Consider the following 72,089-nt stretch of genomic DNA (forward strand, 5'->3'; position numbering starts at 1 on the left):
TGTTGTTAAAACCTTTCTGTCCAAAAAGGAGATGTCAGTGGTGTGATCAGACAACCCATATGTCTAAAGTGAGCCGTAACCCACAAATTGTGCCTTTGTCAAGCAAACTAACCACATTGTGAGGGTATCAGTTTGCAAACGCAGGCTGCTCCTTTTGGAACTCTCTTCCCATTATCTGTTCTTAGAACAAGACTTAATGAGATTTACTAAAGGGACCATCTGTTCCGCTTGGCTTTTGACCTGCAAGTAGGTTATGTACATCTGAGCCCAACCTTGAAACATGCTGCAGCCCTCAGGACTCCAGCTTCTAATCAGTATTCTTCAGTATCAACATGGAACCCTTGGGGTCCCTACTGGCAAACATGGACATCAGCATTTAAAAATATTCTGACGGCACCCAGCTGTAACTAAACATTGCTTCAGGACTCAATATCACTTTGCTGAAGACTTACTATATGTCCAGTAACCACCTCAATCTTATCCCATCCAAAACCAACCTATTCCACCTTGTCGGTGCCAGCCAACAAGACCAGGTCTGACAATGACTGGATGAAGTGAACCTTGAAGTTTTTTTGCCATATCTTGCCTGCAGTGTCCAACCCTTGGAATACAGCAACATGAAATGAAAAAAAAAATATATAGTGCGTAAAACTAAAGCCACTTGGTGCCAACTGTCGCTGATCTGTAAATTGGAGTTATTCCTTCTGGAAGAAGGATCCTAAACAGGTTATCAAGCATTAGTCCTCTCTCACCCAGGAAAAGACAACATCCTACTTACTGGCACACCATAGGCACAGAGAGTTAGGCTACCACCCTATACATGGGGAATCTGATCTGTGGAGTCCCCCAGGGTTCATAGCTCAGTCCCACCCTGTTCAACATCTACATGACTCCACTCATCAATGCCATCAGATCCCAAGGCATCACCATCATATCTTATGTAGACGGTACCCAACTCAGCCCATCCCTGACTGACAAGACAACAACCACCAGAACTAACTTCACCTTCCCGCTTTTTGTAGCAAAAAATGGTTTTGTCTGTTTCCTGACTGAAATAGCCTGTCCTTCAATAGAAGTCAGTGGGGGAAATTAATTCTCCCGATTTCTTTTTTTTTAAATCTCCCACTTTCCTCTTCTAAAATATTGGTATGTATGATGGTACTCTAACTAGCCTCCCTGTGCTCAAGATTATGTCAATCTCAGTGGCTTTGCGTTTATTGCTGGCTTCCCTCCATACTCTGTGTTTGTCCTACTCACAGGAGCTTTTCTGCATAGCTAAATACATATAAGGTCCCAAAGGCGAGACTGATTGCATTGCAAATGTTTGTTTAAATATGTTAACATCTGATGGTCAAGAATATAACATTTGTAAGGTGTGTGAGGAGCCCTGAAATTTGAGAACATCGTGTCCACTGGAAAACAGGTGGTTCACCTTTGAAACTGGTCCAAAGGGACAAATGTTTAGAATTCTCGGTCACTCTGACCCCAGTCTGCGAACTGTAAGTCCAAGCGTCTGTAAATATTAGTGCCATTATGTGTGGTGTAAAGTCCTTGGCCTTGTGTCCATGTGACATCTGCTCCTCATTTTACCAGTCTGGCTCACTTGGTGTCTTTGACTTTTTTGGGCAGGAGGCCTCTGCCATGAGTCTCCTTTATTTTGTATTTATATATTTAAATAGTTTTATATAGTGCTGGCAAGACCCAGGTGTATCAGAGCGCTTTACAGATATGATCATAACAGTGTTAAGGAAACATGAGTTGCAGACTAGCGTTCTGCATAATTTGGTAAATTGCTCACCTGCAGAATGCTAGACTGGTGTGGTAGGTTCCAACCAAAGCCGTACCCCTTTTAAGATCAATGGCTACTGCCCCCATGGCTCGTCTAAAAGGAAAATGCGCTTTGACATAATTGACGCCCTCTGAAAGTTTGGGGCCAACTTTGAATGTGGGTGATCAGTTGATCAAATCCCACCCGCCGCTGTATTGGATATAAGCCAACCCCTGTGACTTATCAAGTATTCAGTTTAAGTCATATTTGCATATCTGCGTGGAGAAATACTTGGGCACGTGGCATGATTCTTGTCTGTCTCCATTGGTGGAGTAAAGACTATATCCCCAGATCAGAGGAAAAATTCTGCTGCTGCAGATTGAAAGAAGAAAGCGGATATAGACTGCTCAGCGTTGCGACCGGGCAAAGCGTGAATTCATTGATCCTTAGTGCTGCCTTGAGAAGCTTGAGAACCAGGTTGCCACTTGGCGAGAACGGAGACCACTGCTCCCACTGCTCAGCCCAACAGCGACTCTCTGCGAGATGCCCATGTACCTGTGGAGCACACTGTTGCACTTGAGACACATTGTGATTGATCAAGAGTCCTTCCAGGAAGTCCAAGGAGCTCTAAAGCTTTCTGTTGCACCCACATCCACTGTGATTGGCTGCAGCTCCTTATGTGTGCCTCTGAAGCCAGGTATTGCACCTGAAAATATAATTGACCACGTCTTCCTGGTGGGAAGACAGCATGGCTCCTCATTCAACTTTCCACTCACATCTGTAGTACCAGCCAGGATCTGAAAGCCTTCACCTGCTGCAGCGCCCCTTTTGTTCTTCTATGAACCTGAGCACTTCATGACAGCACCATCAACTACCGGAGTGTGTAGGAGCCGTGCAGAAAGGCCTCTGCCAGCTGGGTGGTGCCCGGGCAACGCCAGTTCAGTGAGAACTGTGAGAGTGCTACAAGACTGAGTAAAATATCAGACTAAGTACCTGACACTTTACTTGTAGTAGTACTCTTACTTCCCATGTATCAACTGCATATGTCCCTCAGTGTACATTGTTTATGAAAATTTCTAGAGAGATAGTGATTTTTGCCACAAGACTTCCTCAAGTTCATTAGGGCATTATTCCGCTTTTTGCTGCCCCCCTTCGGAGCGCCCCGGCAGTGCTCCGCCGGAGGACCACCAAGGCCGTGCCCACACCGCCCACCGGATTCAGAGTTGAATCCTTGGTGGGCATGCGATGCTGCAACGGTGTCACAGCGGTGCCTGTCTAATGATCATAGGAGACACCACCGCAGCACATTCCTGCACGGTGTGCCATGCACCATGCAGGAACTGGGGTGCAAATTTACAGGGGGGCACAACATGTGCCTCACCGGATGCATTTCCAGGCCCGGAGGCACAAGGGGGCCATGAAAAGGGTGGCAGTGAGGCAACTCGTAATATGCTCGGCAATGCCGCTGCAGTACCACCAGCATATTTCTGTCTCAGACCACTGCGAGACCGCTGCAGGATCCTTGATCTAGGGTGGTCACAGCGGTCCAGTGACGGTCTGACCTGAGAACTACTCTGGATTTAGAAAAAACTACAAACATGGCTCTTCCCACACTGATGATCCTTCTCTTCATGTATCCAGTTTCTCCCGTGTTGACTAAACAAATGCCAGCATCAGCGACGTGATATCTCTCTGGGGATGATTGTTAGCGCTCTACAAATACCACAAATAAATAAATGTAGGACTCATACAAGTGATGGGACACTTGTTGATACCTGCTGCTGCAGACATCAGTATTCTCCATTAACGCACAAGAATTAACAGTAGTGGAGCCACTACAGCCTTCACTCCTTCCAATAAAATTAAAGGTTATTATTCGGTTGGCTAAAAATGATCAACCTGTTATTTGTCACATTTTGACGGCCTGTTGCATGTCAGCTCTTTAGTTTTACCTTATTTTCATTAACATAATTATTATAGTATTGGGGTACAGAAGGGAGCAATCGCTATTAGTGGCACAACCTTGCCCTAGCCTCTCTCCATTTGCTCTTGAGAATATAGGGCCCCTCTCAATATGTAATGTAACTACCTATGCATTAGAGCCCTCACTATCTCTCACTTATTCCTAAGAACCCAAGACCTCCGACTCCACAAATTATAAGGCGTAAGGGCGATTTCAACGCTCTGCGTGAGTGTCTCAAAGGGGCATATCAACAAGGGCTTTATCTCTGCTTTTTTGGCTTTAAAAGCCAAAAAAGCAGAGATAAAACTAGCACCCTATCAACAACAGGGTGCTAACACGCAAATTTGCATGTTAGCACCCTTTTACTCTACGCTTCCCCTTGCATCTCTAATGAGATGCAAAGGGGGCGTTCCAGAGTAAAATAATAGGAGAAATGTCGCTAAGCGACATTTCTCCTATTATCAAGAATGTCGCTAACCCTGTTAGAGACAAAAAAAGCAGCGCTAACCGCGGTTAACGCTGCTTTTTTACGTCTGGTATTTTTCTGACTTAGCCATGATATCCTATGGAAGGAGGATATCATGGCTAAGTTTGCCTGTCCCTATCAACAAGGTAACGTGTGATTATCGCTGGGTTTCCAGCGATAATCTCACGTTAGCCTGTTAGCGTGTAGATTTTTATCGCTATTGAGATAAGCGTTGCTAATAGCACGCTATCTCAGCGATAAAAATTCACGCTAGCCGGCGATAATTATCCTCACGCTAAGAGCGCTGAGCGATAATTATCGCCGGTTGTTGTTGATATGCCCCATAGTTAGCACAGAAGTGATCACTGTGTAACAGCAACGACAGAGCTGGAAGTCACGTCACTCATTCAGTGCTTAATTTATAAAAAATATAAGTGCCCCGGCCTTCGTCAGGAGGCCACTGGAGCTTGCACCACCAATTGCACCTGCCAGCTGCCAGTGACAGTAAAAACACAACTACCAACCACCAGACTCCTACAAGTGTTACAATCCAGACTTTCCATGCCACCAAAACTATAAGAATGGCTTGAGAAACAGGTGTTAGTCATTTTTAATGCGGTTCTCGCTGGATCCCTCTGCACGAAGCAGACTGCTTCCAGGGATTAGTGCACTGACTGTTTAAAAACAAATGGAGGGTTGGCTGCAGACCACAAGCTAGGAGTGGAGCTGGGCTGGACATTATCTGATTCTCTTACCCCCGCTTGTTGCTGTCTCTGTGACTGTGATTGGAACAGAGAGAGGCAAAGATAATAAAGTCGGGCACCGGAGCCCCTTTCCACCATGATTCTTTCTGCTTGAGGAAGTTGGCGTTAGCTAGATTGGTGGTGAGAGTGGGACGAGGCGGTTCCTCCTTAAGGGCGGAGGAGCGTCCACCACCTGCTGCAAGTTCAGCAGGTACAGACACATCAATAAAATGTTAATAAATGCCATTTTATTGTAAATTGTCCCAGGCTTGAGCTGTTAGCGTGAGTCCAGAGGGCGGGGCTACTTCCTACAATTTTGCTATTGCTGCAGTCCCGCCATTACGCATGGCCAGCAATCTCAGGGGCATATCAACAAGGGCTTTATCTCTGCTTTTTTGGCTTTAAAAGCCAAAAAAGCAGAGATAAAACTAGCACCCTATCAACAACAGGCTGCTAACACGCAAATTTGCATGTTAGCACCCTTTTACTCTACGCTTCCCCTTGCATCTCTAATGAGATGCAAAGGGGGCGTTCCAGAGTAAAATAATAGGAGAAATGTCGCTAAGCGACATTTCTCCTATTATCAAGAATGTCGCTAACCCTGTTAGAGACAAAAAAAGCAGCGCTAACCGCGGTTAACGCTGCTTTTTTACGTCTGCTAATTTTCAGACTTAGCCATGATATCCTATGGAAGGAGGATATCATGGCTAAGTTTGCCTGTCCCTATCAACAAGGTAACGTGAGATTATCGCTGGGTTTCCAGCGATAATCTCACGTTAGCCTGTTAGCGTGTAGATTTTTATCGCTATTGAGATAAGCGTTGCTAATAGCACGCTATCTCAGCGATAAAAATTCACGCTAGCCGGCGATAATTATCCTCACGCTAAGAGCGCTGAGCGATAATTATCGCCGGTTGTTGTTGATATGCCCCTCAATGCTTTAAAACAGCTGAGGGATTGCAAGCACAGGCCCCCAGCCTCAAAATGAGCACTGGGTTATCACGCTCCAACTGATCCATGCTCTGCAGCTCCAGGATTGGTTGGATTCACGCTACACAAAGAAGGAAGTCCTGCACTTTCCCAGAGGAAGGACCAGGAACAGGTGCCCGCCGCCCCCTGCTGCCAAGGAGCTGTATTCAATTTAATGTGAAGAGTCCCGCAACATACATGGTGAGTTTTTTGTTCATTGTACCCTACCATGTTTTAATGTTGTCAATCGCCACTGGAGTGGATGGCACTCTGAGAGGCTAAAGAGGACCCATATTTAAGTTGAGTCCTACCCATATTCGCCCATATCCTCCCCCCCCAAAGGATCTCCTTTTTTGCCTGAGTGGAAGGAACACAAAGGATCATGTGTGATAAGAACCTCCCTATTGTAGTAACATCTTGTTAGTTATGTTGCTTTCTTGAAGAGCATTGCAAAGCGTTCTGTGTCGAGCACTGACATTGGAGAATACAACAACTGTTGATTAATGAATGGAATGAAATTCCATCTTCAATCAGTTTAGACAGGATGGCGAGGTACTAGAAGGGCCTCCAAGGACTGTGTGGTTGGGGGGCCGCCACTCACCGCAGGGATGGTGAGGTGTGTGCTGCACGTCTTCTTTACCGAAAACAAACATCAGTCATGGAGCCTTTTCTGATCCTATGTGGTTATCCGAAGATAGGGGTTACAGGAGCACTGTCAGGGGTCGCGCAGGGCATAGGACGCAGCTGCAAGCCCTGGCGATCCATCAATGATGTCCATGTTGGTAAAGTAAATGTGTCCATGAAGTAGTCATTTTCCAGTAGAGAGGCATTATATGCTGTAAACTCTCTCTGTGCCAAGTGGTCCTTTTTATTAATAGACTCATTTCTCACTAGGTAATTGCCCTTATCTATTTCCACCTAGTAGTTGACACAAGCAGCAGGTGGGAAAATTACCACCAGGTAGAGGGTACCATTGTGTATGCCTCCACCTCCTGGGCAAGAGTGTGTGTCACCACTTTCCTAGAGTTGGATAGTGTCCCTATCATACATTCATACATGCAGTGTGTTTTGTAAAGTCCCATTTGCCTCCTTACAAGGGCTGTCATTCTTTCTCTGACTTCGCAGAGCAAATACAGTATCTGAAGCTGGGGTAGGAAGGTGGTATGATTGGTTTTGCTTGAGTTATGCTCCATGCATTGGCCTGGGCAAAATTTGCATATTTTCATTAAAAGAAATTATTCAAAATGCCCCAAAATGACTTTTATTCCCATGAATGTAAGTTATCAAAGGTTTTTATCGTAGATGTTTTTAATATTTCTGTTTTTACGGTATGACCTCTTTTGTGTATCTTTTATGATCTGCCTCTGGAAGATCAAATAAAGAGAAAGAAAGAAAGAAAGAAAGAAAGAAAGAAAGAAAGAAAGAAAGAAAGAAAGAAAGAAAGAAAGAAAGAAAAACATTTATCAAAATCCAACTCTGGCATTTTACCCTAATTCTTGTGCGTGATTGTTTCTTCCCCTCCAATTTTGATGTGAGAAGGCATTTTGCGCTAAAAAAAATAGCACAGAATTGCATGCGACTCCAACAACAGCTGCTTGCATTCTGTTTGCGTTGTGGCCGTGCCCCTGCGGTAGGAGTTTTACCTGAAAGAAATATAATTCATGCAACAGGGTTTAATGGCGCAATGCTGACATTTCACGTTACATGTGTAATGTAAAATGCTGGAAATTACGCAAGATTGCAGGCTTCAAAGCTCGCATGTGAGATAGGCAGCCGCCCAACCTGACCTGTGTACTGGCAGGGGTCTGCATTACTAGTACAATCGCACTGATCAACCCCGCCCCCTGCCATCACGCTGCACTCGCAGCAGGCGCGGCCATGCTCGTCCACCATAATAAAGGAGCCACCCTGCAAAACACAGCAGATCACGTTAAGGCTACGACACCTGGCCTTGTCATCCTTTAAATGCCTTGGCAAGAAAAGACGACACAATAACTTTTCAATAGCCTTGTAGCCCGCTGCGGGGGAGTTTACTGGTTGTTAAAGACCCTGAACCGGAGTCATAGGCCCAAGCTCCAAGAGAGAGCCTCTAATGAAGGTGAGGGCCTTTAATAAGTGGTATAGCCTAAGGCAGAGGGGCTGTAGGAGACTACAACATTCCACTGGGTAGACTCTTCTATATTTAAAAGGGAGTAAATGAAAGATAACCATCGGAATGCTGGCGCAGGCCTGTACCGACCGTTATTGGCCCTGAGCCATTCCACTGCTTTCAAAGGGGTGTCTAACATTCCAGTGTTCCAACTCCTTTTATTTGCAAGGGCAGGGGTCATTTTGTAAACGTTGATATGACACAATCCTTCCTTACAAGTGACTTTGCTCCATGTGATCTGTCACTGGTGCATTCTTCATCCAAGAACCATGGATGTGTCAGCTTGTGCAATGGTTTCCCATAGCGAAGTCAATATTGTTGATGCAATAATCCACCCTGTTGCACGAGCTTCCGTCTATACTCCTGGGGGCATATTTATAATAACTGACGCATCCCTGCATATCAGCAGGGATGCGCCAGTTATTATGCGCCACAGCTACGCCACCATGGATGCGCCGCATTTATAATGCGGCGCACCATGGGGAAAAAACGGCACAGATGCGTGACGCATCTGTGCCGAAAAGTGGCGCATTGCTGGAGTTGCGACGCAGCTCCAGCAATGATCTGGGGGGCCCTATCTGTACAATGCTGCGTCAATCCTTACGCCTGATTCAAGCAGGCGCAGGGTTTTGACGCAGCATGGGCCTAAAAGTGACTGAGTGAAATCTTATAGATTTCACTCAGCCACTTTTAGGAGGCGTTCCTGCGCCGGAACGCCCCCACCTGCCCTGGAACGCCTACATGTGGCGCAGGGCTTTACAACGTGACGCATCTGGGAGATGCGTCACGTTTGTAAATGCCCCGCACCATGGCGCAGGATTTTCGCCGCTGCTGCGTCACAAAAGTGACGCAACGGCGGCGCAAAAGTGCCGCAAGTGCAACATAAATCTGTCCCTTGTTTTCTTTCACGGGAGGCGTGCAGTAGAAACTAAAAACAGACGAAGAGCACGTAGTCTGCTCTCGTGCGTATTTTCAAGCACATGGACTTTGAAAGGTGCAGTCCCTCAGCAAACGTGCGTACCCTTCAGCTGGTTATTAACGTATGGCAATCAATATAAACAAAGATAAGATGTATCTAGACTGACGTGCAACCGTTTTCAAAGTTGGCTAATCGATGTATGGGAAAAGAATGTAGTCGCAGATAAGGAGTGTCAGGGCCAGGCAGGCGTTTAGGCCTTTTTTTCAACTTGGAATATTTCCATTGCGTCTGACGTAGGCAATTTTTAGGAGTTTGGCGTTATGCTGTATCTTTTTTTACATTTATGTCTTTTTTCCAATTGATTTTTCTGTCATTTTATTAGTACTAATTCACAACTATTTTTTAGTTGGTGAAAAAATGAAGTTGCAGCTCCTGTGTTTCCCCGTTTATTAAAGTGATACATGTTCACTAACTCTTCAATACCTGAAAGTCTTTTAGACCCTCGTTTCGGTCTCAGGGATCCCGTTCTTTTCTTCCCTTGGGATTACCTTAACCAGGGTTCCCAATACTTCCAAATAATAAGTATTACAAGTTTTTGGTGAGTCTAACTCGCTGTTTCCTGCACACTTGTACCCTGGTATTTCACCTGGTGAATCCACCGCTTGCAGCCGGTGAAATCCATCTGGGTGAAACGCTACGGAACTGAAGTGTTACCACAAAATATATCAATTCCACTGCCACTAGTAATGAGGGCCTTAGTGTGCTAAGATTTATATATAATAATGTAAAATTACCAATGTACATTGGGACGCGACTTTGGCAGCAGCAGGGGGATCGGTACAAAAGGGGGTGGTGATGGACGGAGCATCAGAACCAATCAAACACTCACACCCAGTCAACAGATCTGGGTTTGATCCATCACCGTTCTTTAGCCCACTCTGCCACCCCAGTTCAGACATGGCCATATGCAAATCAGTCAACCCTGTGCCACATGGGAACAGTTCAGCCCGAACTGCCAAGCCATGCCTTCCCTGGACCAGAAACAAGCTTCCTAGGACGGTTTCTGGCATTTCAGCCGTCTTCAGCCAGGCTTGCTTGAATCCAGTGGCAAAGTGAGCAAGGGACTCACGACTGAGCATACCCTGCCAACTTATGGCGAACAAAGCGGTACAAAAGGGGGTGGTAATAGACAGAGCATCAGAACCAATCAAACACTCACACCCAGTCAACAGATCTGGGTTTGATCCATCACCGTTCTTTAGCCCACTCTGCCACCCCAGTTCAGACATGGCCATATGCAAATCAGTCTGACCCTGTGCCTCATGGGAACAGTCCAGCCCGAACTGCCAAGCCATGCCTTCCCTGGACCGGAAACAAGCTTCCTAGGACCGGTTTCTGGCATTTCAGCTGTCTTCAACCAGGCTTGCTTGAATCCAGTGGCAAAGTGAGCAAGGGACTCAACGTCTGAGCATACCCTGCCAACTTATGGCGAACAAAGCGGTACAAAAGGGGGTGGTGATGGACGGAGCATCAGAACCAATCAAACACTCACACCCAGTCAACAGATCTGGGTTTGATCCATTACGTTCTTTAGCCTACTCTGCCACCCCAGTTCAAACATGGCCATATGCAAATCAGTCTGACCCTGTGCCTCATGGGAACAGTCCAGCCCGAATTGCCAAGCCATGCCTTCCCTGGACCGGAAACAAGCTTCCTAGGACCGGTTTCTGGCATTTCAGCTGTCTTCAGCCAGGCTTGCTTGAATCCAGTGGCAAAGTGAGCAAGGGACTCACGTCTGAGCATACCCTGCCAACTTATGGCGAACAAAGCGGTACAAAAGGGGGTGGTGATGGACGGAGCATCAGAACCAATCAAACACTCACGCCCAGTCAACAGATCTGGGTTTGATCCATCACGTTCTTTAGCCCACTCTGCCACCCCAGTTCAGACATGGCCATATGCAAATCAGTCTGACCCTGTGCCTCATGCGAACAGTCCAGCCCGAACTGCCAAGCCATGCCTTCCCTGGACCGGAAACAAGCTTCCTAGGACCGGTTTCTGGCATTTCAGCCGTCTTCAGCCAGGCTTGCTTGAACCCAGTGGCAAAGTGAGCAAGGGGGATACTTTACCACACCGTGAGGGCAACGGCCAGCGAAACTTCAGCCCCCAGACGCCCCAGCCGGCCACCTGCAGTGACGCGGCCAAGCGCGCCCGGAGGCGCTTTAAAAACACTCGCAGCCTCCCGCAGCGTGGGACGCGACTTTGGCAGCAGCAGGGGGATACCTTACCACGCCGTGAGGGCAACGGCCAGCGAAACTTCAGCCCCCAGACGCCCCAGCCGGTCACCTGCAGTGACGCGGCCAAGCGCGCCCGGAGGCGCTTTAAAAACACTCGCAGCCTTCCCCAGCGCGGAATGCGCGCGGGCAGCACCCGGGCAGCGCCCGGGCCAAGGGCGGGCCCGTCCTTGCCCGTCATTGACAGGAAGAGGCAGGGCTGGGCCACCCCCCTAACGTTGACTCTTCGTTTGTACTCACAAGGGCGATTGGACTCCGTCTGCACCCATTTATAGTAAGCACCAATCCCATATTCATTTTGTGATTTATAACAGTCTCTCGCTGCAAGCGTATAAGGATTTTAGGAAACTGTCGATTATCTGGCGTCACATAACTGCATTACGAGCCTGTTGCAAGGGAAAAGGCGGGTCGAAGGCGGCTGGGCCGGGTTATCTCACTAGGCCCGCCAGTAGAGGCTTGGGTTCCAAGAGAACTGTAAACGCGGTTGGAGTGGCCTGAAGGCAAAGACATTGAGTTAACCACAAGCAGGTGGTGATTAAAGGGGGTGCTGAAGGCCCACACGGCCGTTACAGGAATCCCTGCAGGGTTCCTGCTGAGTGTGTGGTGGGAACATAAGCTTTAGAATATTGCCTGAAGACCTGAGGTTATTTCACAGATAGAATGGCAGGTACAGTTACAACACGTTCGACTAAATCTAAGCTTAGGCTGCCCACCCAGTTAAAGTCGCTTTCACAGGAAGATGGTATACTTCCCCCACAGATTGCTCAACCCACAGCAATTGACCGTATGCTACAAAAAGCAATTGGGGCAGTCTCTAGCGAAATTGAACGAACAGAGAGACGCCTATCTCTCACTCCTTTGATTGAGCCATTGAATGCAATCCAGGTGCTAGATTGCGAGATTATGGATATTGACCCTTCTCCCTCGCAAGAGCTTAGTGCCCTGGACTTACCTTGTGCCCAGCAGAACCCTGAGGGGGAAACGGGGGACTATTTCATGGGTACACTAACAGAGGCATGCAGGAAACGCAAAGCCGGCACAACGAAAGCCAGAGCAAAGAGACCTAGAACTGGCAGTGCTGCGTCTACCACGAAAATCAAATCAGGGGTGGGGAGGGTGGTTGAGCCAAAACAACATGTAATCCCACCTATTTGGATGTCGCAAATAGTGGCTGACCTACAAACACATTTGGAAACTTTCATTGTAGGTCAGATCAAACCACTTGTAAGTAAATTGGATAAATTAATCAATGAAGTGAAAAATAGGGATAGGGCACATAGGCCAGTGGTAGATACTACTACCATTACTAATGTCATCGGCCCCAATCGAGCCCCTGTTGTAGAGGGGCAAATCAACAGTTTAGTGGAGGGACAAGTCCTAGCCATACAGATACCAACATGAGAGGCCCATATAACGCAGCAGATAGAGACTACTAGTGTAAAGGAAAAGGAACAGCATAAAGGAGGGAAAGGACAGAGTTCACTCATAACATCAAGGGATCAACTAAGCTCCCTGAATACTACTCAGACAAATCAAGCGACCCATCAGTCGGCGAATATGCCTAGGATAGCACCCATTGTCCCACTTCCTACGATTAACTTACCACCAGAGGCATGCCCACTAGTGGTGATCCTTGCGGGGGTCCCAGAATTAAAGGGTGAACAGAAGGAGTCTCACCAGGAATTAAAAAATAAGATCACACACTGGTTGAGTTATAACAAACCGCTGCCTAAGGGGAAAGATGGGGAGATCCACTTGGTTAGAAGGGTGAACTGGCTTGGGAACAGGCAAAAAGACATCACAGGAAATTGTATCATCATTAATTTCAGGGACAGTAGTGTAGTAAAACATATTCTCAGAGAAGACTCAGCAAATTACACTGGGAATATAAAACTTCTGCCCCTGGATTATTTTTATCCTCGCCAGTTAGCCCAAAATGAGGAAATACGTTATCAGGAAGGACGAAGGGAGAGAACCTATACAAGTCCTTATTTAAACCAGAGACATTAAGGAGAAAGGCCAGGGATGTGGGAAGGAGGCTTGCCTAGCTGGAGAAACAGGTTTACCCCCTTGTTGTCCTTAGAGGATAATGACTGACTAACCCACTCGCCCGCCCCATTGTCACTGCAAAGAAATGAGGGAAAGCTCAAAAACGCGGTGGTCATGAGGGAGGGTCGGACGAGCCTAATACAGGATCCCTGCCCTTTAGTTAATTGGTACTTGGACAATACAGACCCATTAGTAACACTGAGGGAAGCAAGAAAGGAAGAGCCCGTTGATCAGTTAATTGTATCTAATGGAGACATATTGCAACCTAACAGGGTGAAAAGGGAGATGGAGAGAGGCGAAACCCCCCATGGTTATGAGGGAACGAGAAGGGTGTTAAGGGCCCCAGAAGGGTTAAATGGGGCTCAAAAAAACATTCAAAGCGTGGGTCAGGCTAATAAGTTAGAGGGAGGTTTAAATATTATCTCCTGGAATACGGCTGGCTTAGCAAGTAAGTTTAATAACCAGGAATGGAGGGAAAAGATCGAACAATTCGAGGTAATTAGCCTTCAGGAAACCTGGGTGACTGATAATAGCTCCTTCCACATACAGGGCTATAAATGTTTTTTTATCCCAGCTTTAAAATCTAGCTCAGGTAGAGCCATGGGAGGTCTGTCCTTGTATGTGGATTTAAGGGTGCAAGGCAAATGGTCCAATATAGTAAGCCCATCCCGCAATGTACAGGCTGTAAGGTTTGAGGGGAAGGGACTCGGACTGATCTTATATAATGTTTACAACCCGGGAGATGGCAGGGAGGAAAATTATACCCTGGGGGTATTAGACTCCAGACTGAGCAAGGAATAACCATACACAAATGGGGCAATGTACCCATTTAATATAATCATGGGCGATTTAAATACTCATTTATGCCCATTTTTGCTCCCAATTAATTCAGACTGGTCATGCTGCCCTACTAAAAAAGGCCATCATTTGGTCCACACATTAGAAGGAAGGAACCTGAGCAAGATCTTGATTAACCATGATATGGAACATACAATAGATATGATGGCCTTGGAAAGTGATGGCACCCTCCCCCCGACCTTTAAAGGGAGAGGGTGCTTGTCAATCATTGATTATATCTTGGTCTCCAGGCCCCTTAAGCATAGGATTGTAGCAGTTGAGATCGAGTGGAGCCCATTTAGTGATCATAATCCTCTAATAATGGAACTACAGTATCTGGTGTAACCTAGGACATGTGTAGTGGGGAGCATTGCCGAGAGGGCGACAGATCAAGGAAGGTGACTTAAGTGGGCTAAAATTGAGAGTGCCGTATTTTATAGAGCCCTGATGGAGCAAGGGAAGCAGCCCATCGAAGAATATCTAGACCTTGGAACTGATGGGCCACAATTATTAGATGCATTCAGGAGGATTACTAGTTTGGTTGAGGGGTTTCTGACAACACGTACCCCAAAAAAAACCCTCAACCAACCAAGATGGTTTGATAAGGATTGTTCACGGGCCCTTAGGGAGCTAAAAAGTTGCCTTAAACAGAAGCCCAGGGACCCAAATAGGGTAACCCAGTGCAGAGCAAAATACAAGGCCGAGGTTAAAAGGAGAAAATTAGCACTACAGGGGGAAGTGTGGGCAGATTTAAGGGAGGCAGCAGAAAGAAGGGATCTCACCAAATTCTGGAGTATAATTAATAAACCCTGTTTTCATGATAGCCGCACCCCGGAGGTTGGCGCAAACATCCTACCGGAGCAGTGGGTTTCCCATTTCAAGAGTCTGTATAATCATGGAAATGAGCCCACTGCTCCGGAGGAAGGTGCTGTTTCACAGGAGCAGTTGGTTGAGTTCACCCTAGCAGAAATAACTGAGGGCATTGAGGGATTATCTAAAAACAAGGCACCCGGCCCAGACGGGTCTCCACCTGACCTGTTTATTAGTAATGTGAAGTTATGGGCCCCGATCATGACTAGGGTGATAAACGCTGCAATTACGTTTGGTTTGCCACGATCTTGGTCAACTGCCATCATTGTTACCATCTTTAAGAAGGGCAACAGGGACAACCCCCAGTGTTATCGGCCCATTTCGCTGATTGATGTCTCTGTTAAGATCTTGGGAAGGGTAATCCTTAATAGACTAACTGAATGGACCGAGGAAAAAAACATCATATCGGACATTCAATATGGTTTCAGATCAGGGAGGTCAACTAGTGATCAATGTTTGAATCTTTACATGTTAGCCGCCAAGTACACTAAAACAACTAATGAAAAAATTTATTTAGGGTGGACTTGGCGGCTGCCTTTGACCACGTAAATAGGGACAAGCTGTGGTTAATGATGAGTCAGCTTGGTATTGACCAGGGACTGATCACCATACTTAGGGAATTGCACAGGGACACCACAGCCAGAGTACGTTATAACACTGAAGGGGGACTTACTGATCCCTTCGTGTGCACTAGTGGGGTGAGACAGGGGTGCATCCTTGCGCCCTGCCTCTTCTCACTATATATCAATAATCTAGAGCAGACCCTGATTAATTTAAATACTGATTGCCCAAAAGTTGGTATGCATCATATCCCAGTCCTGCTTTATGCAGATGATGCGGTTTTGTTAGCCCGCACCCCGAAAAGTTTACAGATCCTAATCAATGGTTTTGTGAAGTTCATGGGAACTTTAGATCTTTCTGCCAATCTTGGCAAATCATTCGTTATGATGGTAGGTAATAAACCCCGAAGCAAGTTTACACATAGTGTCATGTTACGGCGCTTGCCGTCCCCCTCCACGAAGACGCACACACAGAGACGACCCGAAATACTCACTTCCGGGCGGAAGTCGAGTACCGGTCTAGTCATCCACAGGAGCACTAGGGTCAAGGAAGCGCTTCCGGGGGAAACGCTTATACGCCGCGTTTCCCGCCGGCTCGGCGCTTCGTATTCATTGGAGTTCCGAGCAGCGAGGAGCGAGAGCGACCGTCCTGAAACCGAACGGAAAAGAACGCCGTCCCTATCCCGTGGAACCAGTTTCTACCTTCGTCCACGCTTCGGAACCAGTCCTGGCTTCTCAGGTTTTTCCTAACCCTTGCCCCCTAGCCTTCTCGGGCTGTTGAAGGTTTCTCCTGTTCTTGTGCCTGTGGGGAGTGGAGCCTACCATTGCTGATTTTGCCTTTTATGATTTTGCACAGTTTATTTGCCTCAACGCGCATAGCGCCATTGCAGATTTCCATTGCTGATTTTGCCTCGATGATTTTGCCTTTTGTTATTTTGCACAGTTTATTTGCCTCAACGCGCATAGCGCCATTGCAGATTTCCATTGCTGATTTTGCCTCGATGATTTTTGCCACTGTTGGTTTTTGCCTAAAAGCGCATTGCGCCATTTTCTGATTTCCATTGCTGATTTTGCCTGGATGATTTTGCCACAGTCTGTTTTGCCTAAAACGCGCTTGGCGCTATTTCGGTTCTCCATTGCTGATTTTGCCTTTGATGATTTTACCCTTTAGTATGTGCTAATACTATAGAGGAGTTACTTTCTCGCTGTGGCGCCTTGCTGTTTGTTTTCTCTACTCGGAAGCAGGGGTTAAACATTGATTGCCGCTTCCAGGGTTGTTACAGGAAACTAGCTTGATTTCCACTGACCACGGTGTGAGAGCACCGACATTTGCTTACTGCTTAGCCTGTCCTTGGCCTTTCACCTACGCTACGGCCGTATTGCGACCGGCGTTCCCGCAGTAGGGTGAGTTCCTTGAGTCAGGGACAGGACATAGCTCTGTGTGTGCTTCCATTGTGGTTGTGGGTTCTTCACTGACCATAGTCTTCCTCTATCACAGGTCATTCCGAGATACCCTGCACCCCTACCCACCGCTTTCATTGAGGCTCCTTTCCCTGCGTCCATCTCATCCCTGCTGGGTTCTACGGTCCACGAGGGTCAGGTGGGTGCGGGGACGGGCGCTCCTGTCGTCTCTGCGGAATCGCTGCACAAGCAGAGGTAAGTCTTGTGGAGCAAACTGACAGAATACGAAGCCCACGTTTACCATTCTGCCCGGACGACATGGGCGACCCAGAGGTCACCTTGCAAGACATTGCCTCCATGCTAACCGCAATACAGGCAGAAAACCTCAGCTTACGTCACGACATGACTACCCTACAGGGCCAGATGTCATCGGGGGTCACCAACCCTTGGGGGTCCGCCCCGAGCCACCGGAGCATACAGGAAGGGATATTACGACAGCCAACATTTACGTTTGGGGGGTCCTCTGCCGCCAGCAACCCGACTCCTGCGGTCCAAGTCATCGCTCCTCATCCCGTACAACTGGCACCACCAGAACGGTTCTATGGCGACAGTACCAAGTATGGCATCTTTATCCATCAATGCCACTTGCATTTTATGGCCAGGAACACTGCCTTTCCTGATGATGCATCCAAAGTTGCCTACATCCTGTCGTACATGGGCGGAGACGCCGCTCAGTGGTCAATAGCCTTGGTTGAACACGACGACCCCATGCTGCACCACCTGCCGACCTTTAAGGAAGCTATGCGACGTATGTTCGCGCGGCACACCTTTGTGCAAGCCGCTGATAACGCGTTGCTCAGCCTCAAGCAAGGCAACCAGGACCTCCTGCACTACATCACCACTTTCAGTAGGCTAGTGATTGAGTCCCAGTGGCCCGAGGACAAGAAGGTGTCAGTCTTTTATCGAGGATTGCGAGACGAACTAAAAGATCTCATTTCGCAGTTCCCTGACCCACCCGAGGAAATCGGTCCCTTCATCGATCTGGTGGTGAAGATGAACTTTCGGTTGCAAGAACGAAAGTCAGATAAAGGAGGAAGCAGTGACAGTCGTCTCCTATCTATGGGGGAGAAGGAGACCCGGAAGACCCAGGAAGGACCCGGTCCCCAGAGCGACGCACCTGAACCCATGCAAATCGGAGGCATAAGAGGTCCTTTGTCAAGTCAGGAAAGGGAACGGCGGAGGAAACAGAATCAATGTCTGTACTGTGGGAAAAGCGGACACTTCGTCAGGGAATGTCCGGTGAAGCCCACGAAGTCCCGGAGCGGGAGGCCGTTCGCGTTGCCCATCACCAAAACGGAGAAGACGGGAAACGGGACAACCCAGTAGATAAGGGGATCCGTCCTCTGGGTTTTTCATATTGCAATGCCGCGATCCCTGCTGTAGTCGACGGTACTCACCATATAGGAATGGATGTTTCCTTGCAAAACCAGGAGGGCAGAACTTGGCAAGTGACGGCGATGTTGGACTCCGGTGCTACAGGCTGTTTCATAGACACCGCATTCTCACGTGCCTTGGGTATAGCCACAGTGTCAAAGGCCCAACCCGAGACGGTCAAGGCGGTGGATGGAACAGACCTAACTTCCGGCCCTATTCGGCACCACACCGAGAACATGACTATGTCCTTTATCAATCACCACGCCGAAGTCATCAGCTTTGACGTCATTGATGCTCCTCAATTCAAGGTGATATTGGGGTTGCCGTGGTTGGTGAAGCACAATCCTCGCGTTGATTGGGTATCCAGAAGCATCCACTTGGACTCAGAGCATTGTTGTGATTCCTGTTATACCCAAGACCACCTCCTCGGGACTCGCTCCATACAAGCAAGATCGCTGCCCGTGCAGGGTATGGGGTTGGTTTCCCAAGCAGCCGTGCCCAAAGAATATCTGGACCTCGCCGACGTGTTCGACAAAAAAGGAGCCAACACCTTGCCGCCGCATCGCTCGTTCGATTGCCGGATAGACCTGATTCCCGGTTCCACGTTGCCCTGCAGCAGGATTTATTCTCTCACGGAGAAAGAAAACGCCCACCTACGCTCCTACTTGGACGAGTATTTGGTCAACGGCTTTATCCGTCATTCCAGGTCTCCGGTTTCCTCTCCTCTATTTTTCGTGGCCAAGAAGGAGGGCGATCTGCGAACGTGCATTGACTTTCGAGCGATGAACAACATCACCGTCAAAAACCGTTACCCGCTGCCCTTGATAACCAATCTCCTGGAACAGGTAAAAGACGCCTCGGTGTATACTAAACTCGACCTGCGGGGGGCGTACCATCTAGTCAGAGTCCGAAAAGGCGACGAATGGAAGACCGCTTTCCGAACCAAATTCGGGTTATTCGAATACCAGGTCATGCCTTTCGGACTCTGTAACGCTCCAGCAGCGTTCCAGTACTTTATCGACGAGGTGTTACGGGAGTTCATAGACGTCTTTTGCATCGTCTACATAGACGATATCTTGATCTATTCGCAGACCATCACAGAGCACGTGCAGCACGTGCGTTCCGTCCTTCAGCGGCTGGGTAGACATCGTCTGTATGTAAAGCTGGAAAAGAGCGTCTTTCACGTCACCACGGTCGAGTTCCTGGGGCATGTCATCACTCCAGCGGGCATACAAATGGACAACAAGAAAGTGGAAGCCATCCTGTCCTGGCCCCCCCCGGAGTCCGTGAAAGGGGTACAACGGTTCCTGGGGTTTTCCAATTACTACCGCCGATTCATCACTGGCTTCTCCGAGATGGTAGCCCCGATTACCCGGTTGTTGCGTAAGGGAGTGCGCTTCAATTGGGATCAAAAGGCGGACGACGCCTTCCAAGAACTGAAGAGACGTTTTACCGTAGCCCCGGTTCTGATGCACCCCGACACCAAGCAGCCCTTCGTCGTGGAGGCGGATGCCTCTAAAGACGCCATCGGGGGCGTGCTGTCTCAACGGAGCACCCACACTGGACTACTGCATCCGGTGGCATTCTATTCCAAGAAACTACAACCTGCGGAACGTAACTACTCGGTGTCGGACAGAGAGCTCCTTGCCATCAAGACCGCTTTCGAGGAATGGCGCCACTTCCTGAAAGACGCCAAACACACTGTAACCATCTATACGGATCACAGGAACCTTCAGTTTCTCCGGTCAGCACGCGCTCTCACCGCCCGACAACTCCGATGGACCCTTTTCTTCAATGACTACGATTTCGTGATCACATTTCGGCCAGGAAGGGAAAATGCCAAGGCTGATGCCCTCTCGCGGATGGAAGAAGCTGACAACGAAGCTGAGAACACCGAGCCTGTCCCTATCCTTGCCGAGAAACACTTCCAGGGTGTGGTGACATCTTCGGGCTTCTTAACTCAAGTACGGAAGGACACGGAGCAAGTCAACCTGGAGGGACTGGCGGATGGACGCACAGACGTGTCATACACGGACGGATTGCTGTTTCATGGAGACCGGCTGTATCTACCTGGGGTGCCCAGTCGGCAGGAAGCGGTCCGCCTATGTCACGACCACGTTTTGTCCAGCCATCCCGGTTTCCATAAGACACTGGAGCTCTTGCAGAGACAATTCTGGTGGCCGACCATGGTGGCCGACACAGGACTTCATGTGAGGAGCTGTACCATCTGTCTCCTGAGTAAGAACGCTTCCGTGTCTCCGGTGGGCCTTCTGCGTCCCATTCCGATACCACCGTATCCATGGCACACCATCTCCATGGACTTCGTGGTGGAACTCCCTACCACCAAGACGGGGCACACCACGATTCTCACCATCGTCGACCATCTCTCCAAAATGGCGCATTTCGTGCCTTTGCTGCAGGTGCCCACAGCTGTGACCCTGGCCGGAATCTTTGTGCAAGAAGTAATCCGCCTTCATGGCATTCCATCGGTGGTCATAACAGACCGGGGATCGCAATTCGTGTCCCACTTCTGGAGAGAGGTGTGCAGAATCCTCAAGATGGACGTACGCTTGTCCACAGCGTACCACCCACAAACGGACGGTCAAGCGGAAAGAACTAACCACACCATGGAGCAGTACCTCCGTTGCCTGCTGCTTATGGTTGACAAAGACTGGTCCGAGGTCCTATGGATGGCTGAGTACGCCTACAACAACAGTAAGCATTCCGCCATCGGAATGTCTCCCTTCTTTTGCCTCCAAGGCCGTCACCCCCGCACCTCTGCCTGGGAAATACCCCGGGACTGCTTCTTGCCGTCAGTTCGTTCCTATCATGCTGCCTTACGTACTATCTGGCAGCAAGCTCGCTTTGAGTTGGCCAAGGCAAAGGACACCTACAAGGCGCATGCTGACGCCCATAGACAGAAGGAGCCCGAATACCGCGTGGGTGACCGAGTGTGGTTGTCTATCAGACATCTCAACGTGCATGGCCCCAAGAAACTGTTACCCCGTTATGTGGGTCCCTTTGTCATTGAGAAGGTGGTGAATCCGGTGGCCATGAAACTAACGCTCCCTCCGCACATGAGGATCCACCCCGTTTTCCATGTTTCTCTTCTGCAAGCGGTCCGCCCGGATGGCGGGGTTCCTTCTCCTCCGTCTCCTGTGGTGGTGGAGGACCACGTGGAGTACGAAGTCCGGGCCATCCTGGGTTCTCGTCGTACCAAGGGGAAGTTGTTCTACCTGGTCGATTGGAAGGGGTACGGCCCGGATGAGCGGTCTTGGGAGCCTTTGTCCCATGTTCGCCATGCTCCTGTTCTGGTCCGTGCCTTTCATCTCAGTCACCCCTGCAGCCCTCGCCCTGCTGTCCCTTTTTGAGCCCCGGGGGGGGGGACTTGTTTTTGGGGGGGGTTCTGTCATGTTACGGCGCTTGCCGTCCCCCTCCACGAAGACGCACACACAGAGACGACCCGAAATACTCACTTCCGGGCGGAAGTCGAGTACCGGTCTAGTCATCCACAGGAGCACTAGGGTCAAGGAAGCGCTTCCGGGGGAAACGCTTATACGCCGCGTTTCCCGCCGGCTCGGCGCTTCGTATTCATTGGAGTTCCGAGCAGCGAGGAGCGAGAGCGACCGTCCTGAAACCGAACGGAAAAGAACGCCGTCCCTATCCCGTGGAACCAGTTTCTACCTTCGTCCACGCTTCGGAACCAGTCCTGGCTTCTCAGGTTTTTCCTAACCCTTGCCCCCTAGCCTTCTCGGGCTGTTGAAGGTTTCTCCTGTTCTTGTGCCTGTGGGGAGTGGAGCCTACCATTGCTGATTTTGCCTTTTATGATTTTGCACAGTTTATTTGCCTCAACGCGCATAGCGCCATTGCAGATTTCCATTGCTGATTTTGCCTCGATGATTTTGCCTTTTGTTATTTTGCACAGTTTATTTGCCTCAACGCGCATAGCGCCATTGCAGATTTCCATTGCTGATTTTGCCTCGATGATTTTTGCCACTGTTGGTTTTTGCCTAAAAGCGCATTGCGCCATTTTCTGATTTCCATTGCTGATTTTGCCTGGATGATTTTGCCACAGTCTGTTTTGCCTAAAACGCGCTTGGCGCTATTTCGGTTCTCCATTGCTGATTTTGCCTTTGATGATTTTACCCTTTAGTATGTGCTAATACTATAGAGGAGTTACTTTCTCGCTGTGGCGCCTTGCTGTTTGTTTTCTCTACTCGGAAGCAGGGGTTAAACATTGATTGCCGCTTCCAGGGTTGTTACAGGAAACTAGCTTGATTTCCACTGACCACGGTGTGAGAGCACCGACATTTGCTTACTGCTTAGCCTGTCCTTGGCCTTTCACCTACGCTACGGCCGTATTGCGACCGGCGTTCCCGCAGTAGGGTGAGTTCCTTGAGTCAGGGACAGGACATAGCTCTGTGTGTGCTTCCATTGTGGTTGTGGGTTCTTCACTGACCATAGTCTTCCTCTATCACAGGTCATTCCGAGATACCCTGCACCCCTACCCACCGCTTTCATTGAGGCTCCTTTCCCTGCGTCCATCTCATCCCTGCTGGGTTCTACGGTCCACGAGGGTCAGGTGGGTGCGGGGACGGGCGCTCCTGTCGTCTCTGCGGAATCGCTGCACAAGCAGAGGTAAGTCTTGTGGAGCAAACTGACACATAGAATTGGGACTCATATCTTGGAAAAGGTACAGACCTTTTCTTATTTGGGCATACTGTTCGATGAGACGTTAAAATTTACCTCCTTGGTAGAAGAGAGATGTGGGAAATTAACATCATAAAATGGTGCAATAACTAGTCACGGGCAGAGGTTAGGGCGATGGTCTCCAGAACAAGCAATGATCCTGTACAGCTCCATGTGTTTCTCTAAAGCTCTGTACGGTGCCGAAGTCTGGGGCTTTGTTGATATGGAACAACTGCAGCGGGAGGAAAATAAAATTGTGTGATCAGTGCTAAAAATTCCCCAGAGTACTCCAGCTGTTATTGCCCATAGGGAGTTAGGGAGGCCATATATCACAGACACGGCCAAGTATAGACCTATTTTATCGTGGCTCAATATATGGACAAACCCAGAAGCTGCAGTAAGTAGGCAAATATTGACAGATTGTCTAGGGAGAGAAAGATGTATGAACATACCCTGGCTTAAGTATGTTAAGACCAATCTGGAGAACCTGGGCCAGATTGATTTTTTCGTTAACCCATCAGCAATTAGAGTTCAGGATAAACCCAAGATAAAAAGATTGTTCTTGGCCCAAAGAAACACAAGTAGAATGACAGTAGAAGGGATTAAGGGATCAGTGAATGCGCATAGTGCCGTTAAGACCACCGAGGGAATGGAACCCTATCTTTACCTCATGCACAATGCTCAGGACAGAATTTTAATATCTCGTTTTAGGCTCAATCTTTTACCACACCTATTAGCTGAGCCATTAGGCTATACTGCTTCGATTGAGCAGAAGGGTGCCTGCGGCTGCGACAATATGTCTCCGCAGGACACCCTCCATTTTGTATTTTTTTGTTCCTTTTATTCAATGCCGAGGCGGAGATTCCTAATTGACATCTTGAAAAGGGCCAATCTGACTCAACTTAAACCTGCGCTACTGTTTTTTACAATGGGCGGCCGACCCACTGACTTTGTTGCATATTGAATTTTATTAAAGTCGCACTGAGATTAAGAGCAACTAGAGGACAGGTGTAAATTGTGATTGCCATGAATTTATGTACCTCTTTTGTGAATATGTATTTCTCTTTTTAACAGAGTTCTTATGATGTTGATTTAATTGTTTTTTAATAATGAATTGTGTATATATCCTTTTATGGTGTTTTTAACAACCGAATAAAGAACTACTGAACAATGTACATTTCTGCAGCAATATACATTTCGTACGGAATTAGTACTTCAGATCAAATTTCTGTATTTTCTGTTGTTAAAAATAAATGCAGACTAGGAAATACATTGTTTTTCAACAGTATTTTGGGGGGAAAATAACATTAAAATAGAACCTTAGTCCTAATAAATCATATACAATATTTGACTCCATCACCTAGTTTGGGTTTTGGTCCATGCATTGACAACTTTTTCTGTGAAACTAATCCAGTCCCTTTCAGGTCTCATATCATAACAAGCTCTGGCAAAGCTAATCAGTCTGGCTTTGCTACAAGCCATTTGACTTTGTCAATGCTTGTTTTGGTTTACTGTGGCTTTTATAAACCATTGCTGTGTGAGCCTATAAATAGCTAGGTAGGCATACAGAGAGAGAGAGACAGAGATAGATAGATAGATAGATAGATAGATAGATAGATAGATAGATAGATAGATAGATAGATAGATAGATAGATAGATAGATAGATAGATAGATAGATAGATAGATAGATAGATAGATAGATAGATAGATAGATAGATAGATAGATAGATAGATAGATCAAAAGTTCTCGCCTATCTCCAGGCCTAACAAGCATTTGCAATGCAATAGGTCTCGCATTAGGAAAGTTTGAGCTTTTTGTATTGTAAATTGACTAATTTTTTATTTATGTGTTGGTATTCAAAATATTGAAATTACTAGCTTTCTCATGTACAATGTCAATAGTTTTAACTGTTGCAAATGTGACACCTATAGCATTTGTAATGCAATATGTGTTGTATTTCCATGACTTAGATGTATTGATATTACAAATAACAATGGCTTTTAATTTTTGCAAATAATTAATACTTAAATAAAAGTTAATGTAAATTATAATGGCAATCGTTTAAACTTTTGTTAATAACTCTTGTGAAGATTATGTTTAGTGTATTTAATTGCGCCTAAAATCCAAGAACAGAAGTTAAATATTATCATTTTTTTGTGCCATTTGTAATAAAGCCTAAATATTGAGAGAACATATTAGAGCCAGATGTTGTTGAATGGTTGTACAGATTGATACTGTGGTGGCGGTGAGTGATGTTGTGGTGGTGTCGAGTGATGCTGTGGCGTTAATTGATGCTGTGGTAGCGCATAGTGATGTAGTGGTGCCCTTGAGTGATGATGTGGTGGTGCTAAGTGATGCTGTGGTGATGCGATAGATAGATAGATAGATAGATAGATAGATAGATAGATAGATAGATAGATAGATAGATAGATAGATAGATAGATAGATAGATAGATAGATAGATAGAGTGCAATAGTCAGATAGATAGATAGATAGATAGATAGATAGATAGATAGATAGATAGATAGATAGATAGATAGATAGATAGATAGATAGATAGATAGATAGATAGATAGATAGATAGATAGATAGATTGTAATTATGTAGAATATAATTATGTGGCACTGAGTGGTTTTGTGTGGAGTGTATGTTGATTTTAGTGGCGTGTAATTATGTGGCATTGAGTGTTATTTTGAGTGTATCTTGCATTGTTTGCATTGTAATTAATTGGCACTGAGTGTTATTTGGAGTGCATGTGGCATTGAGTGTAGTGTAATTATGTGGTGTGTAATTATGTGGCGCTGAGTGGTATTTGAAGTGTATGTGGCATTGAGTGCTGTGTAATTATGTGGTGTGTAACTATGTGGCACTGATTGGTTTTTGGAGTGTCTGTTGTATTGAGTGCATTGTAGTTATGTGGCATGTAATTATGTGGCTCTGAGTGGCATTCGGAGTGTATGTTGCATCGAGTGCAATGCAATTATGTGTTGTGTAATTATGTGGCCCTGAGTGGTATTTGGGGTGTATGTTGAATTCAGTGGAGTGTAAATATGTGGCGTGTAAATATGTGGCAGTAAGTGGCATTTGCAGTGTATGTTGCATTGAGTGCAGTGTAATTATTTGGCGTGTAATTATGTGGCACTGAGTTGTATTTGGAGTGTATGTTGCCTCTAGTGAAGTGTAACAATGTGGTGTGTAATTATGTGGCACTGAGTGTTATTTGGAGTGTATGTTGCATTGAGCGCAGTGTTATTATGTTGTGTGTAATTATGTGGCATTGAGTTGTTTTTGGAGTGTATGTTGCATTGAGCGCAGTGTAATTATGTGGAACTGAGTGCTATTTGGATTGTATGTTGCATTGAGTGTAGGGTAATTATGTCACATGTAAGTAGGTGGCATTTACTGGTATTAAGAGTGTATCTTGCAATTAGTGCAGTGTAATTTTGTGATGTGTAATTATATGGCATTGTGAGAAGTTGGCCTGGTATATGCTGTTCACTAGTTAAAGTGACCACCTTGTACCATGCCAAGCAACCCTTATGGTGTGGTTGTAAGTCAACCTTTTCGGACTAGCTGCCCTAGTGGTAGCGTAGGCTAAGCAGTCTTTGAGGCTAAACTCGTTAAAGCGTGTTAAGCAAGCTGTTTTACCATAGGTAACCCCCCTTTATACTAATGAAAGGACACCACACAGATATATATTCAAATATATATATGTATTTATTACTCAAAGTATCCCCTAGACTCTTTATGAGCACAGGAGCACAAATCGTTAAACAAGACAGTGTTATAATATACAGAAGTTGCACTTTATATGGATAGGCCCTGGTGGCCGATCAAACCATAAACTAAAATAGTGGTATAAGTACCAGGAACAGGAAAGGGAAAAGGCCTAGGTCCTCTAGAATCGCTGGGCCTACAAGGAGCTAACTTCAGTTAGTGACCAGGAGGTCCACGGGTCGCGTGTGCAGTGAGGAAAGTTACACGCGTGCTCCCATAGGTTTCCAATGGGTGCGTAAAAGTTCAAAAGTTACTGCTAGAAGGGTCTTCTGGATGGACTACGAACTTAAGACTTAAAACACAGACACTAGAGATGTTTCTCTACACTTGGGCACCGGAGTGCCAGCTTTACCTCACCCACAGGAAGCGGGTGCATAGGTCTCGAAGTGCGTCGGGTTTCGTCTATCGATTCAATGGAGCCTGATGACAAAGATGCTGCAGGCGGTCGGTCCAGAAGAGATGCGGTGGATCCAAGAGTGGATCGGAGTTGTAGAAGACCTGAAAGCAGAGGGGACAGTGTTCACAGTCACTAGCCAGTGACCGGTGTGGCACCAGGTAGGTACCAGGCGATGTCGGGTGCAAACAGGTGATGAGGTGTAGCTTGTCTCCGCAGCCACGTGGTCCCTGAAGGTCGACGATGTCCAGGAGTCGGTTCACGAGCTGTCCCATGCAGGCTCTCGCTGTCGGCGGTGTCGGCGACTCGAAAGAAGCAAACAAGCCTTGGCAAAGGCAGGAGTCGTGGAAAGTAAAGAAAGCTGATTGTTCTGACCAGCAAGGTCATAGGGGCTGCTCCTTTGGAGAGCAGCAGGGGCCAGTCTGGAGCAACCAGACCAGTGTCGTTGATTTCAAGTTAGGTCACCAAAATGGCCACTAGCCAACGGGCCAGGGACCGGGCAGGCGCGTCAAGATGCAAAGTGCAGAGGGACCCCACGCCGACCGTGGAGATGCTGGAGGGCTCACCTTTGGTGCAAATGCTGCTCGGATGTTGGGCTTCTCAGGACCCAAAGTACAACTTGGCGGGAGCCTCTGTTGTCGCGCTTGCAGCTTGTTGTGGGTCTTTCAAGATGGCTGGCTCCACGTGTCTCGGTGCCTCCACGGGTTCCTTCTTTTCAGGGACTGTGGATCGGGCGGTGAGAGGTCTGGAGGTCCAGGTCTTGTCGGGCTCTGGGCTCAGGCTCCGGCAGGAGGCGGCGGCAAAGCAGACGTCGAGTAGCTGGTTGGTGCTTGCGTTAGCAAGATGGTCACTCCCTGACCATAGGGGAGATTTCCTTCTGTCCTCTGTGCAGCAGAGCGTCGAAGTTCCCGTCTTCTTCTTAGTTTCAAGTTGATTCCAGGATGTCTGAAGTCTTAGGACACAGCTCCTACCTTTAAGCGGATTCTAGGGGCCGGACTACCTGCTAGGTCCCTCCCTAAGGGTGGGACCAGGAAGGGGGGTGGTTATGCTGGAGCAGAGTTTTCTGTTGAAAATTTATCGAGTTTTAAGCTCCAGTTTTGTCTATATGTTATGATTAAAATTACTAATTTGAAAACATTAATTAATAGTTTGTTTTGTTAAAAGTCCAAATTAATCAACATTACTAATGAGAGGAACTACACGTGGGACGCATATATGTTGCTTAATAATAATGTGCAGTTTTATTAAATGAGTATCGCAAAAGTGTTATTTGTTTTGAGTTTGTGCTTTTAAAATAACGTGTGCTAATGCTCTATTGCGTTGCAGAAGGCTAGGTAATTACATACACATAAGGGTATTAGTGGGGATTAACACTGTATAATCATTATGCTGTAGTAACGTTGTTTTGTGTTTCTTTTAATTAAGATGGTCCGTTTTGGCCTAAACAAAGATGGCTGCCATTTACAGCCTGCGCTCGAGTGATTGAATTTTGACGAAAGGCCCTGCTGAACATGGTCGAAAGTCACCTGACCACAGCCTCTGCCTGGGTAGAAAGTTTCCATGAGGACAGTAGCTCTGGAAAGATTCCAATTGTCCTTGGAGAAGGATAAAGCCACAATGAACAATGACCAGTCTGCGGTGGCTCTGCTAAGATACCAAGGAAAAGCATTTACGAAAGTAACATTTGCAAACTCGAGTTTCCTTCTTCCGTATTTTTATTTTTGTGATTTTTCCTGAGTGGAGGTTTTCTAAATGTAACAAAGAGACATCCTTTCCTGCTTGCTCTGCTCAGCCGCTCAACGGATATACAAAGTTTGTTTGTAACTTTTGTTTTGTTATTTTCCTTATAAATATGTTAGACTAGAGAGGGTCCGTGTTCCATTGCGCTTATTACATTCATTGCGTTCCTTACTGGTCATCGCGTTTTGGATTTCTTCCTGAACCTATGCTGAGGACGGCAGCTCGAGAGACTTTACCGAGAGACCTGTCCTGACCCATTTAGCTAGAATAGGTAACTATGAGAAAAATGATCTTGCTATTAATTGACTTACAATTTTCATTAATTTAGATAAACAATCATTTGTTATTTCTTTGTCATTTATTGAGTTTCCATATGTTTTTCCTATGTTTAAAATCATGACTCAGGACAATGTCTTTAAGGTCGCATTGACCTCATTGTAGATGCAGATTGGTTTAGGTTTTCTCTCCTATATTCAGTGAGGATAGAGTAATAGAGTGAATTTTAGTGTGATGGGCCCTAGCGTATAATGTGTGCATGTGCGTGTGACTGTAGGTTTACTCTGTCCGTGGAAGTAGGGAGAATTTATATGCGCCGATCTGCAGCAGTTTCCTGGTAGCAGTATGATGGTTTTAGATTATTGTCTTGATCTGATAGATTGCTTGTACATAGGCTTTTGATTTATTGATTTATTGAGTGATGTTGGTATATGTACTAATACTATATGTTGAGGTCGTCGTATTGAGTTCTATGTAGTGTGTACGGCTTCTGGAACTTGGGAGCTGGTGACGGTTCCGTAGTAGGGCAGAGGGAAGTGAGTGCTGCTCTCGGGAAAAACAGGATTGTTGGAATTACCTGTATGTATGCAGGAAAAACGTGTGACAATTGAAGTTGCGCGTCACATTGTCTGGGTTCGGAATTAGTGACATCGTCGCGTGTTACTACTAGAGATATTTCGGTATAAAAGGAGTGCGTATGGTAGCGAAGGTTATCTGTGAAACTCTGGTCTTATGTCCCAGGGATCCGTAAGGTTTGCCGTTAAAGCTTATCGCTGGAGAAGTAATAGGTATTCTCTGAGCTTGTCTCAAGGACTGGGCAGAGGTAAGCGCTGCTTGGTTGATGTGTGTTATAATTCTGTAGTGGGACAGACTGTTCGCTGTTCTCGGGAAAGGCAGGCTTCTGTGTAGTTGTGCTACATTTTTCTGGTGTGAAAGTGCGTGAATGGATGAGCATTTAGTTGATTGTAAGACTCTTTGGACCAGTCCTAGAGGAAACAGTTAATGGATGCATGTTAGAAGAGCAGAGTAGAGGGATGTGCTACTGTGTCAACGAAAGTAATTATTCCGTGGTAGAGCAGAGGTAAGCGCTGTTCTAGAGAGAAGCGGGATTCTTGTGAGAATTTTCTTTACTATTCTGTGGTTAGCGAAGCAGACAATGGAGATGTTTATATGTTGTAACTAATAGATTTTGTGGAATCTGAAACGAAGTCTACTGAGAAGGCTTTGTAAAGGAGGGGTAGACGAGTGACAGGAGACAGGAGCAGAAGCAACTGCAGCGACTACTGACGTCAGAGACAGACCGCGCTGTGATTGGGCAGTGGATCAGAACAGTGCTCGCGCTAGGATTGGTGCGTTGGTGTGAGCCGCGCAGGGATTGGAAGGAGTACAGGGTGACGTAGACGCTCCAGGATTGGTGCGTTAGTGTGAGTCGCGCTGTTATTGGACAAAAGATCGTACAGTTGCGGAAGGGACTAGAGAATACTGGTAAACGTTAAATTGTATTACCAACCGGAGGAAAAGAAGAAAAAATCCTTGTTCGGTAAAATAAAAAGGTGGTTTGACAAGGATAAAAACATAATAACTAGAGAGGGTGAATTGCTACCTCCGACGAAAACTCCTGCATCCTTTATGGTTGCGAAATATGGGTATCATACCTGTATTTGGTTAGATAACTGGGCTAAGTATACTAAGGACGATGGTGTCTTAGCGTTCCCGGAACATGGTTCATTTAATTTGGCCGTGTTGAGAAATTTACGGGAGAAAATGATGTGTCTAGAGCCTAGACCAAGGCCGACACAGTTCGAGGCGTTGGTGGAATGGGAAGATGAGGTACATGAGCGAGAAAAGCAGAGGAGTGGAGGCAATTATAGGTACTTTTTTGGGAGGAAATATGATCGTGAAACTCATCATGATCGAATGAGGAGATGGCGAGATGCTAGTATGTCAGAGGGATTATATCCAATAAGAACAGTTGAAGAGAAGGAAGAGAGGAAGGCTACAGAAAGGGTGCCTAATGCAGAAGTGAGAAGGTATGGAGCTAATGATTATGAGGATGAGGTCTTGGATGACATGATTTACAAGAGACCACCTCCGTATAGACCAGAACAGGAAGAGAGTACGCCAGCTGCTACTCCTGTAAGAGATACTTTGCGGATTATTAAAACTGAGGTTGTGACACCTGATCTGAAAAGTGGTAGCTCTTTCACGGAAAGGGAAAGAGAGAGAGAGCGAGAGAGAGAGAATCGAGTTAGTGATGAGAAAACGAGAGAATTAGCCAGAACCACATCTGAGTTGACTGAGAAAATCCGAGAGTTGACGAAAAATCTTGAAGCAGTTACGGTACCTGTAACGATTGGTCCGGTTGTGCCTATTTTTGATAAACAAAGAATGGGTGAAAATAGTTTGACAGTTCCTTATGTTGGAAATGGTTTGGTTGGTACTTGCACTTTGGAGGAATCAGGAATGAGAACAGGAGGAAATAATTTGAGACAGTCGAGACATGACACCTGTAGTGGAGGATTAGATGTGCAGCCTAATTCAGGATTGAATACTGGTTGTTTGGGAGGAATGATTTTGGAACCACAGAGGATGGCAGAACAAGTGGGTGCAGTGAAAAAGTCTACTGAAATAACAGCTGAAGATTTGAATGATTGGTTGAAGGTTCTTCAAAAGAAGGATAAAGATTCACAGGCAATTGATGTAGCCAGATTGCGCATAGAATTGGAGGAGCTTATTGCAGGGACAATTCCTACAGATATACTGAAAAACCATCATGATGGAGAGTTGTTATTTATGTGTAAGAGTATCACCTGGAGGGCTAAAAGTACACATGACAGGTTGAGAGCAATAGCGAGTGAACAAGGAGTTGACATGGATAAGGTGAAAGCTTTGCAGAAGCCTTACAGGGTGGATTTCACCGACAAGGATATTGAAAATCTAAATGGTGCTGGTAGAACGGGACAGATTAAGGAAATGATTGCCTTATTGCGAAAATGGGGTGATGTGGAAAAGTGGAAGGATAGATGGTACAAGAAAAGGGAAGATTCAGTGGACAGGACTTACTCAGCTTTTCCCATGAGAGAAAAAGAGAAAACAGTGGATGCTTATCCTATGAGAGAGATTCCTGGAGGAGGATATGTACATGTCCCATGGACTAGACAGGATATTCTATCATTTACGAATGATTTCCCTCGACTAAGAGAAAAGCCCGTCGAGTGGTATAGACAGGTAGACAGGTTTGTGAAATTGTCAAAAGTACTGTGGATTGACCTGAATATTCTGTTTGATATAATTGTTCCAGCAGACTTGTGGGCTGAGTGTAAAATAGTTGTAGATTGGCCTGCAAAGGAGTATCCAAGGGATCAGAAAACAGGAGCACCAGATCCAGAGGTAATGAAGAAATACGAGCAGGTAATTGTGTTCCTGAAAAATAAAGTACCCCCGAAAGAGACAGACTGGGTTAAGATAGATCGAACACATCAGGAAGCAAAATAATCAGTTCATGCTTTTTACGAAAGGCTGATACTGGCTTTCAAACAGTTCAGTGGAGATGAACACCTGGGTGATAAGGATTTGAGTCATTTTGTATACAGATTTGTATATGGCCTGAGACCTGAAATCAGTGAAAGAATACGTGAGCATACAGTTGATTGGCAGAGTAAAAAGATTGATGAAATCTTAAGACATGCAAAGTATTTCAGTGATGAGATTGAAGCTAACCAGAGAAAGCTGAAAGAAAAGGCAATGTGGGCACAGGTGAAAGTTGCTGAGAGACAAGAAGCACAGTTGGTGGAACAGGCAAATAATCCAGGAATTAGACCCAGATATGCGGGAAAAGGAAAGGGGAATTTAGAGGAGGCCAAGAAGAAGTTCCCTTGTCACAACTGTGGACAATTGGGGCATTGGAGATCCGAGTGTACCAATCCACCATTAGTGAGTAATGAAAATAAACCCTTAAATCAACAGGTGCAGAACGAGGGGTGTAATCAACAGCAGCAACAGCAGAAGGTTGTCAGACAGCAGAGTCAAGAGCCAAAACCGCCCTTGCCGCAGAATAGAGGGTCCCAAAAGTATAACCAGGAGGCAGGATTCTACAATGATGAGCAGGTAAACAAACCGAAACGTTCTAACCTGGTACAGCAGTACTGGTTAAAGAATGAGGGGAGTGAGTCTGAAGGGGACTATTGACGGTGCCGAAGAGAGGAGGAAGAGTGCATACTTGGTGCAACTCTAGAAATAGACCAGGCAGGACCATTTGTAGATGGGAAAATAAATGGGGAGACTGTTACTTTTTGGTAGACACAGGAGCGACGAGATCAACTGTCAGGTCAGCAGATATTAGAAATCTTCCTCTCTCGGATGAAGCAATCAAGTGGTTGGTGTAGCCAATACACAGATTAAGACTCATCTTACCGAACCAGTAAGGGTAAGGATAGGGAAATTTTCAGACATGCACAGATTTGTGGTCTGTGACACCAGTCCAGTGAACTTGTTAGGTAGGGACCTATTGTGCAAGATGAATTGTACAATTTTCTGTACTCCGGATGGAATAGCTTTTGAGACACCAGATGAGGATGTTTTGTACTGGATGACTCTAGATAATAGAGAGAGTGAGATTGTTGGTACATATGCAGTGTTTAACCGAGATGATTTGCCTCAGGAGTTGAGACACACAGTGAAAACAGCAGTTTGGGATTTTACTGGAGAAGATGTGGGATTGATGAATAATGTAGATCCGGTGAAGATTTCAGTGAAAGAGGGGATTGTTTATCCTAATATTCCTCAGTACAGATTGACACCAGAGATAATTGAGGGAATAACTCCTATAATTGACAAGATGATTCAACAGGGAGTTTTGAGAGAGTTACTGAGTAGCCCGTGTAATTCACCAATAATGGGGCTAAAGAAACCTAATGGAAAGTTCAGGATTGTACAAGATTTGAGAAAGGTTAACAAAATTGTGGTGGCATGTTGTCCCATTGTGCCAAATCTGTCAGTGATTTTGTATCAGATTCCTCATGATGCTGAGTGGTACACGGTGATTGATTTGTGTCATGCTTTCTTTTCAATTCCATTGCATCATGACAGCCAGCCGATTTTTGCATTTCGGTTTGGCCAGCGTATTTTAGCATGGTGTCGTATCCCACAGGGGTATACAGAGAGTCCTTCTATTTTCAATCAGTTGTTGAAAAAATCATTGGAGAGTTTGATCATGCCTGAAAGCTCAGTACTAGTGCAGTACATCGATGACCTACTTGTGGCATCGAAGACACGTGAAGCTTGTGAAGTAGATACCATAGCTTTACTGAATCATCTGGCAGATGGAGGGTTAAAGGTATCTCCAGCCAAATTGCAATTTTGCAAGAAAGAGGTGCATTATCTTGGACACAATATTGAAAAGGGTTTGAGAAGGGTGACCGATGACAGGATCAGAATTATCAGAGGAATGAGAGCACCGATGACCCAGAGAGAAGTGAGGATGTTTCTGGGGATGGTGGGTTATTGTCGTCAGTGGATAAGTAATTTCTCCCTGATAGCAAAGCCACTGATTAAATTGACCAAAAGTGAGGTGAGAGACCCATTAGAACTGGATGGAGAACAAATGGCAGCATTTGAGGAGTTGAAGAGCAGAATGTGTGAAGCCCCTGCTTTGGGAATGCCAGACTATGAGAAAGAGTTTGAGTTGTACTGCAGTGAGAGAAATGGATGTGCACTTTCAGTGTTGATTCAGAAACATGGACAACTGAGAAGGCCGATTGCGTACTTCTCATCGACACTTGACCCCGTAGCTGTGGGTTTACCAGGTTGTCTGAAAGCAGTAGCTGCTACATGCAGAAGCTTGGAACAGAGTGAGGGCATAATAATGGGATATCCTGTAAGGGTATTCGTACCTCATGATGTGGCTATTCTTTTGACAAGAAGCAGGACTCAGTACATGTCACATAGTCGGCTGACTAAATATGAGAAAATCGTTCTGGGAGCGTCAAATGTGACTCTTGAGAGATGTGTGAATGTGAATCCATCAACGTTGTTACCAGATGCTGAAAATGTGAATGTGGGAGATGATGTTGATCATGATGGTTTGGACGTGCTTGACTACTGCACAAAACCAAGACCGGACATAAGAGATTTGCCATTGCCTGATAGTGATCATGTGCTGTTTGTGGATGGATCATGTCTGAGAACTGATGATGGTGTGCTAAGTGCAGCATATGCAGTGTGCAAGGTTTCAGAAGTTATGGAAGCTTCGCCTTTGAAAGGAGTAAGATCTGCTCAAGTGGCTGAATTGGTTGCATTGACGAAAGCTTGCAAAATTGGGAAGAATCTGAGAGTGACTGTGATGACTGATAGTCAGTACGGATTTGGAGTCGTTCATGACTTTGGCCAGCTTTGGCTACAGAGAGGTTTTTTGACGTCGAGTGGGACTCCAATAAAGAATGCTGAAGTGATTGGGAAATTGCTTGAGGCGATACAGCTGCCTAAAGAACTAGCAGTTGTGAAGTGTGCTGCTCATGGACAAGGAGATGATTTTGTTACTCTTGGTAATCGTTTTGCCAATGACATAGCACAGTATTGTGCAAAGAACAATCATTCGATTAATAGGGCACGAGAAAGGGAGATGTCTTTTTGTTCTGTGATGTTTACTAATGTCCTAGAAACGTGGGATGAAGTGAAACAGTTGCAGGATGAGGCAGGAGATGAGGAAATTAGAGATTGGATCAAGGCAGGTTGTGCCCCAAGAGAGACAGATCATGTTTGGATCTATAGAGATGGTAGACCAGTCATGCCCAACTCAATGCTGTCGACAATGGTAAGAATGTATCATGGCCAGGGACATTTGGGGAGGGATGCGATGATTAGGTCTTTTAAACAGACCTGGTACAATGCAAAGTTCAGGTTGATTGCAGAGGGCATCTGTCAAAGATGTTTGATTTGTCAACAGTTCAATACTGGGAAGAAGACAGTGGTGAGTCTAGGAACAATAGGCAGAGAAGGAGGTCCTTTTACCAGAATGCAAATAGATTTCATTGAAATGCCCCAAGTAAACAGATTGAGGTATGTTCTAGTGGTAGTCTGTTTGTTCTCAAGATGGGTGGAGGCCTATCCGACTAGGAGAAATGATGGAATAATAGTTGCAAAGTTACTGTTAAGAGAGTTGATTCCTAGGTACGGGTTCCCAGTGACAATTGAGTCTGACAGAGCTGGACACTTCTACAATGAGCTCATGGGTTTAATTTGTGAAGCATTGAGCATACAGCAGAAGCTACATTGTGCATACAGACCAGAGGCTTCTGGAGTCGTTGAACAGATGAATGGCACAATAAAAAACCGAATTGGTAAGATGTGTTTAGCCACTGGAATGAAATGGCCTGATGTCTTGCCTCTAGTGCTGATGACTATTAGGTCTACTCCAGATAGAACCACAGGTTTGAGTCCGCATGAAATCTTAATGGGACTTGCGATGAGACATGCTTTCGTGCCTGTCAACAAGTTGATGACAATAACTGATGACATGATTTTGGATTACTGTAAAGGCCTGGCTGACGCAGTTCATTCTGTGTTTCACCAGGTTGGAGAAGACGCTACCACACTTGAGAAGAAGCAAGCCCATGATCTGAGTCCAGGGGACTGGGTGAGGATTAAAGTACACAGAAGAAGGAATTGCTTGGTTCCAAGGTGGGGAAGGCCAAGACAAGTTATTCTGACTACAACGACTGCAGTAAAGTGTGCTGGTGTGAAAAACTGGGTGCATGCGAGTCATACTCTGAGAGTTCCAAATCCAAAGGATGGGACTGGTAAGGAGTATTTTGAAGAGTCAGATTCTAGTGATGATGCAGAAACTGAACCAGTGAGAAGAAGAAAGAATCCTGAAAGGGGTGAAGGAGAAAGAGAGTCAGGTGATTCTTTTTTCTTTCCAAGAGAGGCTTCAAGAGAAACATTGAGAGTCTCAGAGGAGAGATCGGATTCTGTAAGAGTGCCTGAAGTTCCAACAAGCAGTAGAGAAGAAAGAAGAGAAAAGAGCAATTCCACAGAGACTACACCTGAAACAGATGAGGAGGTTGAAAATCCACTTGAGATTACACCTGAAGAAGCAGGGTCAGAAGAAGAAAGAGAGGGACAGATTGCGGAAGACCCCCGAGGAGGTGTAGGGAACATTCCTGATAAGCTAGGTGAAGGGACAAGTAGACAGCAAGAAGATTGCGTGTCGGAGACCCGAGGAGGGACAGAATTAGGGAAATCTCAATCAGTGGTGGAAAAGACTGTGGAGCGAAAGAGAATTGTTGAAGAACAAGAGGCAAATGAGACAGAATCGGATGAGAGTGAGAATGAGAAATCAGAGGGTCGAGTTCTGAGAAAGAGAACTTGGATCGGAGAAAGAAATAATAAAGAAGTGAGACCAAAAAGGGTTGTGAGAGGAGATCTTTGGCCCAACAGGATAAAGAGGCTAAGGTACAGACTGACACGAGCAAATTCATCAAAAGCTGAACAGGTGAACGAGGTGTCGAGTCAGAATCAAGCAAAAGGTGAAAAACAAAAGGTCTCAAAAGAACCAGAGGAGATCAAAAGAATCAGAAAACCTAACCAGAAGTATAGGTCACCGGAATGGACGTATGTGGCACTGTCTGAAGGTGAAGAGACAGAGAGTCAAGGAAATTCAGAGGGGACCATACGTGAAGTGGTTGAGGAGAAAACTGTTGGAATCCTGAAAGTTATTTTGACTGACATTGGAGAAGAGTCAGATGCACAGGATGTTGTTGATGATCTGATACAGTTCGATGTTGCTGAAGAAGAAGTGAAAAGTTATGAAAATCCAAACTGAGTGAACTGAAGGAGTCACTTGGAGAAAGTGAAAAGAAGAAAGTCTGAAATTAGCTGTTTGAAATAATGTAGTGTTCTAGTGTTTCAGTAGTGGAGTAGAAGAGGCTAAGTCAAAAGACACTGCCAAAGTAGTAAAATGGCTAACACAGAGAATAATCAAAGTAGATGTGCCTTCTTGAAAAGTTGGTGTAGAATGTGCTGCTGCTGTACTGGATTATTAATGCTATTATGGGGTGTACTAGCTTTATTAGTTACTTTTAGAGTTACAATAGGTACTTTTGGAATACACACTGAGAATGTGACTAATGTAGAGAAGAGTTCACAAAAAGTAGTTCCAACTAGAATTAGTAACATTTACATACATAAAGATAGGTCAATTAATGATTTTTCTAGCAATGTTTTTTCAAAGTTGTTGTACGAATACGTAAAGACAATGGAAGTTAGGGATTGCTACGTCTGTATGCAATTACCTGCATCCGTTTTCAGAGGGTGTTACTTATCACCATTTACCAGCTACGTATGGAATTTCATGTAGTGTGCTAAGTAGTGTTTTTTATTTGTAAGGGAAAATAGATTATGAGATGTCTAACAAAGATAATATTTTTGGGCAATTGCCTATGAACAAAAAGCTGAATCCAGCTAAAGAAGCTAACATTTTTGGTGAGATTTTTATTGAGAAAGAAGAATTAACATTAGATTACATTTTTAGAAACAATTTAACTTGCAGTTTGAAAGAAGAGGAGAAGGCTTTCCTAATTATGGTAGAGGAAAGGAGAATGAGCATGCATGAAAGGGCAGGGAAATATAAAGTGAGTGAGACAATTTGGGACATTGAGATGGGAAAGGAATTGAGGGATGGGGCTAGTCCAACTTTGGCTTTAGATGCACCACAGAAGGGTAAACTATGCATTACCAGAAGGAAATCCCAATATGATAAATATTTTGTTGGGACTAGTGAGTGTCATGATACATACTTCATTGCAACAGGATGGGGTTTTAAAGGTGGAGAAGATCCAGTTTTCACAGGAGTGTATTATGTTTGTGGAAACAAGGCTTATTACAAATTGCCTGACCATTGGTATGGCACGTGTTATGTGGGCCTGGTCTTTCCAAAGATTTTTCATATAGATAGAATAGAAGATGTAGAACATATTAATTTACTAACACGTTTTAAGAGAGAAACTTGGTCAGAAATTGTAGGTGATATCTTTGGAGCTTTAATTCCAGCAGTGGGAATTTCTTTGAATGCATATGGGATTCGGAAACTGTCAACAGTGGTGGATCGCTTATCGACAAGTACCGCTGGAGGGATTCTTTTGGTAAATACGGAGATGATTGCCGTACGTGCCATGTCTATGCAAAATCGACTTGCCCTTGATATTCTATTGGCCAAAGAGGGTGGAGTTTGTGGAATGCTGAAGGTTCAACATTGTTGCACTTACATTCCTGACGAAAGCAAAGATCTGAAGGTCTATATCAAAAATATTACTGATTTGCATGAAGAATTAGTACCACTGGAAGCTGAAAGTATCTGGACTAAAATAGCTAATAAGATAGTTGCTGTTAAGAGTTTTATTGCTAAGATAGGTAGTACCATTATTGGTAAAATATTATTTCCATTGACATGCGTAATTGTTGCTTTATTGTTACTAAGATTGGGGTGTTTGTGTTGTAAAAACAGGGGAGGGAAAAAGAGAATAATTAGAGGAAATGCTGAAAAGAAACAAAAGAGGTCAAGGAGAGACCCACAAGAAATAGAATTAGAAGAATTGAGGGAGAGTGTTTACTTGGAGTCAAAGAGGGATGATGCGAGGGAGTCTGGTGTTTAATGTTGTGTCATAAAAGGCATTTTCAATTTATCCTAAAAATTGGGACTAAATTTTTTTTTTTTTGGGTTGGTTTTTGTGGTGATAAGATATCACCAAAGGGGGGATTGCTGGAGCAGAGTTTTCTGTTGAAAATTTATCGAGTTTTAAGCTCCAGTTTTGTCTATATGTTATGATTAAAATTACTAATTTGAAAACATTAATTAATAGTTTGTTTTGTTAAAAGTCCAAATTAATCAACATTACTAATGAGAGGAACTACACGTGGGACGCATATATGTTGCTTAATAATAATGTGCAGTTTTATTAAATGAGTATCGCAAAAGTGTTATTTGTTTTGAGTTTGTGCTTTTAAAATAACGTGTGCTAATGCTCTATTGCGTTGCAGAAGGCTAGGTAATTACATACACATAAGGGTATTAGTGGGGATTAACACTGTATAATCATTATGCTGTAGTAACGTTGTTTTGTGTTTCTTTTAATTAAGATGGTCCGTTTTGGCCTAAACAAAGATGGCTGCCATTTGCAGCCTGCGCTCGAGTGATTGAATTTTGACGAAAGGCCCTGCTGAACATGGTCGAAAGTCACCTGACCACAGCCTCTGCCTGGGTAGAAAGTTTCCATGAGGACAGTAGCTCTGGAAAGATTCCAATTGTCCTTGGAGAAGGATAAAGCCACAATGAACAATGACCAGTCTGCGGTGGCTCTGCTAAGATACCAAGGAAAAGCATTTACGAAAGTAACATTTCCAAACTCGAGTTTCCTTCTTCCGTATTTTTATTTTTGTGATTTTTCCTGAGCGGGGGTTTTCTAAATGTAACAAAGAGACATCCTTTCCTGCTTGCTCTGCTCAGCGGCTCAACGGATATACAAAGTTTGTTTGTAACTTTTGTTTTGTTATTTTCCTTATAAATATGTTAGACTAGAGAGGGTCCGTGTTCCATTGCGCTTATTACATTCATTGCGTTCCTTGCTGGTCATCGCGTTTTGGATTTCGTCCTGAACCTATGCTGAGGACGGCAGCTCGAGAGACTTTACCGAGAGACCTGTCCTCAACCCATTTAGCTAGAATAGGTAACTATGAGAATAATGATCTTGCTATTAATTGACTTACAATTTTCATTAATTTAGATAAACAATCATTTGTTATTTCTTTGTCATTTATTGAGTTTCCATATGTTTTTCCTATGTTTAAAATCATGACTCAGGACAATGGGGCCTATGCATCAACAATGCCATTTGCGATTCCTTATTAGCGAAAAATAAGGAATCGCTAATAAGGAATAGCAAAAGGCTATGCATGTAGGAATCGCTATTCAAATAGCGATTCCTTAATATTCCTTATTACCGAATCGGTAATACCGAATCGGTAATAAGGAATACCTACCCATTCATTCCTATGGGCTTGGAGGCCCATAGGAATGAATGTAAAGCCAGTCTGTATTAGCGATTCGGTATTACCGAATCGCTAATAGCGGGAGCACTTTCAAGGGTGCCAGGGTGTCAAAAGGACACCCTGTTGCACCCCTGAAAATGATATGTGCACATATGTTGCACACACACATGCTCTAAGGGCATGTGTGTGCGCAACATGAAACTTTGAAAAATGCACAAAAGTGCATTTTTCAAAGTTTTTGCAAATTACCATGCAGTTCATCTTCATGGTAATTTGCTCCCCCTATTAGCGAAATCGCTAATTTTTTAACTTTGATGCATTGCATTTAAGGAATCTCACTTTGGGATTCCTTAAATGCAATCGCTATTTAAGGAATCGGTATTTAAGGAATCCCTATTTAAAGAATCACTATTTAAGGATTCCTTAAATAGCGATTTCTGCTTTTGGGTTGATGCATTGGGATTGGGTATTTTTTCCTTAATACCGGGAGCTATTACCGAATCGGTATTTTACCGACTGGATTTTGGGTTGATGCATAAGGGTGAATGTCTTTAAGGTCGCATTGACCTCATTGTAGATGCAGATTGGTTTAGGTTTTCTCTCCTATATTCAGTGAGGATAGAGTAATAGAGTGAATTTTAGTGTGATGGGCCCTAGCGTATGATGTGTGCATGTGCGTGTGACTGTAGGTTTACTCTGTCCGTGGAAGTAGGGAGAATTTATATGCGCCGATCTGCAGCAGTTACACCCCCAATCCTTTGTCCAGCTCGCCCCAGGTCCGGGGCTGGTGTGCCCCAGGACCGGTTTGAACTGGCATATGCACCGAGGCTCCTTGTGAGCCTCAGGCATGTCTGATTCGATTCAAGCCCTACCTGACCAATACACAAAATCCTGTCTGGGGTGGTGCACGCACCTCCCCTGGCAGGAAACCCTTTGTCCACGTCTCCCAAGCTGGAAGGACTCCCAGCAGCAGGAGGGCAGACTTGTGTCTGTGGTGGCAGCGTCCATTTTGTGGAGCTGAGGCTATGTCTGATTTTACCCGGGTTTCAGGTACTGTACATGTCGTGTCCCTCTAGAAGGGTGGAATGCTAACCCCATTCGCCAGAATTGGCGAGGGGTTAGTATTCCAATTCGTATGACACCTTACTCGACATGTTTTGATAAAGCCAAACCAAAGATAGCATTTAACCGCGAGGTTCATAATGCACTTAAGAGTATATGGTATGACGATATCTGGAAACGGTAGAAGGAAGTTGTTCCGACCACTGCAGACAGGCTCAGCTCATGCCAGAGCACCATCTCACATGGAACCAAGCACTCTGCCTTCAGGATTGTCAAGGCCTGCCATAGGAGTGACTTATAGGTTAACATGTGTCCCATTTAAGGTTAGGTATAGGTATACTACACCTAAGTAAGAGGTGGTTACACCAACTTACCCCAGCTGAGTGATCAGCCAGTTGTGTCAAATTTGTTAGGCCAGGCCAGGGGTGGCATAATACATGCTTCAGCCCCTGGTAGGCCTTAGATACACCAATGCCCTGGGTACCTAGTGTACACTGGTACAGGGGCTCACAGGGTGATCCAATTCCAATTGGTTATGCACCTAGGGTGCATAGTGTCAATTTAGTTAGAGAGAACAGCAGGCTGGGGGTCTGATTAGCAGGCCCACAGCCTCAATATGTCAAAAACCAGTGAAGCAAAAAGCAAAAATTTGGGGTGACCATAGGATAGGAGACCCTACTCTCCTACAGGCATTGAGTGTTATTGTTTTGTGGGTTTTTCGTATTGTGTGCATTGTAATTATATAGCATATAAATATGTGGTGCTGAGTGGTATTGTGTGGAGTGTGTGTTGCATTTAGTGCAGTGTAAATCTGTGGCGTGCATTTTTTTTTGCGTTTATTATTTTCACGTTGGAAGTAACTTACTCCACATGTGCTGTAAAAATCAGACTGCAGTAGGGGGTTTGGGTGTTTTGAATGTCGCAGGAAACCTCAAGGATGGAGGCGGTGCCTATGTGCGTTAGTGTTTCCCTCTTGCCTGTGGCTTTATTCCCGCTAACACGTCCGAAATGCAAATAGATTAATCATGCAGGATGCCTCGTTTCCCCCGAGTGGCGCCTCATGTCTGCCCCCCTGTAACGCTATAGACTGTTCCGTTGCTGCTGCAAAGGTTTGTGAGTTAATATGCTCATGTTTAGAGGCAGGAGAAGTTACCTAGTAGTGTAGGTAACAATGAAATTCCCAAAAATAATGGGCAATGTATGTGTTGTTAACGCACCACATTTTTTAATTAGCTATGTGGTGAAAAAGCTGCCTTTGGAGAAGGTCAAAATGGGCCGACAGCAGTATGTAATTTGTGGCCATTGCATGCTTGTGTGTGTTGTAAGGGTGTTTTTGCAGCATTTTGAATGTGTCGCAACACAGCTAGGTGCTTTTGAGTGATTGCTCCTACTTCTATTTTTTTTTAGTCAACCTAGTTGTGATGCTGGTGTCTGTGCAAATATGTAGATGTTTTTGAAAGTTACATTGGGTAAGTGTGTCCTGTAGGGCCAGTGTGACATCTGTGTGTGTGTAAATACAGTAATGGGGCCGGATGCCTCTAGTTTTGCCCGAGTGGCACCTCACGCCTGCTTCCCTTGTAACGCTTTTCCATATTTTTTTTCATTAAGTTGTACGTTTAAAGCAACTTACACCACAGAAATAGGCAGACTGCAGTAGGGTTTCCCATTCCCAACGTGTAAGTTTAAAGCAACTTATTGCACATGGTCAAATATAGGCAGACTGCAGTCGGTGGTTTGGGGGGTTTGAATGTCACAGGAAACATCAATTAAGAAGGCGGTGTCTATGTACGTTGTTGTTTCCTTCTTTATTTTTTCGCTAACACGTTTAAAATGTTAATTGAGTAATTAGGCAGGATGCCTCTGTGTTTGCCAGAGTGCCGCCTTATGCCTGTTTCCCCTGTAATGCTATACAATGTTCCATTGGCAAATAAAATTATTTGTTTTGAATTCCATGTTTAGAGGCAGGAGATGTTATTTAGCAATGCAGGTAACGTAGAAACTCCTTTAAAAGACTGCCCAATGTATGTGTTGTTAACACACCACATTTTATTTATCTAGCAGTGTAGTTAAAAAAAGTTCTGGCTGGAACGTCTGAGGGCAGCAGTGCGTGTTACAAGCTGGCTTTGAAGAAGGTCATGCAGCACCTAGAGTAGACCAGATGGTCCTGTTTATGACCTGCAGAGGGCATGTGAAGTGGGCACAGATGAAGTGATTGGGGGTGAAGGGGTATGCAGCCTGTTGTGCTGAAGCCTGTAAGAACGGATTGCATGGCGGCACGATGCACGTGATTGTGCGCGTGCTCGCCATGCAATCCAAGTTTTGGGAGCACTTTGAAATGCCCCTCTTACTAGAGTCTCGCATAGCGATTGTGTAAACGCAATAGGTAGGCGAGACCTAAAAACTAAAACTGGTGGGACGATAGAGATCCCACCTTCCTTCCCTTTACCTCTGAGTGAAAAGCATTAAGCATTAACCCACAAGGTAATCTAATTTCAATGCGTGAGACAATTGGTGTAAAAAGATATGCACCGGTTAGACAACAGAACATGTGTGAAAAAATGAGAAACACATGTTTTTGGCTAGCTGCAATCTGCAGAGATTGAGGGCAAACCCCGACAAGGAACCCTGGTGTCAACTGCTAGTTCAATGCATTTTATTTGCAGGTATATTCGAAAAGATGTACAGTGTGAAGAGAACAAATCAGAGGCTATTTTGTCAAAATGAAATCAAGGCACCAGTTCCATGAACACTAACTAAGACATAATGCACGCATCTAGATATAACAAGCATTGGCATAGCCAATAGGTCTCGCCTTTGGAACCTTATAAGTGTTTAGCCATGCAACAGTTGCATAACTAAATACTTATAAGGTCACAAAAGCAAGACCTATTGGCTATGCCAAGCGGCCGTGAAAGTGATCGCGATCAAACATCAAAGCGGCCGCGAAAGTGAAAGTAATCGCGGAAAAGCGCGGCGCGTGCGCCCGCGCACTTGCACTGTAGCTCTAGGCTGGCCTGGTAGCACTTTTTGGTGCCCTCTCAAAAAGTCTCGCCAGACCAGCGCACATGCTGGGTCAGGCGAGACCTAAAAACGGTACCAAGAAAGGAATAGAGGCAAGGAACTCTGAATACTAGCTTAGCTCAGATGCTCTGCCATCTGGGTGTTGCAATCTGTTACTAACAAGACTGGGGCTGTCTTGCAAAGAAACTAGAGGTAGCCAAAAAGAACAGAGTGTAATCACTCACAATGTATCATGCAATTATAGCAATATGTTAAAATTAGAAACATGTAGAAAGAAAAGCATTTAGGTTGAAGCATTTTGGTAAAAAAGACATTCAGTTAAAAAATATTTTGTTCGGAAAAAATAGGTTTGAGATTCAAACTCTATTAACATAGCATACCAGTACTATAAGTCATGCCTAAATTGTCTGAGACTGGAGTTAGAATAATACATCTGCCTGGTAAGTATAATGACAAGACAGTCTAATGGCCAAGGTTAAAGTCATGGCCAGGTTAGGCCTGGAAAAAAATTTAGTTTTAATTTTATATTTAAGCGTTTTCAAACTAAGGGCCTAATTTACAAAGGTAAACTTATACATTTTTGTACGTTTACTCTTTTTCTCTATTTACAAAAAATAGATTAATTAGTCATTTTACAATTGCCAAGGCTCCGCAGTCCGGGTGGAGAACTCGGCACATGCAAAGACAGGATAGGCCTATCTTTTTATGTGCGGGATCTCCACCCTGGCTGCAGTGTCTCCACGGTCATAAACTTACTATTAAATCACTTGCTTATGAATAGCGAAAAAGAGTGTATTTACACAAAAATGTCATTTTACCTTTGTGAATCAGGCCTAAATATTAGAAGCCAAATGTCATACAAATAGATAGCTAACCATTTTGAACTAACCGTATCTCTCTCAAACCGTACCCTGATTTACTATCATTTTGTATGAGTGTTCACGTGACTCACAGCGATGCTAAATGACACAAACAATAACGTCAGTCAGCTTTTATTTGCAAAAAGATTGCTGGACCAAAAGTTAAGTCCCGGACCACATTTCATCATGTAGTGGGAAACTCCTGATAATTCATGGAAGGTTGGTATAAAAGGCTGTCAACAGTGCAAACCGTATAAACAGCATTAAGATTCCACAAAAAGCCATTTCAGCTAACGTCAAACAAAGTAGCACAAAGTAGCAGGGCCTGACTTTGCATTGAATACTAGCACCAGATGAAAATAAAAAAAAACAATGGAAAGGGGAAGTTGTGTAATAGTTACACGCATAATGAGAGGGAAGTGGTTTACTATACAGTGTGGTTGTGTGACCTCACCATGTAATAAATTCACAAATCCGTCTTGGGTCTACTCAGGTTCAATTGCTAAACCGTAGCTCGAACTTGGGTAACTGTGTCTTCAAGCAGTCAGGCTTTAACAAAGCAACAAATTCAAAGCATTTAGAAGTACCAAAACAGCTGAATAAGAAAGAAACACAACCAAAGAAAATGATGGACTGGATTCAAGCAAGCCTGGCTGAAGACGGCTGAAATGCCAGAAACCGGTCCTAGGAAGCTTGTTTCCGGTCCAGGGAAGACATGGCTTGGCAGTTCGGGGTGGACTGTTCCCATGAGGCACAGGGTCAGACTGATTTGCATATGGCCATGTCTGAACTGGGGTGGCAGAGTGGGCTAAAGAACGGTGATGGATTGAACCCAGATCAGTTGACTGGGGGTGAGTGCTTGCAATGTTCAACACTCCGTCCATCATTTCCTTTGGTTTTTGCTTTGTTCGCCATAAGTTGGCAGGGTATGCTCAGACGTGAGTCCCTTGCTCACTTTGCCACTGGATTCAAGCAAGCCTGGCTGAAGATGGCTGAAATGCCAGAAACCGGTCCTAGAAAGCTTGTTTCTGGTCAAGGGAAGACATGGTTTGACAGTTCGGGCTGGAATGTTCCCATGAGGCACAGGGTCAGATTGATTTGCATATGGCCATGTCTGAACTGGGGTGGCAGAGTGGGCTAAAGAATGGTGATGGATTAAACCCAGATCAGTTGACTGGGGGTGAGTGCTTGCAATGTTCAACAATCCGTCCATCATTTCCTTTGGTTTTTGCTTTGATCGCCATAAGTTGGCAGGGTATGCTCAGACGTGAGTCCCTTGCTCACTTTGCCACTGAATTCAAGCAAGCCTGGCTGAAGACGGCTGAAATGCCAGAAACTGGTCCTAGGAAGCTTGTTTCCGGTCCAGGGAAGACATGGCTTGGCAGTTCGGGCTGGACTGTTCCCATGAGGCACAGGGTCAGACTGATTTGCATATGGCCATGTCTGAACTGGGGTGGCAGAGTGGGCTAAAGAACGGTGATGGATTAAACCCAGATCAGTTGACTGGGGGTGAGTGCTTGCAATGTTCAACACTCCGTCCATCATTTCCTTTGGTTTTTGCTTTGTTCTCCATAAGTTGGCAGGGTATGCTCAGACGTGAGTCTCTTGCTCACTTTGCCACTGGATTCAAGCAAGCCTGGCTGAAGATGGCTGAAATGCCAGAAACCGGTCCTAGAAAGCTTGTTTCCAGTCAAGGGAAGACATGGCTTGGCAGTTTGGGCTGGAATGTTCCCATGAGGCACAGTGTCAGATTGATTTGCATATGGCCATGTCTGAACTGGGGTGGCAGAGTGGGCTAAAGAATGGTGATGGATTAAACCCAGATCAGTTGACTGGGGGTGAGTGCTTGCAATGTTCAACAATCCGTCCATCATTTCCTTTGGTTTTTGCTTTGTTCGCCATAAGTTGGCAGGGTATGCTCAGACGTGAGTCCCTTGCTCACTTTGCCACTGGATTCAGGCAAGCCTGGCTGAAAACGGCTGACATGCCAGAAACCGGTCCTAGGAAGCTTGTTTCCGGTCCAGAGAAGACATGGCTTGGCAGTTTGGGCTGGACTGTTCCCATGAGGCACAGGGTCAGACAGAATTGCACATGGCCATGTCTGAACTGGGGTGGCAGAGTGGGCAAAGAACGGTGATGGATTAAACCCAGATCAGTTGACTGGGGGTGAGTGCTTGCAATATTCAACACTCCGTCCATCATTTCCTTTGGTTTTTGCTTTATTCGCCATAAGTTGGCAGGGTATGCTCAGACATGAGTCACTTGCTCACTTTGCCACTGGATTCAAACAAGCCTGGCTGAACACGGCTGAAATGCCAGAAACCGGTCCTAGGAAGCTTGTTTCCGGTCCAGGGAAGACATGGCTTGCCAGTTCAGGCTGGACTGTTCCCATGAGGCACAGGGTCAGACTGATTTGCATATGGCCATGTCTGAACTGGGGTGGCAGAGTGGGCTAACGAACGGTGATGGATTAAACCCAGATCAGTTGAGTGGGGGTGAGTGCTTGCAATGTTCAAAACTCCGTCCATCATTTCCTTTGGTTTTTGCTTTGTTCGCCATAAGTTGGCAGGGTATGCTCAGACGTGAGTCCCTTGCTCACTTTGCCACTGGATTCAAGCAAGCCTGGATGAAGACAGCTGAAATGCCAGAAACTGGTCCTAGGAAGCTTGTTTCCGGTCCAGGGAAGACATGGCTTGGCAGTTTGGGCTGGACTGTTCCCATGAGGCACAGGGCCAGACTGATTTGCATATGGCCATGTCTGACCTGGGGTGGCAGAGTGGGCTAAAGAACGGTGATGGGTTAAACCCAGATCAGTTGACTGGGGGTGAGTGCTTGCAATGTTTAACACTCCGTCCATCATTTCCTTTGGTTTTTGCTTTGTTCGCCACAAGTTGGCAGGGTATGCTCAGACGTGAGTCCTTTGCTCACTTTGCCACTGGATTCAAGCAAGCCTGGCTGAAGACGGCTGAAATGCCAGAAACCGGTCCTAGGAAGCTTGTTTCCGGTCCAGGGAAGACATGGCTTGGAAGTTCGGGCTGGACTGTTCCCATGAGGCACAGGGTCAGACTGATTTGCATATGGCCATGTCTGAACTGGGGTGGCAGAGTGGGCTAAAAAACGGTGATGGATCAAACCCAGATCAGTTGACTTGGGGTGAGTGCTTGCAATGTTCAACACTTCGTCCATCATTTCCTTTGGTTTTTGCTAAGAAAAAAACACGCCACAAAGGAAACTCAACACCAATTTCCAACAAGCATTGGCATAACCATTAGGTCTCGCCTTTGGGACCCTATGAGTGTTTAGCCATGCAGCACATTATCCTGGGTGCTGTGCCACCAGGGATATAAAAGCTATACAATTGCTACACACTGGGCCATGCAGCCTGACTCAGGAATACAGACTTGCCCCAGAAACATTTATGGACACATTCTAAGGCTTTTTAACACACAGAGAGAAAGACAAGTGCCTCGATCCATGTCAACAGCAATATAGCATTCTGTCTGTGACTGCATCACTAGAGTATTGAACAGCCTATGAAGAAAAGCATTGAAGTACTTTCCAATGGTGGAGATGTCACATCCATCCTCCTCCAGGCCCATATTCAAAGGTTTTCCATTCAAAACACTGCTCGCACCATCCATTTTCCAGCAAGCTCCTGGTCTCGACCTCTGTCCCAGCCACCTGGGTATAGAAGCACTGGGCATAGTAAAAACAACAAAATGCTCCCATGTGTCAGGTAGAGAAGATATAATGAATAAACAGGGATGGTGTCTGCATCACTTAATCTCAGTGCACCTAAAACAAAAAATATTAACCTGACCTTGTGTAATGTAACTTCCGCTTTTGTAAAGTGCTCCAATACCTTCGGGTCAGTCGAGTTCACGCTCTATAAAAATGCCCCCAAAAATTAATCTGCCCTTGTGTAATGTAACTACCGCTCATGTAAAGCACTCCAACACTTTTGGGTTGCTTGAGTTCACATTATATAATAAAAAATGCCTCACAGTTCCTGGGGAGCTGCTGGGAATGTGCTTGGAAATTAGAGTTCTGAGAGGAGGAGGACGACGACAGAAAGAGGCAACAGGGCAGGCATGCAGCGACATGGGAGGAGGTGGGAGGGACAAATGCTGCTCCCATAAGTCAGGTAGAGGGGAAATAATGAATAAACAGGGGAGGCATTGGCATCACTTAATCTTTGCGCACCTAAGAACAAAAAAACGAACCTGATCTTGTGTATTGTAACTGCCGCTTTTCTAAAGTGCTCCAACATCTTCGGATCACCCGAGTCCACATTATATGAACAAGCGTCAGAGAAAATGTGACGGGAGTTGCCCAAGCCTTGCCCAAAACTCTTCTGCAAGGTTGAGCTGCTGATGGTCAGTTGACCGAGGCTCGCTAAAGCAACAAGCAGCAAAGCAGGAGGGATTTGGGGGAAATCCTTGCACTTTGAAGTCAGAGAAAATTAAAGAGGCACACTATAAAACAGCATCTGAAGCAATATTTGAATGGGACGGAGAGATTAAGTGAGGGGCGCCGAAGCTGAACTGCCGAAGACAAGCAAACAGTGACATGAGCAGTAATGAAAGAAAAAATAGTCCCCCAAATGAACACATAAACACAGAGGCGTAATGTTAACAGTAATTGAATGGTGCTGACTCCCAAATGGATGAAATCCACCAGAGGGTTCCGGAGATATAAATCACTAAGCAAATAGTTAATCACTGCTTTTCACTCAAATTGCAAACAAGCATTGGCAACTACTGTGGTTAGTGGTTACTTTGAAAACTTTTCTAAAGTTGTGTTTGGCTACTTTGGCTCACTATGGCCGACCAACTCTGGCAGGGAGTGAGTAACAGGGGCCAAAAACACTTGATAGGACAGCTGCCTTACAGTCAAAACAGTTTCCAGTCCAGTTTCAGGTTCTAAGGGTGAATGGCCACAGACGTCAATGGAGTGGTCCTAATGCAAGGGATACAGGATGCTGAAGATGCTGTACGATGCTGATCCAGTGACAGGGTTGAAGAGGGTCTTCCTGGGGTTACTACTTGGGTCCACTTCATGGCAGAACAACTTTGACCACAGAGATCAATGTCCCTCAAATCCAGTTGAAGTCCAGCCAAAAACCAGTTGCCACTGACCATGACTAACAGTATGTGGACTGACATAGCTTGAAGTATGGTCCGACTTATAGGAACTTCAGAAACTATTATTTGTCCTGATGAGAACCTTGGACTTGTGCCAAGATTGGTTGAATCATCCACTTTCAATACAGGAAATTGATCTAGTGAAAATGATACAAGATGTTTTAAGAACAAAGACTGATCCCTGTGCTTTAAAACTCTTTGTTTGCTGCACTGCATACATATTGCTCTCTTTCCTGTTTAGGTACAGCGTAAACACTCTCATTTCTATTTCCAAATCTGCTTGTATGATGTGATTGTTGCTGTTTGATGTTTGTCACTTTTTGATTTGTCATTACTTAGTTAACATATTGTAGATTAACTGAATTCTCTTGATACCATGGATATAATCATGTAGTAAATGAATAAGTTAGTGATATGCTTTATTATATTACCCCATATAAATAATGAATATGCTTTTCATGGTTTTTGTACTGAGGCATTTTAGGTTTAAAACAGCGTGATCCTTTCTGAAATTCAGGGAGGGCCAGTTCAAGTCACATAATAAGTTCTTCCAGTAGAGTGACATTTTCTTTCCTGAACATAACATAACTCAGCTCTTCTACCACCTGATTTAATTTGATGGTGACTGAATTCTAAGGATGATATCCTAGCAAAAAGATTAAGTAGTTGTTTTACAAGAAAAGGCTAAAAATTATATTCAAGCTCCATGTGACAGTTTTTCACCGTCAAGGTGATACATTGTTTTGCTATGAATGTACCTCAACTTGTGCTCATTTAACCCAGTCACTCTAAAAATATTTAAAATATTCAGGAATTGATCTTCTATAATGAAAAAAGCATTAGCATTGTTTTCATTAGATTCATTATATCAATAGAGTACTGTAGGACGGTGGAGAGGTGTGTGGTGACCATGCAATACTGTCACAGGCCCCAAAGATGGTCCTTGGATGAACAATAATAAATTTGTAGCTCAGTCCTGGTAAAGTGGCAAAGAGCAAAGCAAAAACCAAAGGAAATGATGGACGGAGTGTTGAACATTGCAAGCACTCACCCCCAGTCAACTGATCTGGATTTAATCCATCACTGTTCTTTAGCCAACTCTGCCCCCCAAGTTCAGACATGGCCATATGCAAATCAGTCTGACCCTGTGCTTCATGGGAACAGTCCAGCCCGAACTGCCAAGCCATATCTTCCCTGGACCGGAAACAAGCTTTCTAGGACCGGTTTCTGGCATTTCAGCCGTCTTCAGCCAGGCTTGCTAGAATCCAGTGGCAAAGTGAGCAAGGGACTCACGTCTGAGCATACCCTGCCAACTTATGGCGAACAAAGCAAACACCAAAGAAAATGATGGACGGAGTGTTGAACATTGCAAGCACTCACCCCCAGTCAACTGATCTGGGTTTAATCCATCACCGTTCTTTAGCCCACTCTGCCACCCCAGTTCAGACATGGCCATATGCAAATCAGTCTGACTCTGTGCCTCATGGGAACAGTCCAGCCCGAACTGCCAAGCCATGTCTTCCCTGGACCGGAAACAAGCTTTCTAGGACTGGTTTCTGGCATTCCAGCCGTCTTCAGCCAGGCTGGGAAAGAGCAGTCAGGCTTTACTAGAGGAACATGTGTTAAGCATTTTAGAGTACCAACATGCACGATAAGTAATTGACACGACTCGAAAGAAATTCAACACAAATTTATAAAAATGAAGTGTCTTTTTATCTTAATTTGAACACGGGGAAGCGTCAAGTGAAGGGGTAATTTGGATGCCTGTGCGTTGAATTCCGTTCCGCTTGCGGAATTTGCAGAATTTGGGTAATTTCACATTCCGCAGAGAACGCGGAATTGGCAAAAATTCCGCGAGCCGCGGCTTCGCGGAATTTTTTGCTTGTTCGCGCTTTCAAAATGCGTTTTTGTGAGATATTTCCCCTCGAGCACGCAAACAGCATTCGCAAACAGGAAAAAAGCATCGCGAACGGGCGGAACAAGCAATTCCGCATGTTCGCGGAACTCTGCGTGCTCGTGGAGATTTTTTACCATTTCGAAGAGCTAAGCGCAGCGCAACTACGCAAATTCCGCCCACCCCTAGTCAGTTGCTGGATTGGCGCCCAACAAGCCTTGGTAGCGGTAAGCTCAGCAGGGAGCATCTTCGACATCTGCCTGTGTTGGGGAACATGGTAGCATCCAGAAACTTTGTGGAAGTCACAGTTCCCACAGTGCACTGGACCATCTACTTTTGGGCGATCCCTCAGAGGGCCCGATGGCGAGCGATTCTTTGGATTTGGAGCGTTGATTTACCTGCAGTTTGCAGGGGACTAGTACCACTAGTCCAAGAGAATCTGAGGTTGCTTTTAGCTCTCATAGGCGTCCCTCTGTCTGGAGGAACTGACCTTTAGCCTAGGACAAGTCTCGTTCATGCAGTTCCAAGAGTGTTGCCACAGGTGCAGTGTATCCCTCTTTTGCTTTGTGCAAGTCCTGTTGACGCAGACACAGTTCTCTTCTTTGTCCTCTTTGATGCAAGGTGGATCAGAACTGAGATTCTGGTGTCAGGGGTGTCCCTTAAATCCTGGATTTAGGGGATTTAGGGGTGTGGGAGCAAGTAGCTAATGGACTGCTGGTTCCTATAGCTAGTCCGCCCCTGAGATGACCACATCTGGGGGTGTGCGTTACCTTTTCTACCCAGAACCCTCTGTGTTGCCACTTCTAAAAATGGCAGAACCCTTCTTTCATTGTACACACAGGGCTGCCCACCCTAGAGGTGTGACTAGCCTTCTGGGGGTGTACACCTGGTTGCTTACCTAATTTCCTCACTGCCTGGGTGCAAATGTGCCTGGGGCAGGGTAGGGCTTTTTTTTCCTCTGGGAGTCAGTCCTGATGCATTTAGAGGAGGTGCAACAATTGAAGCTCACCGCCTTGATGTGCCACTTCACAAGCCTGCCTGGAAGGGAGGAGGTGTGACCGTCCTGACCAGGCCTTTGTTCCTGACTCATAGGAGTTATCACAGTGCCTGGCAGGAGGTCAGAATCCTGTCTCGGTTGCAGCCAGCATGAGCTTTCAGCCAGAGCACAGAAAAGCTGGGGCAACCATGTGGGCAACCTCAAAGATAGCCACCTGGGTGCATGCCACATCTCCCTCAACTCGAGATTCATGTCAGGGGTGAGAAGGCAATTTGTTTGATACAAGCATGACATATTTTGGCGATTATAACGGAGCTGCCAACTTCGGGGAGGCCTTGGTTCCAGCCCATGTTATCCTATGGACCGCTAAACACTTATAGTAGTTTCCAATGGGGAACATCACTATAGGTATATAGAGACTTGCACGTATATGTCCTCACCTTCAATATAATGCACCCTGCCTCTGGGGCTCATGAGACCTCCTTCCTTAGGGATGACTGACATATTTTAAAAATAGTGCATTGACTCTGCCACACATGGTGAGGGAAATGTTGAGTTAAATCAGTTTGCACTGCTCCTGTAGTCTGCAGTGGCAGGACTGCTGTCAGTAGTTTACTTGAGTCACTCAGGGTGGCACAAACAGTGCTGCGAGCCCTGGGAAGCCCTTTATCACTTATTCCCTCTGAACCACTGGTACTATCTACAAGGGATTTATAAGGAGATAATGTCCTTGTCATTTGGGGTTGCCAATCACATACATCAGTTTTCGGGAGCGAGCACTGGCACTGGAGCCTGGTTAGCCGGATTTAGTGCATTGTCAGAGTCGAAAACCAACGTCCAGTAGTCCAAATGGGGGCAAAAAGTGTGGGGCATCTGCAAAAAGCTCTGTTTACTTTCACAAACTCGCCCCCAGCCAACTTATCCAGGCTATTCATACAATGTGGTGGATTTGCTATATCTAGATCCGCACATCATCGTGTCTCCAGTTAGTCATAAATCGACAATATCTTAATTTTTTCTTCCAATATTGGGTGCAATCTTAGTGTCAAACACTCATCCACCTAGAGTGTTACAGCCTGGATACACAAAAATATGTGTCCCAGTACAACCTTGACACTACAAAGACACAAGAGCACACCATACATATGTAACTCTAATCCCAAGGACTTTGTACACTTTCAAACCACCATATCCTCATATTATAGGAGAGTCCCAAATCAATTTCCACGTAGCTGTAGGTCATTCAGAAATCTTCTTATTGTTTTCCTTGGCAGATACTGATCTGGGGACACTCAACGGTCAACCACCATAGTATGACTGGCACCTTTTTCTCCCAGGCCAGTGATAGGGATCCCTTTGGGACCAGCTACATCCCCTCTATAGTGCCCTGCCTGTTGACAGTCAAAGCACAACCTATTAGCCAAGATTTTTATTTTAGCCCTGGGTCCCTCTGCCTCTGCTTGCCAGAGTTGAGGTGGGTTTTGATCTCCTCGTTTTTAGGGTTATGTGGTCCTGAGGAAGTGTCTTTGGTGGGCTTACCACCTCCCTCCTTTGCTTTATGTGGACCTAATCCCCCTTTCTGAGATGACCCCCCTGGTCTTCTTGGGGACTCTTGTCCTTACCCACTCAGCAGCCTTCTTGCCCTATTCTCTAGGCTAGAAAGTTCTGAATCTACCAGATGCTGGTACAACTTGTCTGAGGTACAGTTTGTTAAAATGTGCTCATTCATAATTAAATTATACAACCCATCATAAGTGTCCACCTCATTGCCTTTAATCCAGCCTTCCAGTGCTTTGACTGAAAAGTACACAAAGTCTACTTATGTCTGGTTTTGAACTCTATGGGTGTCCCTAAACTTCAGTCTATATTCTTCTGTGGTGAGTTAAACCCTTCTATGAGTGTCTCCCTCATATGCTGATAGGACACACCCACGTCTTCAGTAAGGGTCAGCTGTCTATCTCTGCCCTTTACCGACAATAACTCCCAAATTAAAGAGCCCCAACATTGACGACGTATCCTTCTCATTTTACAAGCCCTCTCAAAAGCTGCAAACCATTTGTCAATGTCATCTCCATCACTATTTTTGGGGGCAATCCCTTTGGCGATCTTAGGGTCAAAGGGTTCTTCCTTTTCCCTATTACTGAGGCTGCCATCATCTTTGGGCCTCAAGTCCATCTTAACCCTTCTTTCCTCAAAGGCTAGCTTCCTTTCCCCGGTTTCAAGCTTTTTCTCCTCCAGGGAGAGTAGGTCAAGCTCTTCCTCGAGGGTTCCTACCACATTACCATTGGGGGGTCTACTAGAGTGACTCCTGTCACTTCCCACCGGTGAAGGGGGTCTGGTGAAGGGTGGAGAGTTTTTGTTTTCACCATCTTCCCCATCATTGTCACTTGGGGCAAGGGCATCATCCGCACCATCTTCAGGGTCTTCTTCTGAGGAATGGCCCTCCCTCTCTCATATTTCTTTCTCATAGGAGCTGAGGGCTTTTTCAAGTTCCTCCTTCTTAGCTGTATCCCTATAGCTAATGCCACTTGCTTTTTACAAAATCCTCAGCTCACCGATCGTCAGGGCTGGAATGACTGACAAGCCGAAATCCTTATATTTATTGCGCCTAACATTTTACTTGGAAGTTGGGAACTTTAAAAAAAAAATTAGAAAAACCTTTAAATATTTTGTTAACTCACCTAAGCCTTTTTAATGTTTTCTTGGAATAGGGGGTCTAAACAGGGCCCTATAATTCCAATGTGGATTCCTTGAACAAACAAAATCACTTAGGTCCAAGTGTTACTTTAAAAGACAGGTTCAGGATTTAACTGCTTTAACACCAATTTAGGTAGTTGGAGTATTATGTGGTGATGCTGGTTAGCCTTTACCATGCAATACTGTCACAAACCCCAAAGATGGTCCTTGAATTCACACTAATAAATCCTTAGCTCATACCTAGTAGTGTGACAAAGAGCAGTCAGGCTTTACTAGAGGAACATTTGTTAATCATTTCAGAGTACCAACATGGATGATAAGTAATTGACATGACTCAATAGAACCATGACACCAATTTATAAAATGTAAATGTATTTTTATCTACATTTAGCCACCAAAATGAACGGAATAGCATGCATGTTGGACCTGTCAGCTTTAGGGTGGTCTTCCCCTAATCTTTTTTGCTTTTTGCCTCCACATTTTGTTGAATCTTTTTGTTGACAAAACAATCATTGATAAACCCATTGTTTTTATATAAATTTACATTTGTTTGCCTTGCAAAAACAAACAGTAATGTGAAATTCAGTCTCTGAATAGCCTGTTCTTCCCATTGGAGGAATGGTACAGCAAGGTTGATTTGGCGGATGTTTATTGGACTAATAACATAACATTAAAATACAGAATATGCACATAGTGTTGAAATATATCTTTAGTTGCAGTATATTCATAGTCACAGTAAATCTATCTTAACAACTGGATTCACAGTTTGTTGGTGAAAATCAACAAACAACACAGTGAGGAAAGGAGTACTTGAATTATTCTTAGCTACTGGCAATCACTTGGGCTGTATTCCATACAAAGAAACGTTCATAGGATTTTCAAAAGTCCATTAGGGGAAATCTGAGAGGTAGAGATGTATTAAGAGAAAGAAGGAAGGGAGGTGTAATGACAAGGGTGAGTTGTAGTAGAGACGGAGCTGCACAGAGTTAAGAGGAAGAGCAAGAAAGAAGAGGTAATAGAAGAGAAGAGAGGCTGAGGTACAGAAAGATGTAGTAGAAAAGAGGTAAGCTAGTGAGAGAGAGGTAATGTAGAGTGAAACGAGATAGAAAGAGAGAGGGGAGGTGGAGCGAGATATCCAGTGAATGGCGAAGTAAATAAAGAGGTTGGGTTGTGAAAGCTAGAGACCAGTGGGGTCATAAAAGTGAGACAGATAAAGGTAGGCTAGAGAGAGGTGTATTGAGATAGAGATGTGAGGTAGACATGGGGGTTAATTAGATAGTGTGAAACAGAGAGCGGGGGGGGGTAGGTTTATAGAGATGTGGAGCTAGGCAGAGAGAAGCACAGGAGATGGGTGAGGTTAGAAGAGGTGAGGTGAAGTAAGGAGAGAGATATGAGACAAAATTACTTTTTAACTTAATTGCCACCAACTGCCTCAAAGTGTGAAGGTTAGGTTTGGCCAGGATGGGAATGCACATTAAACTTGCGTGATGCATGTATTCCCACCTGTCATTTTAAGAAGAATCTGCTTTTATGCTCACTGTCATTACTGAGGAGCTTCTGGGAATATTTCGATCACTTTGCCAGGGGTTCCCACTGGAAGACTGGGGTCCTGGCCAATTGACCACCATGCGCGCCTTAAAACAGTTCTGTTGCTTGGATTTCAGACGGCTTTGAGAAACGAACGACCCGAGCATTTCGATTGCTTGGCATTCTGTTTTATGACCACTGCGTGGCAGTGTTCGCCTACAGGCTTTGTAAATCGGGAAATTAGAGCAAAAATTCACCCTAAAATAATTTCTGTTCTTTTACCGAATGTTTTACTGCATGTTTTTGTTAAAACAAAGACAGTTCTAGTATCAAAGTATTTCGTATGCGCAGGATCGCCATTTTCAAAATGAAGAAGGGAATGTAGCCTGGCTTTCCAGTGAAATGAATAGACTGACGCACCTGATAATAATGATTTTTAGGTGAAACGTTCATGCCTGGAGACTGTGCCCCTATTGACCTTGAGCGCGGTGGCCATTCTTGTGCAAATAAGGGGTCTCCCACGACAACGAGTAGTTGACCGACCCCGCTCAGCAGCCATCCATCCGTGCCCAAAGTGATGCCTAGCCCACCAGCATCATATGCTCCTTAAGGTACCACCCTCACCCCCACACCCAACTCCCCTTCCCCAAAGACTGTGCCATTTGAACTCTCTGGTACCGACCACTGATGTACAGGGTGGTGCATCTGCATTTTCCATTTCCTGCTTGATGACTGAGGTCCTGACCATGGGCATCCTGAGCGGGAACTGCTAGATGCGAGGGCAGGACACGCCCTGCCTACCCCTCAGCGATTTTCTGCCCCAGGATGTCCAACCTTCCCATCCACAGTTACCTGGGGTGAGACATCAGTCCTCAGGAAATGGCAAATACATGCTGCATCCTCTATAGAAAACAACTAGGCTGCTAGGGTGGGCAGCCTGGGCAGGTTCAGTGCTGTGACGAAACTTGAGGCCCCCCCCCTGCAAATTACATGGAGGGGCCCCACTCTGGACCCAACCAGTAGCTCTCAGGCCAGGTTACTGTGCTGAGGGGGGCCCATGGAGCTCAGCCCCCCCCAGCCCTGCGGGGACTGTGGGGGCCTTTGTTACGCCTCTGGGCAGGTTTTTACCAATGCATCGTGTAGTTTAAGGGAAACTGGGAAACTCTGCCCACTGTCGAGTCACTGGAATACTCGGATTTAACTTAATTGCACATGCCTACTTAACATTTTGCCGACCCTCAAACTTTAGCTTAGAATCACTCTAAGTACAAAGCAGAAAAAAATAGGGTGAACATTTATTCTGAAAAAAGTAAAATAGTGTCATATTTAACGAATAAAACAAACGTAAGAAATTGGGCGAGCAGCCATTTCTCCGACGGTCCTTACTCTCTAGGCCCCTCAGAGAAGTTTGGCCTTAGCAGAGACCAGTTCTTTTTTATTTTGAGAGGGAGAGGACCGGCACTTCTCTATAGAAATGTAAGACTTTTAATTGGAGAGTACCAGCATTTCTCAGAAACAAGCAGGTACTCTGCCACAGAGTACCCGCACTTCTATTTTTCCATTTCAAGCACTTGCAGAGACTGAGTAGTCTCTGCTGTGGTCAAACTGATGATCTGCGCAAAATGAAATCGGCGGGCGGACCACTGTGTTGGTGAGGAGAGAGCTCCGTTTCCACCGCAGCAGAGTTCCCATCCCGCCAACATATGAACAGGGCTGGACTGGCCGTAGCAGGCACTGGGAATTTCCCCGGTGGGCCGCTAGGGTGGGGGCCGGTTTTGGGCCCCTGGGGGCCGTTTTTGTTACGGGGGCATTATCGGCCCACTGTAACAAAATCGCCGAAACCGGCCCTCGCAAACTGCTTGGCTGCACCCCCCTCAACCCAGGGGGAGGCGGCCGAGCAGTTTGCCAGGGCTGGTTTCGGTTCTCAGTCCGGCCCTGCATATGAATTAGGCCCTTAGGCAGGCAACTCCTCCGCTATGTGGACAGAGTAATGTACTCCGTCCTCATGGCAATTTGCTCACAATCACAGGCTGTTGAGCCGACGCCGAGACTAGAATCTCGTTTCTCAGTTCCAACTTTGGCTGCTTTCGACCCAATGCCACATCTTAAACCGCAGAGGGATGAACCCCCCTCCCCCCCACTGCCAAAAACAACTCCCACTCCCCACGCTTGCTGAAACATTGTCATAATTTCCCTATTTACCAGCAATAATGTGTAATTGTTGCATGGGTTCACCAGTCTAAGTATTATATTTGTTCCTTGCCATGGTAGCATTTAATTATCCCTTGGAGGTGACAAAACAACAGTGATGCAAAGCTTCTGGTAAGGGTGTGTATCTGCTGATTTTCTAGGAACCTTAATGTATATGTGTTGGTAAGCGTGCTCAGCACTATTTGGGATTTTCAAACGTGCCCAGCCGCGGCCCGTGGAGGGAGTTCCGTGGGGCGGTAAGGTGGGGCGGGGGAGGGGCAAGGTGGGGGTTTCTAAAAAACGGAATATGGATAATTGCAGGTAAGTAAACAATTAAATAAATAAAACGAATTTCGTAGCGCGTGCTGCATCGCAAAATGCAATGCAGCGGGCCGCGGCTGTAGCCACGCTCTGCCTGACCCGGGTTTGTTATGCACACAGTGAACACTCCACTGCCCGCAGCATTTATTTTCTATTGGTCGATATGCCTTCTTTTACTTTGGTTTCGCCTACTTCTGCATCTTTCTTTCTTTATCTCCATCTTAACTGAGCCCCTGTGCTTTAAAGTACCTGCAACTCTTGACTCCACCGCAGGATCAATACCTCAGTGTTCAGGAGTGCATTCTATGAGACATATTTACAAAAAAATGTCGGAGTGCGGAGCTGCACCAAATTGGGCAGCGCCACGCTCCGACATTTTCAAAATGCAGGGAATGCGCTGTATTTACAACAATATGGAAACCCCCTGTGTTTTCCCTTGTTCTGGCACTAAATTTAGCTGCCTAGCGCCAATGCAGGGCAAGGGTGCCTGCGTTGCAGAGATGATTGTTTATGTGCACATAAACAATCAATAATGGTGATTTGTTTCATCTATGTGCTGCAGAATGCAGCACACATAGCAAATCTTCATTACTTAATGATTGTTTATGTGCAGGAAGGAACACCTTCCTTCACATAAACAATCATCTCTGCAACGCAGGCACCCTTGCCCTGCGTTGGCGCTAGGCAGCTACATTTTTGCTCTTTATATGTGTGCTGCAGAATGAAGCACACATAGAGAAAGCAAAAAGGAGGAGAAATAAAAGTATTTCTCCTCGTGCGCCATTCTAATGCCTGCTCTTGCATTGCGTTAATTTTGGCGCTGCCACAGATTTATACCTCCGTGTAAATCTGGGGGGGCATCCTAAAGCTAAGGGTGTTGCGGTGGAATGCCCACAGCAACACCCATATCACACCCATTTCACGCAGATACTTGCGTAAAAAGGTAAAATATTTACAAAGTGGCAGTAATATGGTGCAGGGCATATACCAACGTCATGACTTAGTTAACACCTCACTCCAGCTGGCAAACGGTGGAGCAACATATCTCACCTACACAAGAGCTATTGGCTTTGCCAATGTTTTATGTAGCCATATTCTATAACAGCACAGCTGCTGTTCAGAATGGCCGAAAGTGAAAAGAAAAAAACGCTATGACACGGCCAGAGTGGATCACATCATAGCGCTTTTGTTTCTTTACTTCCAGCCATGCTGCACAACAACTACACAGCTGCACAAAAAGGCTAAAACACATTGACAAAGACCATCGCTTTTGCATAGGTGGACCTATTGCCTTTGTCAATGCTTGGTTTTGCAGAATAAACTAGTTTGATCTCCAGATATACACTTTACATTTTTATAAAATTCAAGCCTTTACTACTGACCGGCTGGCAGGTAAGTTAATTTTATTTATTTATTTAAACCCCCCTCCCCTCCTCCCCCCCTCCCAGCACCACTGCTGCTTCTCTGGAGCAGCCACCGCTGCCATGGACCCCCTATACATCCCCTTGTAGGTGGGTGCAGTCACTCACTGCACCAGCCTGCAAGGGTATCTCTAATACCCTTTAAAAGTGCTACCGGGTTGCCGCCTGCACAGTGAAACACAGAGCGGCTGCTTCAAATCCACTCTGTATTTCACTTGAATGTGCTGCCCCCAGGGTAGCACGAGCTCACGGCTGACCTGGTGGCAGTGAATTCCATGTAATAGGGCGCTCTTTCCCTGCTTGCGGCTGGCGCACCTGTTTTAAGGTGCACCAGGCGCAAACAGGGAAATTGCGGCCTAATACATAGTATGGCCCCAGATGTCACAGAAGCACATCATATTCTGAAGTTGTCACAAAGGCACTAATGGTAGCCACCAGACAGCTAGGATGACCACTTTATACCAGGGCCACTCGCCAGATGCTAGGGACAAACCATTGAATGCCAAGGGTGCCTACTATATTCAAAACATGGCCACAGCGTGCAAGACATAGTCACCAATTGCCAGATATGACCCCACTAAATGACAGTGATGCCGTCCCTATACACACTTCAAACCACTCATCCACATACTTATATGTACAGGCATACACATGCTTGTTCACTAAAGTGCACATGCAAATGCAAACAAACATGTCTGCCCATCCTTTGGACTCTGTCTCCAGTTCCCTCCGAGTATATTGCAGTGCATCACAGCTCCGTCGTGTGAGGAGCTTCAGTGTGGTCAGCATCAAGCTCTCTTCTGGATCGAGAAACTATTGGATGGAAATATCCTTCACTCCTCACTCAGAGACATCATGACCATAGCTAAGGGCTCCTAATACAAGTCATTCATTGCAAAGGCAGAGACCACTTCAAAATTGTCTAGCACCCGACCAGCCCGATTTCAGACTCTCTGATGCATCATTTAACTGACAGATGCAATATCATAGGCCACTTCTTAAAAAGAGAAAAAATAGACGTGATCATGTACATAATCATAAATGCCAAAAATACCACCATCATTCCACATAACTTTTATTTGCCTGGCAGGTTAGGGCTTGATTTTAACACTGAGATATGGATGAATGTCCTAGTCAGACACAGGAGTGTGTCTTTAGTTGCCCATGTATCTAAATAAATGGTCCTCCGTGTACTGACCAGGAAAGATGGAAAGCTGAGTTGTTAATGTCAGGAATTGAACCTGCAGCGTGCAGATCACAGGATATATCAAAAGCAACTGTTTAGATCAATCCCTGCAGTATTGATAGAATGTTAATCAGAACCAGTGGCTGCTCCTCTACTAAGGTGGAGGAGCGTCGCACCACTGCTTTGCAGCAGTGAAAAAAACAAAAAAGAAAACGATAATAACTTGATGTTATTATCATTTTATTTTCTCCTGCTGCTGCAGCTTTTCGGGGCGGTAAGGGTGGACGGGGCTGGTGGCACAGGGGGAGGAGTGGTGTGCACACACTAAGTGCACATGACTGGCCGGCCGTCTTGGGCTGGCCAAACAGTCATGCGCAATTAGCATGTTCTCCAACCAGGCTGCATTTGTACCAGGGTGGAGAACATGCCCAGACTCCCATTTCCCATCTGAGCGCTGAACACAGCGCTCACACCAATCACGACGCTGCATTGCAGTGTTCTGATTGGCTCAGGGGAGCCTGGGTGCTTCCTGTTCCGGCCCGAGTCAGACGCAAGGAGAGACAGAGGAGAGGCACGGTGATAAGGTGAGTTTTTTATTTTAATATTTTTTAACAACCCCTTGCCCCTCACCCGCACCCCCGATCCGTGCCGGCTGCCACTGATCAGGATATGACGATTTATGGAAATGATGCTCAGCCTTTTTCGAGGAATGATCCCATGAACTATTTTTTTCACCGTCTGAGAAACTCCTACCTATGTAGATGTTGACAGGGAAGAAAAAGTTGATATCAGGGACAAACAACTACTGTGAAATTATTATCAGAAACATTTATTTGTAAAGCGTTGCTATAATACAAAACACTAAACAACTATATCTAGGGTGACCAGATTCTCAAAAAAAAAACGGGGACAGGTCATAGACATAGAAGTAGGACTAAGGTTTGCAGTAACCATCGACATAAAAGTAGGACTATTTGACAGCTGTCATAGACATAGAAAAAGGACTACAAGGACAGCTCCTTCCATAAGACCGAGATGAAGCATTACAGACGACAAATCAGAGGTCTTTTACCGGCAGTAACCATTAATTCCATTTAAACAGACTTTGCCTCAACATTTGCTATAGTTGGTGACCACCCTGTATTACAATATATCTTTCACCCAGGTCTCCTCTAGCAGAGCTAGTCAGACTTTATTGCGATCACTTTCTCAAAGGTGCGTGCAGGATGTTTTCGGGTCCACAATAAACACGTAAAGTTCTACAGCAGTAATACTTGTCTAGAGACAGTCTATCCGAAGAGCAATGCACCCCTGGCCAGTCGTCCCTCTGGCACCAGCCTAACTCTTGTCCAACACCATTACATAAATATGAGGCATGCAATAAGTGTGTGAGAGGGGATATATTGCCTTTAATGACTTATAAACTCTAATTGACAAATAATACTTTACACTAATAAAACAGTTTCAGACGTCTAAAATGGTAGAATGAATAATATTAAACTGTAATAATAAAGCACATGTGTATGAAAAGTTGCAAGGATTCTTTGGGTTAAGAGATGGTGAAGAGACAATTTTTAAGGTACATCAGACACTTGACATTCAAAAATGATGTGGAAAAGATTATCTAGGGGAGCTTTACACCTTTAGCAAGAGGAATTCTCTTTACGAGTCTATTTTAGTAACTTTAGCAGAGTTCAATATTATTTCAAAACAATTCTTTGTTGAATTTAAATTGTTTCAAGATTCATATTAGTTTTTGTCATACCTCATGTGGGCTACATAATGACAGAGATTGTCATCAGACTTGCAATTATACATCTTGGAAGATCATGAGGGGCCTAATTCAGAGTCCTGCGGTTAGGGTACTTCATCAGAAACTTGACTGACTACCTTGTCTGCAAAACCCTCTGCTTGCCCACTCTATTTTGATTAGGGCAGGCTGCCTGCGCTCCAACGGCATTGCCCCTTCAGGCTCTGCTCACAGAAATTTCACTTCGACCGCCCAGCAGAGTATGGGCAGTTAGAGTAAAGGCATCAGACGGTCTCAATTATTTCGAGTGAACAATATGATGAGCCCTTCTTTCCGTCCATCACTGCCCAATAGAATCTGGTGGTCACAAACAGAAAAACAAATAATCATACCCAACACCAAGATATAAAACACTCAGGGTGTGGGGGCATTTTTGTATTGTTTAGAATAATCTTCCACTTTAGAAGTTTGTTTCGAATAAACAAATATGTTTGGAGCGCGGTCATCAGAAACATGGTGGGCATGCACCAAACTTTTTGAGCAACAAAGATCACTGCAGGGCTGAAGGTGTTCTCTTGATAAGGTGTCAGGCCAGACTGATGGAGGCAATGACCGATGGTTGCCACGTCATGATGACGTAGGTTGCGCTGCGTGAACAAAGAGAAGGGAAATCCCGAGAGAAAATGTCTCTCTTCAAAGGATTTCCCTTCCTGCTACAGCGCTCACCAGGCGCGCAACACCCATTGTGTGTGGCAGCCCGGGATGAGACCGCTTCCCGGGCAGACACAAAGCCGTGCCAGAGCACTTCACAGGTCTTTAAAAAGACCATTTGAATGTTAATGAGGCCTCGCTGTTGTTTCACCCCTTCTAAGAGCCCCTGCAGCTCCACTCTGCCTAGATTCAGGCCCCCAACCCCGAAATCAGCGCCACTGTGCCTACTGTTTGAAGATTCAGCCCCCCCCCCCGAAATTTTTGCTTAGTTCCCCCCCCCCCGAAATTTGGCTCTAGTTGCGCGCAACCGGAACAGTAAAAAAACGGGACATTTCTGTGTTTAACCCGGACACTGTTCTAAAACGGGGACATTTGACTCACTTTGAGAGAAGTGTCGGGACACGGGGACACTTCTCCAAAAACGGGGACCGTCCGGGGAAAACCGGGACGTCTGGTCACCCTAACTATATCTTGCACTAAACATCAATCTTGAAGTCACTCCTGAAAAGCATTTATTCCAAGTATCACCCTGAGATTTGTGGAACCGCACTGTCTACTCAAGCCTGACTCATTTGCCCAATCTTCATTCTTTAACAAAGCAAAGCGCAATGTAGTAGCAGTGAGGTTAAAAAAAATCTATTTGCGGGAAGCATCCAGCACTAAAAGCATCCACAGCCTTATCCTGGCTGAAGAGGGGTATAACCCCGAAACTGGTCCTGGGACGCTTGTTTCGGGTCCAGGGAGGACCTGGCTTGGCAGTTTGGGCTAGACTGTTCCCATGAGGCACAGGGTCAAGACTGATTTGCAATTGGCCAGGTCTAAACTGGGGTGGCATGGTGAGCTAAAGAATGATGGATTTAACCCAGATCTCTTGACTGGGGGTGAACGTTTTGATTTGTTCTGCATTCCGTCCATCAATTGTGTGTCTTTTGCTTTCTTGCCCTAAGTGCACCAGGTATGCCCAGACGTGGGTCCTGGGCTCACTGTGCCACTGGAATCAAGCTATCCTGGCTGAAGAGGGGTGAAACCCCGAATCCGGTCCTAGGATGCTTGTTTCCGGTCCAGGGAGGACCTGGCTTGGCAGTTCTGGCTAAACTGTTCCCATGAGTCACAGGGTCAAGACTGATTTGCATATGGCCAGGTCTAAACTGGGGTGGCATGGTGAGCAAAAGAATGATGGATTTAACCCAGATCTCTTGACTTGGGATGAATGTTTTGATTTGTTCTGCAATCCGTCCATCCATTGTGTGTCTTTTGCTTTCTCGCCCTAAGTGCGCCAGGTATGCCCAGACGTGGGTCCTGGGCTCACTGTGCCACTGGAATTGAGCAAACCTGGTTGAAGAGGGGTGAAACCCTGAAACTGGTCCTAGGATGCTTGTTTCCGGTCCAGGGAGGACCTGGCTTGGCAGTTTGGGCTGGACTGTTCCCATGAGGCACAGTGTCAGGGCTGATTTGCATATGGACAGGTCTAAACTGGGCTGGCATGGCGAGCAAAAGAATGATGGATTTAACCCAGATCTCTTGACTGGGGGTGAATGTTTTGATTTGCTCTGCATTCCGTCCATCAATTGTGTGTCATTTGCTTATCCATGGTGGGCAGCAGCTCCCGCGCCAAGGGGGTCACAGGTGGGCAGTGACTCACACTACAATGGGAGCCATAAGTAATGACCAATGCGGTCTATTCCTAGAGGCAACACAGGTGTAATTATGCATAGACAGTGATGTGAGAGTGAGACATTTGGGTTTTGGTAGTAGTTTATTGCAACAACTATCAAAGCCCAATCATCTCTCTCTTGTATGTGTTTACACGTTTGTTAAGCTGCTTCTACTGATCACTCTTGTTTAGTCCTTTGAATGCTGGGGATTTCTAAGAGCTTTTTGATGAATCGAGGACCTTGTTCATGAATTTGTGGCTTGCAGCTGTCCGTTTACCTCGACACCTACAATTGTGACTTGTCTTGGTTTCCTTTCACAGTGACAGCCATTTAAAGCATTATACTCAAAGGGACTGTATCATAAGACAATGTTGGCTGGTGCTATTATCTGTGCATGGTGATAAGTAAAATAAGTATTGTTGCAAACACGATTTACAGCTGGTATTAAGACAAGCTTGTGGATGTCGTAATTTAACCCGTTCCCCGCTCATGACGGAACAACTCCGTCATGAGCCACGGGTGCGCTGTGCTCATGACGGAGTGGTTCCGTCATGACTCCACCCACTGCGCTAATCGCCTGCACAGGCGGGGAATTAACCCCCCCAAACCCCCCCAAACACCCCCAGCGCTGCGGCGGAATTCGCGCCGCAGCGAAGGGGTTAAGAGAAAAATATTTGTGTTTATTAGTTGTATTGTATTTGTTACAGTGGTGGTGTTGTGTTGTTTTTGAGCAGTTGTATTTCTGTTTCATTATTGCATTGTGTCAGTGTTATGGAGCACTGTGGTTGTTAAGTTGTGTCTATTTTGACTGTTTTATTGTATTGCGTGCTGTCATGTGTTGTAGTGTTATTTTAGTTTGTGTTATATCATTATGTTGTGTCATTTATCGTCTTTAATCACTTTGAAGCTATCAACGAAGGCTGCTACATTTCCAGCCAACAGTCGAATTCCATTGACGTTCAAGTGACAAACAACCACTTACCACTGTCTGTGGTGGTGTAATGATGTAGCTCTAGCTCTTCAACTATTTAAGACACAAGTCAACTCAAACCTGTGGCAGAGACCGTTTCTTAAATTAGCACGTTTAGTGCTCTCATAGATGCAAGGTAGCCTAAAGTGCGCCGGCTCAGAGAGAGAGAAAAATAGTGCCATATATTCGGGGCCTGCCCTGAATCGGATTGACTGGGAAAGCCCCCTGGGTGAAAAGAAAATGTAGTGTTTGTTGTGTGGACAGGCGGGGAGCGGTCGTTGCGATGTGATGGCAGGAGGTGTGAGGAAGATGGGAGCAGGGCAGGGAGTTGCTGATGTGCTAACAAATACACAGAGATACATTAAGGGCTGATTACAAAGTCTTTAACGGGACCGGACTGAGACCAAGTGGAGTGGACAAGTTGCTATTTGCATAGCATTAAGTCAGGCAGCTCCCTGTTGCGACCCTCTGAATATTTAGTGCCCTGGGCCTTGGCCCATCTCGCCCATACCCAAGGTCGGCATTGCATATGTTAGTAGATATGGCACTGCTCTGCTCTCTCCCTTTTACATGACACAGCACAGCAACTTTGGTTGCTGAGCTGCGTTGCAGGAATTTCCTTTACATTTGTTCCTTCATGTGGCCTAACGGCCAGAGCTGTCGACTTTGGAGCTGGGGAACCAGGTTCGAGCCTCAGTGTCAGGTCAACATCCTGTGATTCTGGGCAAATCACTTAATCTCCCCGTACCCACCAAAAATAAAACGTGTCCTTGTGTAATGTAACTGGTGCTCACGCAAAGCGCTCCAATACATTCGGATCGAGTTTGCGCTATTTAAAACGGCAACAAAAAAATACAAAATAGATGAAGGTGTTCTAAATGTCTGCTGCACTTACAAAATAAACAGAAATGTAGATTCGCTCTTAAAGGCACTTCTTTTATTCCTAGTCTTGCAGGTGACGTCACACTCTAAATATATTCCCACAGTCCTGGAAGTAAGCCTGTGAAATTATCTAACACGTTTCCCTAATTCAGGGCCGGGAGGATTCGAGCTCGGTGCATTATGCAGGGTTTTGGAGGCGAGCTCCCTTGCACTGCCTTCTGCATACCAAGCAAGAGCCGTCTAATCTCTGGAAGCCTCTGATTCGGTTACAGCAGTGTATTATTCTAGCTTGAGCCCTCGCTTTCCTCGCAGTCTGGTCAAATTACCCTCTTGGAGGTGCACTTTTGTATGAATAATTGATTACAAGAATCCTTTTCTAAATTTACCCGGGAGCAGACCTACTTTTCTCAAACGTGCCTCCCCCGCCAACCCCTGGAACCCAGGGCTTACCCAGCATTCACTGCTTCCTTCTGCCATGGCCTCCCCAATGTCTCCTACAAACGAGGTCCAATCATTGTGTACATACACTGCATGAACTCCCTTCTTTTGACGTCCTTTCATGAGGCGTAAAACAGGTTGAGTAAAAGGGGGGTGGGGCGGTGTCCATACCCTGTATAGCGCGGAGCCCCTACCTGCAGCATAGCTTGTCTCAGGCCATACATACCGCTCTTTTGTGAAACGCTTATTTTGAAGCCCAACGCTGTGGGCAAGTTCAACACACATTTCCACCCTGGCAGCCCTTGTTATGTCAAATGAATTTCAAACAAGCGCGACAGAAATTCCTCGGCATCTGCATGTGAAAGCAGGCCCCCTTGAAGCAAGCCAGAGGAGAACAGCTTCCATGAAACACACCAAGATTAAACAAGCATTTGCAATGCAATAGGTCTCGCAGTTACGAGAGTTTAACCTATTGGTATTGTAAATAACAAATCCTTTTATTTATGTTTTTAAAAACTATTCAAAAATAAAAGGCATTGTTATGTGCAATGCCAATATCTCAAACTCGTGTCAATATCGAAGCTATTTATTATAATGGTATATTGCGAGGGATAGAGAGAGGGCTAGAGAGAGTGGTAGAGGGAGATGTGAAAAGAGAGAGTGAGAGGTAGAGAGTTAGTGCGAGGTACAGAGAGAGCAAAAGAAGTTTTGTGAGCAGTAAAGAGACTCCGAGTGCGCTGTCCCCTGCCAAATGTTCCCAGCCAGAATATATGTTTTAAAATGATCAAATAGTGAAATCTTCCTGCCACATAAGTTGCATTTTCTTGATGTACCATTTAGATAACCGTGCCACATAATTTGTTACCCCATACCATAATCCCAGCACCTCTGAATATTGTGAGTACCATGGAGTACCCTTAATTGCAAAGGGAAGAACCACATAATGGCCGAGACACTTCCAAATAAACCAGTGAAAGTAAAATGTTCTCTCTTCTACGTTACAGGGTGCCATGCATTTTAAGGGGTTTTGCTTTTGGGTTTGCGTGGCATAAATAAACCAATTCAACAAGTTTCCAAATGTTGACTGTTTAAAAGGCGCAACTACTGCAAGTCTCCCCATTGCACCTCACTGACCCAGGGTGCCGGAATTGTATGGCACCCCTCCCCCACCGCCACTAATTCTTTGTAAATATATAGAGCGCTTGCATGTAGCTTTTTACATTGCACCTTCTGAGCGTAATTCCAAAAAGCACGCGCTGTGTATATTTAAAAGAACAAGCCCGTTATGCGTGACAAAGATGGCAGAGTGCTGGTTTTCTTTTATGTAAGTCCACCATTGTGATCCCTTTAAATAAGCGCACGCAGAGGCAGCCCCAACATATAAGGAATGGTGGGCCCGGCACTCCATATTTCACAAACTAAGCACTGAAGAGGTGGCTTGTAGCAAGACCAAGGTACATGAGGCCTGGACGCATTATTAATGTTTAATAAAACAGCTCCAAAGTAAAAAATAAGTACGCAGTGTAAAGGTCTCTATTTCGAAAGAAATTTAAAAAACATGTTGAATGCTCCTGCTAAATAATGAGATCTTGTGCGCTGCAGTTGAGTGAAATTTGCACTTTGCATAAATATGAAAACTAATACCTGTGAAAGCTTAAAGCATGCAGGATGGCTCTCTCCTCCGCCTCTGCGTATTTTGAAAGACATTTCAAAAATATGTATAAGCTATTGTTTTTAGTGGTAGATTGCGAGGGGTAGAGAGAGGGTAGAGGGAGATGTTAACCATGCAGGATGGCTCTGTTTCCTCCATGTCTGCGATGAGGTGGGGAGAGAAGGGACGGGGAAGGTCAGAGAGATGGGAGGGGGAAGGTCAATCCGAGGAGCAGAAAGGAATCTTGCTTGTTTTTGCTTTGTTCGCCATAAATTGGCAGGGTATGCTCAGACGTGAGTCCCTTGCTCACTTTGCCACTGGATTCAAGCAAGCCTGGCTGAAGACGGCTGAAATGCCAGAAACCGGTCCTA

The sequence above is a fragment of the Triturus cristatus genome, chromosome 12 (assembly GCF_964204655.1).
Source record: "Triturus cristatus chromosome 12, aTriCri1.1, whole genome shotgun sequence".
In the NCBI taxonomy this organism is placed as follows: domain Eukaryota; kingdom Metazoa; phylum Chordata; class Amphibia; order Caudata; family Salamandridae; genus Triturus; species Triturus cristatus.